The 72,089-nt window shown below is 42.0% G+C and overlaps 3 protein-coding genes and 1 long non-coding RNA gene across 5 annotated transcripts in view; 1 reads left to right on the forward strand and 3 right to left on the reverse strand.

Annotated features, from left to right (window-relative positions):
- The first annotated feature begins 561 nt into the window (after positions 1-561).
- Positions 562-8,902, forward strand: LOC121674389. The gene is made up of 3 exons (XR_006019602.1): positions 562-1,870; positions 2,502-2,693; positions 6,256-8,902. It is a non-coding gene; the product is annotated as an uncharacterized LOC121674389 (long non-coding RNA).
- On the reverse strand, positions 2,932-29,374 carry GLIPR2 (GLI pathogenesis related 2). The gene is made up of 5 exons (XM_042048706.1): positions 28,971-29,374; positions 15,998-16,106; positions 12,503-12,606; positions 5,470-5,547; positions 2,932-4,500 (listed from the first exon to the last, which is right to left on the reverse strand). The coding sequence occupies exons 1-5, from the start codon at positions 28,981-28,983 to the stop codon at positions 4,340-4,342; spliced, it is 465 nt and encodes a 154-aa protein (XP_041904640.1). The 5' UTR covers positions 28,984-29,374; the 3' UTR covers positions 2,932-4,339.
- Positions 29,375-40,738: 11,364 nt separating this feature from the next.
- On the reverse strand, positions 40,739-47,786 carry BLOC1S4 (biogenesis of lysosomal organelles complex 1 subunit 4). Its single transcript, XM_042048705.1, has 5 exons — positions 47,537-47,786; positions 47,107-47,178; positions 45,793-45,894; positions 44,990-45,124; positions 40,739-41,721 (listed from the first exon to the last, which is right to left on the reverse strand). The coding sequence occupies exons 1-5, from the start codon at positions 47,747-47,749 to the stop codon at positions 41,623-41,625; spliced, it is 621 nt and encodes a 206-aa protein (XP_041904639.1). The 5' UTR covers positions 47,750-47,786; the 3' UTR covers positions 40,739-41,622.
- A 1,085-nt stretch (positions 47,787-48,871) lies between these two features.
- The window catches only part of LOC121674436 (partitioning defective 6 homolog gamma-like), a 65,408-nt gene continuing 42,190 nt past the window's right edge, over positions 48,872-72,089 (reverse strand). For both annotated transcript variants that reach the window (XM_042048788.1, XM_042048789.1), the window contains exon 3: positions 48,872-51,621. In XM_042048788.1, coding sequence (XP_041904722.1) covers positions 50,762-51,621 — 860 coding nt within the window. In that variant the 3' untranslated portion in view covers positions 48,872-50,761. The remainder of the gene's footprint in view (positions 51,622-72,089) is intronic.

Below are 72,089 nucleotides of genomic sequence, written 5' to 3' on the forward strand. Positions count from 1 at the left end.
CATAGAGGACGTTTAGCTATTGAGTCAGGACTACAAAACAACACTGAGAACTGTGTCAGCCAGGACACTCTAATAAACCCAAGGTTTTTGCGAGTTTCTATATTATTGCTTTGTTTTCTGCCAGTTTAATGTGAATTTTGGACGCAGATGTGGGTGGAGCTGCAGCCCCTGAGCCACAGCCACAGGTGCAGACACTGGGCTCACCAAAAAAGGACAGAATATAAATCCACTCCCTGTTCCCATCACTTTATCTCACTGTATATTTGGGCGGGCTCAGCTAAACCCTTTCCAAATTGCATTTTCAGTCAAATCCGTGCAGCAGAGCCCCAACCCCCAGCCTGCGTTATTCCACGGGGTGCCGCGGGATTAGGAACGCTGGGACGAGGGCTGGAGCGTCCCGGAGGGGCCGCGGGAGCGCCGGGCCGGGCGGGGCCGGGCGGGATCCGCGGGGCTCGGCTGCCCCCTGCGGGCCGCGCCGGGAGCCTGCCGGGACACCGCCGGGAGCCCGCCGGGACCCCGCCGGGACCCCGCCGGACACCGCCGGGAGCCTGCCGGGACACCGCCGGGACACCGCCGGGACACCGCCGGGAGCCCGCCGGGAGCCCGCCGGGACACCGCCGGGACACCGCCGGGAGCCCGCCGGGACACCGCCGGAGCGGGCGGGGCGGGGCTGGTGTTCCGCGGGACCGGGGCGGCGGGAAAGGTCAGCGGTCAAAAAAGGCAAACTACGTACTAGACTAAGGGGATGTTTGATCACAGAATCACGGGACCGTTTGGGCTGGGAGGGACCTTAAAGATCACCTAGCTACAATCCTCCTTGCCACCCCCATCCAGCCTGGCTTTGAACAACTTCCAGGGATGGGGTCCACAGTTTCTCTGGACAGCCTGTTCCAGTGCCTCAGCATCCCCACAGTGAAGAATCTCTTCCTACTATCTAATCTAAACCTACTCTCTGTCAGTTTTAAACCGTTCCCCTACCACTACGTGCCGTTGTAGAAAGTCCCTGTGCAGCTCTCATGCAGATCCCTTTTACACACTGGAAGAATGCTGCAAAGTCTCCCTTCAGGAATCTTCTCTTCTCCAGGCTGATCAGCCCCATCCCTCCCAGCCTGTCTTCATAGGAGACGTGCTCCAACCCCCTGATCATCCTCATGGCCTCCTCTGAACTTACTCCAACAGGTCCACATCCTTTTTGCACCAGGGCCCCCAGATGCTCCAGGGATGCAGTAGTCTGGAGCAGGGAGAGGGTCTCACCAGAGCAGAGTAGAGAGCCGAATCCCCTCCCTTGGCCTGCTGCCTACGCTGGTTTTGATGCAGCCCAGGACACCGCTGGCTTTCTGGATTGCAAGTGCACGTTATCAGGTCATGCTGAACCTCTAGTCAAACAAAACCCTGAAGTCTCCTTGGGAAGAGGTTTTGTCCTTTTGGGAAGACAAAGGAGGGAAACTGGCAGTTGGCAATGCTTTATGCAGACTTCCTTTTTCAGCACCTTGTTAAGAACGATCCCAGTTCTTCCCCAAATGCTCTGTTATTATTGAACCCAGAAGACTAGAAATGAAGCCTCAGACTAGCAAGAATTCCTCCTCTTCCTCCTCCTCTTTCTCCTCCTTCTCCTGCAAAAAGACCTTAAAAATTATCAGCAGGCCTCTAAAAAACAGTATGTTTCTCAGTTTAGTCTGTTCTTTGTTCCCAGGGCAAATGTTACTTCTACCTCTAAAACTCTGTCTGAGGAAGCTCTTAAACATCTTGTTTTGTTCTAACAAGACAGGAGATAACCTTTCTTTGCCACCTCCCAATCTCCACAACTCTCCAAGATGTGGTAGAGAGTGGGGCAATACACCAACACAGAGCCTTTTAATACTGATGGTTGGTAAGTCAAGTTTCAGTGTACAATTCCCCAAAATCATGTGGCTTTTGAGTGAGTCACATCAGCAATGTTACCCTTTCCTCTACATTTGGACTCCTACATACACCATGGTTTGCTGCACAGCCAGAGTTCATTTGCAGAAGGTATCAGCAGCATAATCTTGGATCATGAAGAATTAAATTAACAGTTTGGCATTTTTTAATTGTTAATTGTCTTTTTGGAGTGCATGAAGCAAGCATTGAGGCCAATTGAATGGCTTTGTGCTTCTTTCATGTCCAGCTACCTCTGATGCCCCCTGAAAATGCTCTGTCTAAAAACCTCCAGAAGTTCACTTGCCATTATCATTTTAAATAAAGACAACTGCAAGCTTTGTTTTGTTTTGTCCTCTCTTTACCTACCTTCCCAGTTCTCTCTGAACTTAAAATATAAATCCTAGGTGGCAGCAGAGAAAGATTCTGACTTGACTCACTCAACTAAAATATGTACAGTTTTGCATCAACCATTCAAGGAATTATAGGGCCAATAACATGAAAGTCATTAGGAAAAAACCAGAGTATTTTAATACTGCCTGTTTATTTAACATCAGCTTTTAACTTTTTCTCAGTTGCAGCAAGCCTGTTATTTTTTTTTTTAGAAAGTCCTGCTTTCATTCCCATCTCACTTGTCACCTGAGGATTGAGGGGAGGAAGGCCCTGAGGCTGCAGTTCCTGAAACACACACACCTGAGTGGGAGTCGAGTGGGTTTCCTCTACTGACAACACGTCAGCCGAGAGAGGGAGCAGCAGAATGAAATGAGATACAAAGCAGGAGCTCGAGAGAGAAAGAGGTATGCCTCTTCAGCTTCAACTCTTAGCTCAGCCTTTAAATAAATAAATAAATCAGTGAGGATTTATGATCTGCTGTATGATTTAGCCTCTCTTGGAAGGTCTCTTCTTTCTTTCCTGGACTAGAATACTTGCTGCTTTTATTTCCCCCTGAGTTACAAAAGTAATAATGTCATATGTTAATGTCCTGGAAATAAAATTTGAGGATTATTCAACAAAGAATCAGGTAACAGCAAAGGCTTGAGTTCATATTCAAAAATATTTATTTTTCAGTTGTTCATGGTACGTGTCAAATTCTTGGTTACAGCAAAAAATTGTAACAAACAGCATCACAGTGACATATAATCAAGCCATAAGAGTGCAGTTTATTACAACTGTGTAAACAAAAGGAAGTTTTTCTGTAATGGCACTGTTCATAAACCAAATTATGGCATACAGAATCTCAGCAAAAGTCAAAAGACACGTTTACAAAGAAAACAAAACCCCAAATTGAAGCACAGTATATGAACCTGTACAAAATGGCCCAATCCACGTTTCAGAGAAAAGAGTGCCCTCAAAATTTTTCTTGGCTTGTTCTTAAGGAATTTAAATCTTCATTGTTTTCAAGACATCAATCCAGCATGTGAAATATTACTATTATTGAATAATATGAATAAAGAGCAAACATCTCTTAATTATGACAATGTGAATATCCCTACCGTTACATTATTAAAGGAGATGAGATGATTTGGGAATGTTATTGTCTGTATAGCACACCACCTTTAAAAGGTATTCCTTAGAAAAAAAAATAAGTTACTGAGAAATAAAATCCAAAGTGCACCACCGAAGAAACATTTTTGTGCATAAATATCAAAAAGTAGAATCTTATTTTTCTGTAACAGAAGTAAATAATTTGATTATAATACAAGGTACATACTGTAAACTGTAGGATGCACTTTGAACTTGAAATACATTCATCTCAAACATATTTTATATATTAGCACCTAAAATAGGATTTAAACAATTTTAGGTGTTTTTTTCAGATCGTGCATTAGTTATGGCTTGCTTGATGGACACAGTTTTGCCAACAGCCTTTTAGTGTTCCGTGAGATCCTCTTAATAAAAACACACAGGTCTGAATGCCACTAGATTTTACACATGTACCTTTCATACAGGAAGTTTTGCATATGTTCCATTTGCAGCGAGGAGGTCCCACAACAGCAGGAGGTAGCGACAGAGCAACAAAGGTACAGTTATTAAAAAGTACTGGACAACTGGGAGTACATAATATAATTACAAGCTGGTATCTTCAGTTTACAGAAAGCTATAAAGTTTTGTGCTTTAAAAAAAAAAAAGACGTTCAACATGTGCTTACTCACATGCTGACACAGAGCTCATGCAAACGATTAAAATAAATCTTACCCATTTTACCCTTCAGAAATGCTGCATATAGTTCATCCTCAAATAAACTGAGGACCCCTCAGAAGCAACAGGGGCCTAATGTGCAGATTGACTTCAGCAAGATGTAATTGCTTCCTCCACAATGAGAAGTGAACAGCAGTATCAAACAGGAAATTTCATTGAATCGTGCTTCGTTTCAAACACTGTTAGGTCCAAATCCAGGTTCATTTGTCATTAAGCATTAAGACTACCTTAAGAAAAAAAAAAGTTATTTTCTTGGAGGAAGAACATTTTCTTCATAATAGCCTGGGTTTACTACATTTCCCGCTGGATCATATCTAGCCACCACAAACGTTGAGCCATCACTAGCAGATGCTTTTCCAACTCCCATCTTTTTTGTGTTCTTCCAAACCATGGCTGTGAAGTGACCTAAAGAAAGAGAGAGAAACATACAAAAGCACTTTAGATACTAAATCTCTAACATTCCCTTTAACACGTGAGGTGCTGGGGAAAGAAAGAACAATAGGAAGCTGCTTCTTTGTCTAACATGAGAACAAACTAAGGACATGAAAAAGAACCCTATGTCCAGCATTTTGCTTGAAAAACCATAATCTGATCTGTTTTCATACTACTATTCCCATTTCCATGTCCTATATCCAAATAAGAATACATAGCAGGAGAGTCATGAAAGAAGTAGTTTGGTAAGTATCTGACGTAAAATTTGACAAAGACATCACAGCTTTTACTCCCTGCAGTGAGAACAGCAGTTCTGAGAGTGACTGTTATTCATTTGCTTTAACCATTTCATACTCCCCCATGTGTTTGCATGTGCCACTGTTCAAAAAAACCACTGTTTTTGTGGCTGCTTCTGCCTAGTTTAATAGCCACCCCTGCATTGTGCTGCTCCATCAGTTGTTCCCTCTGTGCATAGACAAATCCCCAAATCAGGGAGAAAAGCGTGATTTTCTTAATCTGAAACAAGGTCAGGTACCTCTCTTGCTGAGCATTATTTGAGGAACAATGTTCTTAAGTTCATTCTGCACTAGCTTGTCAATATGCAGCCAATGACCTGTTCCCAATCTCCAAATTTTAGCTGAAGTGATCTCTGTGAGTGGAGTGATACAATTCAGCAGAAGTCACATCTCAACGTAAAAAACAACAGAGTAATTTAGTAAGACTTCTATATGATTCCAATTTAGTATTTCTTACAAATTAATTTGCCTTAAATAAAAAGTTGCCTGTTCAAAATTTTGGAGTTGGAGGGAAAATGCAGTACTAAAAAACCCCTACAGATTTTGCTTAGTTTCTCATTTCTGAGGTTGTTTTACACTGTTGTCAGTTTTTAGCATAATAATAGAAGATGTGTTTTTGAAGAGACAGTTCCCAGTCTGAACTTACCTGTCCCAGAAGAAAACCCTGGGTTTTGAAAGCTGTAATTTTTTATTTCACTGTACCATCTGTCAGCCACATCTTTTCCTGAAAGACAAAAGAAATGTGCTGCAAAATTGTGACATAAACACAAAAGTGTAGCTCACAGCCTGCCCAGCAAGATCTTCTGTAACTTTCAGCTTGGAAGATAATGAAGACACATCTCCCTCATCTTGGATAAGTGCTCCTGTCATCAGGCTCATACACACAGCTTTCACCAGCTCCTTCCTCTTGGAATGTGTTTGGAAATGCCTAACTGTGCCAGGTTTTCTAGACAAAAAGCCACACCTTCCAGCTCCAGCTAAACCAAAGAAAAATTACATTTCTGACGTCTTTTAGTTTCCCATGTTCTCATCAGCATTCAATATTTCAGATTTCTCAGTGCATTTATTTTTATGGTTTCTACCTACCACTAAAGCCATTGTGAAGGTCCATTTTGAGGCACTCTAATCCAGGGTACTACAGAAACCTCAAATACTCATACTTAGGAGCTGCTTCCATGTGGAAGTCTGCATGTCTAGCACTGTTTCATCCCATCCAAGGCCTTCACTGACAACAGCTGTATAAGGACTATGACTACAGCCAGGGATGTAGCACAGACCAGAATCTGCAGATGCTATGCAGAAAAATGCCAAATGTTACTTGTTTTCCATTACTGGTTGTTAGGAAAATCTTGTGTCAAACACCAGGGGGATGAGAGGGGTCAGGTTTTTCCCTGAGCAACATCGATAATGAAATTTCTGCTTCACATTCCAGGATGTATCATCGACGCAAGGCCAGGAGATTTCAAAGCAAGCTGCCAAAGCTGTTAAGCCTGCCATCATGAAGAATGCAGGTCCCTGGTGGACTGTTGGGTGCAGAAGAGCAATGACTCATGCTTTGCTATTTTGCAGCAAAAAGTCTTAAACTTGCACACTTCTAGAAGTCAGACACTGCATTCGCTGCTTTAAACTTAACTTAAACTTCAGTTTATTATGACTGAAGTTGGCTAAAAGGATGATGCTGTTAGCCTGGCAAGCCTGGTTATCAGAGCCATAATTGATAAGCAAATATTCAATGAAATGCCATCTCCAGAGAGGTTTGTGAACTGAAAGTACTATGAACTTTTATGCCACACTGCTTGTTGGGAAGAGTGCTTAGTAGAGTCAAATAATTCTTTTCTACATAAAAAGGTAGCAAAACCTCTCTTGTCTCCCAAAGTAAAAGTTTCAGGAATAACTATTGGTTTCTTCTTTTCCTGCTCTCCTTGCACCAAAAAAACAAATGCAGTAGACCTGTAGCATGGTTGAAGTATGTAACACATATTTATTTGTTAATTTCTTACTAAAGCGGAAATGAAAACTGAAAAAAGGTGCAAATAGTGACCTTTATGCAATACAAGGGGAAAAGAAAAAGCACATAGTAAAAAACCACACAACAAACCAATCAGATCATCCTGTCCCACTCACTTTCATATCGATGAAGAATTTAGATGTGTTTGCGGTAAGCTGGGTGTAACAGAAGTACAGAATATGACTGCTGACATATCAGGCCTTATGAAGCCCATGTATTTTACGTGTACAAGTGCTGAAGTGACTATAATACATAAGTTGGATTTTAGCAGATGTAGGACTGCATTCTCACTGCTGCCAGCATTTTATTCCTTCTGTTAATGTATTGGTGTGAAACAGTATAAAGAGTATTTGAGGAGAAAGTCACCTCCACTCTGCTTACTGGAGCTCTAAGAAGTGTGCCTAGGCTGCATGTGACAGAACTTAAAATCTCCATAATGGCAGTATTGCAGGGCACATGGAAGCTTTGACAAACACAACATCTCTTCATAATTAATTTGCTTTTAATTTAAAGAATACTATAATGCGAAAAAATGTTTACTTTTTAATTCAAGGGAGATAGCAATGGCATCAGGTAAAACTCCCTCAATCCTGTACCTGAAAGACAATGAGCATAGTTGGGCAGCACAGTCTATCATGTATTAATTTCCAGATTTCAAGGATGAAAGCTTTCAACAGACTGAGGCCAGGAAGTTAAAGCTTAGAAGCTGATCACTGTTCTCCATTTTTCACATGCAGGATCAAGTTTTCCTTATATGGCATTGCCGTCATCATCCTTGAATTAAAAGAGTCATGGCCTCATAAGCTGTGGGAAAATAAAGACTGACTTTTTTCCAGCAAAAGAGAAGTTAACCAAAGGACTAGGCAACTTTTGACAAACTCCATCTTGAAATCATGTTAAAGCAGTGTCCTGTAAGTGAAGGGAATGGATTGTATCTGTCACATGGCACAGGAAATGAGGGGGGACTCCAATGTGGAAGTTACTGCCATGTAAGAAGACAGGTAGGTAGGTACCTAGTGATTAAACAGTCTCTCTTCCTTCTGAAATACTTTTCTTCTAATTCTTTGCCCTTTGTGGAGCAGTAAACAATGCCCTGGTGGGACACAAGCCAAACCAGTGTTGAAAGTGACAGCTGGCACACAGGGGACTAAGGAAAACCCCTGTTTTGAGCCCAGTGACCCCCAGACTTCCAGAGAGAAAACAGCACAAGAATCAGGAGTGCACTGAGCCTACCTGCTTTAGCAGCAGCTTGTATCCTCAGAGTTACTGGTTCAGAAAACTGACCACAATATTTCCATTTAAATTTATTATGGAATAAATTATGCAGTCATATTTAGGGTCTGTTTTGATTGCTTTTCAATGTTTCATGGGAAACAGCTCCCCCTGCTCCCAAAGTTCCCACAAAACAGGGGAAGTTGGTTGATGTTCAAAATGCTTTTCGGTCAGAAGGAAAAAAACACAGAAAAGAAATTGCTCACATCCCTCATTCCTGATCAGAGCAGAAATGATAAAGTTTACTCCTCTCAAAAAGCACGTGGATCTGCCCTGCAGTCAGAGCTGCAGCTTCTCTTCCATTGCTCTGCTTGCAGAACTGATTAATAAATATTCTGCTGGGCGTTCTTAACACCCTTCCTGTTTGCACTGCTGTAAACCATACTCAGAGTTTCAACAAACACTTTCACTATAGAAACACAGTTTGACTCCACCCTTCTCCCAGTGAGAGTTCACTGATGACCTGCTCAGCTAGGCTTACTAGATGTTCATTGCAGAACAGGCTGAATCTCACTCTAATGAGTTTCAGTTATGATGGACAATCTTCCTCACATGAAAACTTAGTGCAACAATCCTTGAACTAGCATCCAATTATAGTTTTGCCCAAGACTAGGACCAGAACCAGCACAGTAATTTGATTTCATTTACATGAGATACAAGCCTGCAATGTGGCCACACTGACTGTGCCTCAAGCTTCCTCACAGGGTCAGAGGTGTGACCATGTGGGGTCCGTCCATATGTAGGACTAACAGTGTAAATTATGTCCCCCTTACTATCAAGGGGCCACTGCATGTAAACAGGTGCCATCACTCCTGCCTGGCTGTGCTCTGCACTTCATCAGTTGTGCAGTTGTCTCATTAAATGTCATTTCTAGTTATTCTCCTGGCTGAGGAGCTCTGTTCTGTGGATGTGGGGGAGGAGAGTGCCAACAGCTGGTACCAGACCAAGGGTTGCAGGGACCTCTGTGTCTGCAGTGCCAGCAACAGGAGCACCAGCAAAGCACAAGGGGGACGTGGTGGTGAGCAGGTGAAGTGCTCTGGTAGGAGTTGCTACACAACAGTATGACCATTGCAGGGTGAGTTCTGGTCAGCAGCCAGGGACCCATGTGTGTGAGATGCACTGTACTGGCAACTGGAGTGGAACTGCAGCCTCAGGAACTGGTATGTCCAGGTGCAAGCTACTGGTGAGATTGGGATCCAGGGACAGCTACTGGGCAGACTGCGTGTCTGAGCTTAGTTACTGCTGGGATTCACTCTGGAATTCTATTTCTATTCTATTATTTTCATACATATATATAATTCTATATATTTTAACAATATAAAATATACATTATCTCTACTTCTAAATCATTTACTGAGAAGTATGTTTGTATTTTTATATACTATATTAATTTACTATATATACTATTTATATACTATATTAATTTATATACTCCAGTAACATATATCATTGGAATCAGCTGAAAAAGGAAAGAGGAAGAGCCACTGGTGCTCTTCATTTTAATGCTGACTGCACCTGTTTGTGCTGCTCTGCACATGTACATGTGTCCACACTGTATATGTGTGCTTATGTGTGTAAGATTGGAAACACATTTCCAGCCTGTGCAAGACTGGACACGCATTCCCAGCCTCACCATTGGCAACACAATGCTGTGGCAGCCCTATTCCTCTATTCAGCTCGCCTCAACATTTAATTTCTCTGGGCGCAGCCTTACAGTTTCTCCTCAAAACAAAGAGTGCTTAAATCTTCAAGTAATCCCACTAAGTTGCTAAAAACATTCTAATAGACTCACACAGAGTATATTCCTCTGCAAATGGGCAGCACCTTGGTGATCTACTTAAAAACTACGTTTTCACAACATTCCTCCCACCAGTCTGAGGGGAAAGGGGGTAGATTTAACATTGCTGCCAAAATAAAATATCTACCTGGACTAAAGTCATACCAATGGCTTTTGGAAGTAATTCTCTACTTTCAACATCCCTCATGCAGGTCCTTATTTTATTTGACTTTAATTAACAGTACTGTATGAGCCTGGTTTTAGACAGCAAGAGATACATCAAGGCAGGCCCTCAGTCAGAGCACACCCCTCCAGGGCTTGGGCAGACAATGCTTGTGCTGTTCTGCCCACTAGCCCCAACCTTAGGAGACCCAGATTTCTCCCATAACAGATGTGGGTGATATGGACTTCTCTTACAGACTCTCTAGAGAGTTCATAAGCTGCAGTGTTTCCACCAGCAACACAGCATGTTCTTCACAGGCACACTGGCCATCCCAAACAGAATTCAGACATACAGTGTTTGGATGGCCAGTGTGCCTTCAGCCTCCCGACACATGAGAAGTGAGACGAGGCATCCTGAGAAGCCTGACACAGCACAGCTGCCAAGGCAGGCTGCAGTCTCTTGCATCAGTGGCAGATGACAGCTCACTTATTTGAACACAGACAAAGAAAAGTCTGCCACGGAGCAGTTCCTGCAGGACTAGAGGGAGGAAACAGCTGTCAACTATTTCTTGGATTACAGGGATAAACATATTTCTAGCAACAGCTTTAGGCTATGTAACTCTGAAATCCTGAATAGAATTCAAGGTATTCTTTACCAGGAGATGAGTAATATTAGAAGGCTTTACAGTTGAAAGCTTAAATCTTCTCTGAAACAAGAAATGCATCTCCTGGCATCACTACAGAACTCAGTAAGAGCCAAAATAAACAACAGCATCACTTTTTGAGAGAGAATACAGAGTATTTTAGAGGTTTATTGTGTCTTGCTTTATCTGGGAAAGAAACCAGAAGACACTGCCTGCCTTTGTTAAGCCCCTGAATGGATGTCTTAATCCAAATTGCAGCCTCATTGAGCAGGGTCCAAATTAACCATCCAGAGGGAACTATATGAGAAAAAGAGAAAGAATGAACCAACTCCACGGAGATGAAGACTAAGCCTAGATGAGAAAATAAGTTCCTTTGAAGAACTAGCTTTCTCATTCTGGTACTTCGAGTAATTCTGCTGCATTGGAAATATAGAAATGTTTCACAGAACAAAAGAGGATGTAGCTTAATTTTCTCAACATGGCATTTAATCATGGGGATAAAAACCAGCAAAACTTCTCAAAACTGGAAAGTTATGTATGGAAACAGTTCACTGAAGAAAACAGACTGGATCCAGAAAAAAGGCAGACATTATGTAGAAGGATTTGTGTGTTATGTTTCCAGCTCTCTAAATGGGAATTCTGTGGCTTTAACCTCGGGGGAAGGAGCACAGGCCATTAACACAAAGAAGAACTAAGCTCAGTCTGTGAGTCATAGCAACTATGCAAACTCTGCTGTACATCTGTGTTTTCCCATACTGCTCCAAATCCCTTCCTCACACCCTTGCAAAGGACAGAATGCCAAATATGAGCAAATCAAATTGTGTTTTTCCACCATAGGTTTCTTTTTCAACATGAAAATATACCCAACTTGGGACTAGAGCTGGCACTTGAATCAAACAGCGTCCCTAAGACTAAAACTCACTAAAATTTGCAGGTCCTTCAAATAGAGCCTCCAGCCTGAAGAAATGAGCTTCTGTTTCCTTGGGGCTGTGCTGCAAATTCCAGGGGTAGATTGGAATAAAGAAAGCAAGTGGCCGCTTTTAATACATCCCACCTGCTGTCCCAGCAGGCTGAGGCATGAGCCCTGCTCACTGGAGGAGGCAGGAGGGAAGAGCCTGCTGAATCTCTCTCCAGCTGAGGGCTCAGTACAGGCCATCAGCCTGACCAAAATGCAGTTCCTGGGGCACCCAAACCAGAGGCTTCCAGTTACATGTTACATTTACAGTCAGAAAATACACGGAGTAATTTGTCTTCAGAAATGAAAGCACAGAAAAGGGCTTAAAGCCTCTTTGCTGACAGAGTGGAAGATACTTGTGGAAGGACATCAGCCACTGCCACTTTGGTGTCCTGTCCTCCGCTTTAGCCCCCACAAACAGGAACTGCTGTGCAGTGTGCAAGACACATTTTTCCACTTCCCTCACCACAGCTGGGCTGTGGGCAGACCTCTCCTTGGCTGGGACAAACTAAGGATAAAGGTGAAGTACGGGGCATTGACAGCTTCCTTCTCTCCTGCCATGGACGCACGCTAAAGACAGCCCCACAGCAGGGACATATGGAGCAGCCTAGCTGCCAAGCCCTGCCTCCAAAGGGACAGAACACACCACCACAAACCCTACTCCCTCTGTACCTACATATGCTTCTTGCTCTCAGGACACACAGGTGACTGCAAACCATCATCCTGTCTCCACGGAGCGTGGGCTGGGCTATGGTGGATACATTTCTGAAGTAGAGGAAACTCCAGCACTCTTGCAACCAATGCTCTGAGCCCAAAGGCATTTATCAGGTGTCCGTGAGACAACAAGAGAAGAGAGCTCACCTGATTGGTCATAGGATGCCCATGCTAGGTTTTCTCCACATTTCCCATTAGCAGACTCGGAGCTGTGCTTGAGGACCCTCGTGGTAGCCAGTTCTTCTGCATACCTAGCAAAGGAATCCACACATTGGCTCAGGGACCACAGTTGCAATGAGCAGAGAGGAAGAGGAACAGGAGGAAGAGAAGGATATGCAAACAGGGAATTGTGCTGGAAGATGATGGGTTTAAGTCAAGTTGCAAAGCCCTGAAGCCAGAGATGCTTTAAGCTTACATAGATCTACAAGTTAGGCAAAGGGAAAATATATTTTCTCTGTCTTTCATGAGCATCTGTATCACTTCTGAGAAGAGCCTAGAAGAAATCAAAGGGTAGATCCCCTTCCACCACATTGTGACTAGCACCTGGAAATCCGCTGGCCATCCTTAGCCACAGCTGATGGTGGAAAGGGAAGCACCTACAGCAACTGTTACAGGTGTCACCTCCTGGCATTTCTAGGTCCCTCACAGGAGTAAATTAAATGTTCTCAGTGAGACTGGAAAAAAACCAGAAGTGGGGATTCAGTTAAAGCAAGCATAAACCCCCTACGTTTACAAATGAAAAAAAAAGTCAAATGCAAAAAAAGAGCAGTGTACCAGGCAACAGGATGGAAGAGAAGGGGACCACATGGACACTCTGAGACAACAACTGTGTAAACCAACATAGGCATAAGCAGCACTGTTTCTATAGAAGTTGACGTGTGTGAGTGTGGGATGTATTTTATTTTCTTAGAACAATAGGGTTAAGAAGAACATAATGGGTAAAACAATTACTCTCTTTATTCAACACCGGAAAGGCTTCAGTGCAGAGACAGGGAAATTGGAAAGACCATTTGTTATTTCTTACAGTGACAACACAGAGAGTCATCAGGTTGTAGATTTAAAACTCAAGTGAGACAAAGCACTTATTCCACACTGTGCAGCAGAAGTCAGCGCCACAGGACAATGCGGACACCAAAGCACATGTTGGGTTGAAAAAGAGAGAGGCAAATTCACACTGGATGGATGTGGGGAGGAATCTTCACGGCATATTAAACAAGAGCAACAAATAAATGAGGATACAACTTACTTCTTAGGAAAACCATAATTTCCAGGATAAATCTGTAATTTCCAGGAGAAGATAAAGGGAGAAGGATCACATTTGTTTTGTTCTCTTACTCCTTCCCTAATCATGAGCTACTGGCATCTCCAGAGACACAAATTTTGTCCAGCTGAACATTTTGACCCAAGCTAGTACTTCAGTCATTAGGTTCTAATTTCCTTCTGCCCTAATCTTCCCACAAAACAAAAAAAGTATTTAGCTACATCCATTAATTTAGAAATAATGAAAACTTGTGTGTTGTCAGTTTGCTAGATCCTGGACTAGAGGATCTTTAGATGCTATCACTACAGTCCTGTAATTTTTCTCAGGATCCTCATATCCCAAGTTAGAGGCAAGACTGGAAGAAAGTACACATTGCAGATGGATGAAGCTGCCAGGGATTTCAGACAAAGGGTGATTTATCCACTCCAGCTCAGGAAGTTGAAAGCATGAGATTTGCATCTGAGATCATCACCCTACGCTTCATTACAGTCAGAGATAAACAGACACCTGCTGAGGCTGACTCATCTCATGTTAAAGCAGGGATCCAATAGTCAGTTCACCTGTCACAATAATTGGACCTGAAAATAGTAGGAAATATACCTTTTTCAACACAGATAGAAAAGCACAGAAAAGTACCCAGAGGTACACCAAATACATACCAACAAAGGTATGTATGTAGGATATACCCAAAGAAAAGGTGAAGTTCTTCTTTGAATTTAAGAATATACAGAACCTGTTGTGACAAATATGAGATTTCTTTAATTTCATATCTTTTATTCAGATCAGAACATTTCTGGTTCTTGCTATCAACCAGTTTTACCAGTCTGTACATGTGTCTCTTAATTCTTACAAGTTAAGTTACAGACCATAACCAAATAAAGGTTTCCTATTGTTATTCATCATAGCAGGGCGTCAGCTGAGTCCAGAGATGGCTGTGAGGAATTTCTGAAGGATCTAAAAATACCCAGCAAGGGCAACAGCACACTTAGAGATAAATGTGGAGCAATGCATATTTGATAGAATAATCTAAACTATTCATAAAAGCCAACTTGTTCAAACCAAGTGTTGCACTTTGGAGACACAAGAAGTGCTACTGACAAGTCAATGAAATCTCTTCCTCACTGTGAGCATGAAAAACAGAAACAAAAAATCCCCTTAGAAGAACTGAAGGAAAGCCCCAGCAGATTACAAAGGCTGGTGAATGAGTCACTGGCATTCCATCTCCTAGAGATACTGTGTCCAGTTATAGTGATGTCTCAAAAGAAAAATAAAAAAAGTAGCAACACCAAGTTTTTTTTTGCTGCCAGAGGTCATGTCCACATGCCATGTACATGGTGTGCTGTACAGCACAACAGCTGGGAGAGATCTAGGAGTCAGGAGCCAGCACATCTGTGTGACATCTGTGTCCCATTATGCTGGGACAGTAAATCACATTCTGGAAAGACTACAGCATCTCTGTCTCCCAGTCACCTGGTACAGAGAAATCTGCATGGTTATGGTAGAAAGCCTAATGGGAGGAGATCTTATGACTAGAGTAGGGATCAAACTGGCCACCATTTAGTATTATTTATCTTCTTAAGAGTTTAATCAGCATTTACTCCTTCAGTTATCTCTTTTGTACTGTGAGGATCAGCATAAAAAAAAGAGAAGAATTTTAAATCTACTTTTTGAAAAAGGTTGCTGTAAAGGGAAGGAAGTTAATCTGGTCATTGTAAGCACAGTAAAGAGGACAAGCAGTATTGGACTCAAATTTCTGTAAAGAAGACTCAAGTCAGAGAGCAGGAAGATAGATTCACTGTATGTTAGACTGAGAAGAAGTTGTGCAGTCTTCAACACTGGAGAAGAGACAAGATGTTTCCTTCCGGACAGAATAGAGAACATTTAATGCTTTTGCTTTTCGGGCCAGGAGATAGATAATTTGATCTGAAATTACTTCCTCCTGATTCCACTGATCTTAGACCAGTCACCACTTCTTACATGAAAAAGTTATTTTCTCACTATTTCAGCAGCACTGGCTATTCTGCAGATGACAATCCCTCATCTGACAGAAGTGCTGTTTTAGCACTTCATGGTGAAGCATGTTTTAGACAACTACCCTCTGCAGAGGACACCTACCAGTGCAGACAGATGTAGCCCACATGTGAAAAAGGCTCCAAGAAAGATTTATACTGTTGTGACCACAGAAGTGTCCATGTGACCAGCTAATGCTGTGTGATGGAGAAAGAGGGGACAAAAGAGTGGAGTCCCTCACTTTCTACTCAGTAAGTCTTCATTGGGTTAACAGCATGTCAAAAGGCAAACATTTTTACAGTAAACACAGTCAAACCTAACAGACGAAAGTGTCACAAATCTCATTAGAGAAAAGAAAGGACTGAACTCACAGTTGGGCTCCTCTGTTTAACTTCTTGCAGAGTTTTAAAGGAGGGACTCCATGTTTCTTCCTGTAGTCATTGTGTGCTTTCAAGACTTCTTCAGCAAATTGTTTGGAAGCTGAAATCACATTAAAAAAAATTGAAAGGTCTGTCAAATACAGACATTAGTGAAGAGAGAAAAAGCATTCCCTGTGCCTAAAGACACTGGTGCAGGCTGGACAGAAGAACACAAGAGTACCACCCACATTACCTGGGAGCAGGATCAAATGAACCACTAATGACTTCCATCCAGAAACAAAATCTAACAGACACTCCCATCGGGAAGCTACAGACTCACCAAAGGTTGAAGAAAACTGTGATCCTTTCTGAAGAAAACTGTGATTGCTTTCCTGAATAGCAAGGTGATTTAAGGTTAGTGAATCAGTTTGTCAGTTTAAAACAGAAGTCAGTTTGATTGACTTTCGTTTTAATCTATCACTGCACTGCATCACCATTCCAATCTCAGTGTAAGCAACAAGTAAGTCCTTCAAGGAGATGCATTAAAAATGCAAATGATTGTCCCTGTATGCAAGAATTATCTGTATTAGTCAGGGCACCACCTGAAGAGAATGAATATAATAAAATGTTTAGATCTCTGCAAGTACTTTGAAACATGCACCATTCTTCTTATTCATTTCATAGTACAAATTCATAGACATCTCAAAATGCACCTTTATTTGGCTCAAGACAAATAAATGTTCACAAACAGCAAGCAGTAAGGAAAGAAATGACTACTGGGGATGACTTCTTCCCCTGTGCTAGAGTGTATTCAGTAAACATCTGAGTTGCAAAATTACTGCAAAGCTTTAAAAGAGTTCATGTTTGTACTCCGGTGAACTTGAGGCTTTAAGCACCACAAGACAGAGGACAAGCAATCAGTCACAGTGCAGTTCACTTTGACAGCAATTTCATGTTACCTCCTTTTATGACTTTGTTCATTTTCCCCAAGATTCACGGAGGGGAAAAAGTCTTTCCATTGGTCACCTTGTGGAATTTGCTGCTTAATGAGAAATTTGGAACCTGAAACGGGGTATTGGGACAGTTGGAGTGGTATAGATAGCATCTTCAAAACAGAAAGACAATTTTCACTTTATCTTCCTGAAGCATCTGAACAGGGCAAGAGAAATCTTTAAGAATTTAACTCACTTTACTGTGACACAGGTTTTTATATTTATTAATGATGCATCAGCTTCATTTCTGAATATCCCAACTAGCACGACTATCATCATTTTCCTTGTAAGACACTTTGGAAACCCAAACAGGCCTCATGACTAGAAAGTATTTCCTGTTATTAACCTTAGATTTCTCATCTTCCTCTCACTACTCAATCCTAACAACTAAAATCAATCATTCTCTGCTGTATTAGCATTATTCTCTTCTGCTGTTTGTAATGATGCACTTTCCCCTCAACAGAGCTGACAGTTTGCATGCGCTGCTCTCAGAAATTTTTCCTAAGGTCATTACCCAGCTCACTCCCATGCTTTAAGGTGTTCTTGGACTTCTCTCCAGTTTCCTCAACAGTGCTGGGATAATACAGCAGCCTAAAATAATCTCAGTATCCAATGCACATAAGAAAGCCCTTACAGTTTCATGCAGTACCTCAAACCTTTTGAGCAGAGTTTGAAGTTGGGTTGACTCTTTCCTGACTACAGTGTCATTATGGACATATATCTAATATATTCTCCAAAACATGCTTTCAGGCTCTCTTTTTTGGTATCAATTTGCTGGCATAACACAGCAGCCCTGTTGAGCAAGGTGACATCTGCCCACCATCTTCCTCCTCTTCAGTTCACCCTCAATTTTGTGTATCACAAGTTGTACATCATCAAACAAAACAGGCACCTTCATTCTGGTATTCGAGCACACAAACACCTTTTTGCTAATGAACCTGTCCCCTCACTCTTGTTACCATTGCTCACAGCTCACTGATCCTGCCAGGCCAGAGTCCTAAACCTCTGACCTACTGTGTCATAGGGGTACCTGATTTCTACAGCATCTATCACAAGCCACTGAGGAAAGCAAGCCTGCAGCCAATTCACCACCTTCCCTGATGCAGGGGTCCAAGCTTACAGCAAGGAAATGTTAAAACAACCTACAAATTAAAGACATTGAAAAACACGGTTTTGAAAGTTGCATCACATACTCCAGGCTACGGGTTTTTTGCTCGAGACCATGCTAAACTTGTGGCTGTTATCACCTGGACTTAATATCCCATCTGCTCAGCACTGAATAGGAGATAATCAGTCTGACCTGCAAGAATGGGAGTTTGTATTCAAATTATTTGCTCTCAATGACAACAGCAAATTGAAATTCTAATTGGAAAAAAAAAAAAAGCCAACTGAAATACAGATTTTGTCAGTGCTCAGTCCATCCACTGACAGAAATACTGCATAATGCAGCTCTGTACCAACCTTCTGACTTACAAAGAGTAACAAGTCATGGACAAAACTGAACTGCTTCTAGCTACAGCAGGCACTGCTATGCCGTCTCTGGAGAAGCTCCATCCTCCCCTTCCCTCAAAGGTGGCTGCTATAGAAATGCTTATCTCCTGTGACTCAAGCTCATGTGCTAACCACCTCCCTCTGTACAGCTTCTCCCGTGCCTGATGATGTGTGGAGAGGGACGCCCAACTGCCAGATATATTTCGGATTTGTTTCAGAAGGCATGTTAAGTTTTTCCATTTTACCAGTGTTCCATACACCAAGAAGCCAGACATTAAAAGTGAGAGTTAATGGGAGTTTTCAGGCTCCCACCCAAATGGGAACAGCTTCCCAAACAGCTGTGGAGACGTACTTCTTTCCCTTCATGTAAGCTGCTTAAGCTGCTAGACAAAAAATTATTTTCTACTGCCAGGAAGTTAAGTTTGGTCATGAATCATTACACAGCTTAATAAGTAAAACAACTAAAGGTATTAGATACAGTTGCTTGCTCCTCATTATCAATTATTTACCTCTATTTTGTATTCTTCTGGAACATTGGCTAAGATAATGGCAGCATGTGACAATTAATTTCTAGGCTATGATGTGGTACAGAACACACCTTACAGCTGTTACGCTCTTGGACTTCCACTTTCATTGATCAACTTTGTGTGACTAGGGAAAAATAAGCAGAGGAATCTAGGTTGCCTTTTCCCATCACATTTGTTTTTCAGAGTGTTCTATTTCTCTACTTTTATTGTCTCTAAACAGTGCTATCTACTCAGTCTTTCTTGAGTAAAGAGCTCTTCATGCCTGAATCCATACTGCCTCTTCTTATGATGCCTTTTCCTGGTCTTAAAATCAAGAGTCATACACGGTTAGAAGGGGAAAAGGGATTTTACCTCGGTATTTATTTTAAGGATCCTTAGGTGCACATGTCCAGGTCATATGCATCGAAATGCACCCTGCAAAAATGCCCCCCCAAAATATCGGGTATAACATTATAGGTTTTACTAATTAGCATATCTATCAAAGATTCCCCAATGAGAGACTCGAGTGAGCCCCCCTCCACAAGGAACCTTCCCCTGGATGGTTCTATCTGAGTTTACAGAATGTGTTCTGGAGAGGACCTTGGGGTCTGGGGCACACTGATCCCTAGCTACGAAGCTTCTAAAATGTTTAGTCTCTCAGCTTGACAAACAAGTCCAAGAATGTAGGCAAAAGCACTAGGAATACAGAAATTGTAAAAAAGGTATAACAGGGGTATAAAAGAAAAGGCAAAAAATCTTCATGGCATCACTTAGAGCCCTGCCTACTCCTGCCACTTCTCCCTTAGTTTGGACATCAAAAGAGAGGCGAGTTACCCAAACACATGTTCCACGACACGAGCTGCCCTGCAGCACCTTTGCAGCTGTCAACTGCACCTACTCCACTGGTCGTGCAGAGCCACAAGACGAAGTGGCAACACAGCAACAGTGAATTGTTCCACAAAGCATCAAATCCCGACACAACAGAAATGCTGTGGGAAGCCTTCACCTCAGCACTCAGGACACACAACATTACACCAGGCACACACATGACTAGCAAAACAGGCATACCTTTCTATGGTTAACTATCCATGCCGGTGACTCAAGAAAGAGCCCTGTATCAATCTCTAGAGGTATCATTTCTTCTCAGTGCTTTTTGCCCTGTTGTTCATGGATTAATCTTCACCGGCAATGTTTTACTTTCCATAAAGTCTATGTTTTCCTATTTAGCCTTCAGATAATTAATATATAATGCAATCAACACGAGAGAGTTGGGAGTGTTCAGTCTGGAGAAGACAAAGCTTTGGGGAGACTTTATTGTGACCTCTGCTTAAAGGGGGCTTATAAGAAAGACAGAGGCAGACAATTTATTAGGGGCTGTAGTGACAGGACAAGGGGTAACAGGTTTAAAACAAAAGAAAGCCAGTTCAGGCTAGATGTAAGGAAGAATTTTTTTTATGATGAGGGCGGTGAAACTCTGGCACAGGCTGCCCAGAGAGGTGGTGAATAACCCATCCCCGGAAATATCCAAGGTCAGGTTGGATGGGCTCTTAGCAACCTGATGTAGTTGAAGATACACCTGCTCTGGAGGTTGTATCAGAGGACCTTCAACAGTCCCTTCCAACTCAAATTGCTCTATGTTTCTATGAACCAAACCTCATTCAGAATCCTACACAGAAGGGTACCATTATGTCTGTCTCAATCTCTCTTTGAACCATGACAGAGGCTTCAAGCTCTCTACCCAAGGTGTGCATTAGAGGTAAATTGAGATAATAATCCCACTTTTCAATCTTCCCCTAAAAATAAATCACTAGAAGTGTGGTCAAATAATAACAGGACACTGTACGTTACTTCCATGTTAGTCTTTTGGGCCCAGAACCCGGGCAGAAAGAAACTGTCCTCCTTTCAGCCAGGACAAAGTTAATTTTTGCAGTAGCCAGGAGGAAGCATGGCTAGGACCTGGAGATTATTCTGTACCACCTCACATCATTTTCCAGGAGTGGGAAAAGGGGTGTCTTCCACGTCAAGGTAGTGTGGCACCATCAGGTATCATAGGCTCCAAGTGGTGGTGAACATTTGCATATGAATCGCTCGCCTGTCTTGTACATTTTTCTATTAGTATTGTTGCTGTTACTCTTTGTTTTCCTCCTGTTTCCAGTAAATTGTTTCTCATCGCTGTTTCCAGTAAATTGTTCTTATCTCAACATATCTTTACTTTTTGTTTCTCCAATTCTCCACTCCAGCCACCCACAGGGAGGGAGAGAGGGGAGTCAGAGAGCAGTGCGTCATTTGGGGTGGTTTCAGTGGGAACACGAAATTGGAGAATACCATGGCTAAACCACAACAGAAGCCAAGTGCCAGAATACATGGAGAAGACACATGCAAAGTAGATAGAAAACACATAAAAGGTAATCAAGTAACTGTTTAAACACTGAGTTTAAAGCTTTGCTTTAAAACTGAAACAGCTTCAGTCTGCCTTGATTCTGCAGAATTGCTCTACTCTGAAAGCAGAAGTGGGTTGGGGAATAAGAATGCAGCAAATACAGCTTTTAGTATGCCCAACAGGTTTGCGGAAAAAAATTATTAGAAGCTTTAGGGAACTGTAAACTGTAATTACAACAAAAAGTCCTTTGTTACTGTCCCAGCTAACTGATATTTGTGCTGTGACAAACTTCACAAAGTATATTTACAGACTGGAAACAAACAAAATTCTTGAGTAAAAGACATCCCAGCTTCCAAAGACCACATTTGCACCTAGACTCTTCTAAGAGAACTGATATTTCTTATTAATCTTTTTCCTCACTTGAAATGTAACTCTCTGGAAACCAGCCCTAGCTGAGCCTTTCACACTGTGAGACTAGTATTCCTTCTATGGAGAAATGATGAAGGTCTAATTGATATGAGACATTTTAAGAAGACATTTATGTTCTACTGCACTTTGACTCAGCACTTTGGTTTGAAGTCATAAATGCTTCAGGGTGGTCTCATGCTGGCTGGTGTCTGCAGCAACACAGGGAGTGAATGTTCCATGTTTCTTTCTCCGTGCATTTAACTGCATGGAGAAATTCTTGCCCCCCATTTAGGACTGTAACATCTTCCAAGACTGGCCCTTAATGCTATTCCTAAATACGTCATTTGGGAGCATGGATCTGATACTCCAATTCATTAATCACTTCCAGCTGTAAAAGCTGGTCTCCCTCAGTATTAAACTTCCCTTTTCTGTAACAAAACTGGCTGATTGCTTGGAAATACACAGAAGAAATGAAACCATGTATACATCCTGGAGGAAAGGAAAGATAAAATCATACTATGTTTAGAAAGTATTGTATCCTGGGTGGGGTTTCCTTGCCTCCTTTTACACAATCAAGGATTCAATAAAGGGGCAAGGTCTCCATCCCATACAATAGGCATTTATGAGAGATACCATAACTGTTGGTCATTATTTCCCTTCCAACCTGGATTATGTTATAACCTTACAAAAAGTTAGAAGAGAAAGTATTGCTTATGGAAGTGAAAGGAATTGGGAGTTATAATTAGATACTAGTTTGAACTAGAGTAATTTCCTGGAACGTTCTTATGTTTGCTGCTCAAAATAGCTTTCCCTTCAGCTCAGGAGATCCTTCTTCAGGGAGGAGTTTCTGTGACGATTCTCAGCATCCAGTTTTGCTGGAACTTTGCTCACACATCTGCTTATCACTGGGGTGAGCTTCAGGACAACACTGAGATGTCAGAGTTAACTGGACCTGATGGACAAAGACCCCACTTATTTTAGTATCTGGTCTTGTTCTATGGCAAACCGCCAAATTAATAACCTTGTATTACCTGTGCCACATGATGTAACAGTCTTTTCCACAATACACAGTTTGAGGCATGTAGCCTGAGAATATGAAGCTGCCAATGCAATAATATTTCAATGACATTAGTCATGTCACTAGTGATTGCAAATCCCATTCTTGCTATAATAGACAGTGCTGATTACTTCCTCACTTAAGGCCTTTTATAAACAGTAAGGCAATTGACTGCCCTGATTAAAAAGGAACACCTGGCAAACTGGAGGCTGCACAGAAGGCTCTGAGAAGCAGCAGAGCCTTCTGTGATACACACATTTAAACACCAAGCAGCACTAATCAGCAATCTTGAGGTCTCGAGAACTGACAGAACCAAGTTTTCACTTTCAATGGAGGCAAGGGTATGAGGAGAAGTCCTTGGCTTGTAGCCCCTGTCTCCTCCAAACTGACCAACAATCAGAACACCAAGCAGTCACTTCCACAGAGTGTTCATCTTACATAAGGTTGGAACTGATTGCTCATCATCTCCAGAGCAGCCAGTCCTGGCTTTGCATGAAAGGCAATCAAAAGTATTGCTTTTATTACTGTTCTGCCAGGAAAGACACCTGAATATTGTACTCATGCACCACCCCCACAGAGACAACCTTTGTAGGCAGCTAATGTGTATGCTGCTATCCCTTTCAAAAAGACTAAGGAGACTCTCCCATCAGAAAGGCCTTCTATTCTTAAATCTAACTGCCACAGAATTCCTAAGGCACATGCACTTCCAAATACAAAGCCACAAATGACCTGCATGTGTTAGAACCACACTTTGCAGGAGAAGTAATTCAAGCAATCTTCTCTCCCCAGCATCGTATCTGCTTAGATTTTATAATTACAGTCATTTAAGAGGAAAATAAGGCACAATTGTATTCACTAATGAGTAACAACAGAAATCAGTTGCTTTGAGTAATTGCAAACAAGTAATTGAATTGAAATCGAGTAAATTTTTTGTGGTCACCTGTTCGTATTTTGGATGCTGCATGTTCTTATGCTCTGGGGATGGACAGCAATAGACAGAACCTTGTTTTTACCCAGTGCCAAGTTCATTTGACATAGCACTTCTAGTTGTCTGGTGCCAACCAATGTCTTTGCAAAGTGAAGAATTTTGCAAACAAGAACCAAAGAGAGACAGAAGAATTATCTCATGTCTCCTGGGATATGCACCTTCATTTTACACCCCTACCATTCATGTTCTGTCATGGCTTGGGGTAGGCATACCTGAACCAGCTTTAATCTCATCAGCTCCAATATCCTCCCACCTTGCTTTTCTGCCAAGGACATCCAAGATAGCTGTGGCAATGCTCGAAGTATGTTTACTTATGCACCTCCCTGAGGCATGGAAATATGGCCATGCACACTTCTTCTGATCACTGATGTGTGTGAACTCACGTATACAGTAGCCAAAGTCAGGCAGGGAGATACAGAAATCTTTCTTTACTCACATTTACTATCAATTACATCATCTCTTTCTCATCTCACTGCTCAACAGGTTAAACTCCAGTTCTCACAACTCAAAATCTAGGAAAAAAAATATTTATTTCATAAAATCATAGAATAAGAGAATGGTTTGTGTTGAAAGGGACCTTTGAAGGTCATCTAGTCCAACCCTCCTGCAATGAGCAGGGACACCTTCAACTATACCGGGTTGCTCAGAGCCCCATCCGACCTGACCTTGAACATTTCCAGGGATACATTAAATGATGTTTGCAGTGGCCTAAACAGGCCCATATTGTCTTCCTACACAACACCCCAGACTCCTACCACCTCCTCACACCTACTTGCACAGGGGCCAGCTCTGCACCAGGGAGACTGGGCACCTGTACAGCCTCACCTCATCCCCCTCTGCAGGGCCACCCAGCCCAGCTCTGGCTGCTGTTCAGACCTTCACAGACTGGGCAGAACTTGCCTACATCTGCCTATAAAAACAGAACAGAGATATGCCCCAACTTATCTTCCAGAGAACAGCACAGCCTCTACAGAGAGATCAGACATAGCCTTCTGGCCTGTTGGGATGAGTAATAAACAACAAAACAGCTAAAATATTTGTTTTCTCATACTTTTTGTTCCTGCACATACAACAGCAACAGAAGTAAATTCAAACCTGGGTAAGATAGACACTACCAACTGTACTGATAAAAAATGCAGGATTTGAATGTTTCCAGTAATAAAAGCTTTCTTCATGCCCAACTTTTTTTTTTTCTAATGTAAAAGCAATAGCATGGGAAACCTTGGTGGGTGTCTTGGCTACTACAGACCATCACATTCTATCTTATTCTTCCTGAGCCCTTCCCACTTGTTTTGGTATTTATCTGCCTTGAACATGAGGAGCTAAGGGTATAATCTAACAGCCAACAGGAGCCACCACTGTTGCATGGGATGGCTGCCACATTCTCCTTTTCTCTCCCACAAAACTCTGATGGTTCAACAGATAGGCAAAAATTTGGCCCAGAATACTGTTTGCCAAAGCCTGATGCATTCTTGGAATCATAAAGAACTTTTATTTATTTTCCACTTATTGAACTTGAACCCAGCAATCAGTGGCTTCTGCATACAAAAACTGGAGGTGTGGGGTTATGAATTGAATTAACTTTGGTTTTGAAAGGTCATTTTCCCACCACACCTCCAGTTCAGTTCTGGTGTAAAGAAAAAGTAACTTGTGTTGACAAGTTCTGCAAATGTCCCAGTGTTATCAAATGCAAAAGCTCAGTTGCTAGCACTTCAGCACAATCCATCTTCCCAATCCCCGCTGGTCCTGTAAAACCAGCCAGCACAACTTTTTGTCATTTTGGCAGTTTAGGAGTATCTAATTTCTCAGAAAGCATTCTCTAGTATGCCTGTACTTTTGTCATGACCTGCCACAGCTGTCTCTTACTGGGATGCTGAAGTACAAGTCAGAACTTCAGCTGAAGATGTAGCTCGCTCTGCAGAAAACACAACAATCCTTTTTACTGTACTCTGAAGATGCATCTTAAGAGTTAATAAACAGCATATGCTTCTAAATGAGATTAAAACCAGCATGGAAAACTGCATTGAGTCTGGTTCCTGTCTCTTTTCCTTTTGTCAAAACCCTTTCTCAGCCTCTCTATTTTTTGTACTGAGTCAACATGCAGAGCAGTGGGTAACTCCCTGCCCTTTCTCTGGAGTCCCACCCACATTTGTAAAAGGGAGAAAAAATGAGAAAAAAACAGCAGAAAAATAAGACTAAACTATAAAAAGAAAGCCAAACTCTGTAAAAGGATAGCAGTATTTACTGAGCGTGACCTTGTCTTTGACACCTTCTGCATCTACTTGCCAGAATAAAGAGGGCTATTCCCCCGCAGGGCGAGCTCCCTTCCCCCACGAGGCTGAACCCGGGGGGAAGTGGAAGAAATGAGGCCTTTAGCAGCCTTTTCCTACCACCATCCCAGCCTTTTCAGAGACTCCCACTGCTCAGCAGAAATCCCCGTGCTCCAAAGCGGAGGAGTGGAGCTTGCAGCCAGCTGCTTTCCTGAGCATCGCCGGCAGCTGCTCGCAGGGATGGATATCCCCTGCGGGGCGCGGGCTGCCCGCAGGACCCCGGCCTCCGGCCGCGCACAGCTGCAGCGCGGTCAGAGCCCTGCCAGCACGGCTCTCGCAGCAACAGGGCAACGGAGAGCTGCCAGCTCACCAGCCCTCCTTTCCTGCAGAAATACTTATCCCTGGCTTCTTGGTTAGGGCGCTCTGGGACCTGTGAGAGTGGCTGCCTGCAGCCCCCACTATCCAAATGGAGTCTGAAAAGAGAAGGCCTGGGGGAGGGCAGGTGGGGTCTCTGTGTTTGGCTTAAGTATTTGCAGGAGTTACGACCACGGGAGGCATTTTTCTAATCCCGACAAGGAAGTTGCAGTATGAATTTGGTTTCAGCAGCCTGCAGCTTCCAAGGAAAAAAGCTGAGTCAGAGGTGCCGATGCTTTCGACACTCAGCTCTATTCAACGAAGCAAAGCAATGGTAAGTCTCCAGCTCTGCTGACACTTGGAATGAACATTGCTTCAAATATAATCTAACGACTAGTAATACAACATTGTTGGAGAGTTTTTATTGAAGAACCGACATTTTTAACAGCAAGTTTTCTTTGCATGGGGATATTTAGACCTCAAGACAGATTTAGCAAAAACAAAAAGTTAAAGAAACTGCTCATTTATATTATAGTGTCCCCACTTGTCATGAATTAGAACATCCTTAAATTAAACCTTCAGGTAATCTCTGCCTTAATCTTTCTGACTGAGGAGAGGAGAAATGAGCTTGTTCTGAGGTCAGACAGATCACAACCTGTTACATGTTCATGTACCCTACCTAGTACAGAGAAACTTCCCTGCATCACACCTTAAGAGTACTACAGAGGGAACACGAGGTATTGCACACAAAACACAGAGGAAGCAGTACTCTGTAAAACAGCTGCTCTCCCCATTCAAAGGCAAACCACACTGAATGATCTCAGACAGGAATTTGAAGACTTCAGTGCACTAGAAAGGGCAGATGGGATTTAGTCAATAAACCAATTTTCAGGACAGGATCTCAGTTTTATGATTCATCTAAAAATATTGCACACAGCTCAAAGACAGTAATCTGGACCCAGTTTAACATTGATTTTAAAAGTGCAGCACAAGTGACAAAACATTTTTAACAGGTACCTAGATCTCAAGCTCTATTTGCATAACCACTCAGGGGTGCAAACATTACTCAAACCTTGGCATAGGGAGTTTCTGATCTGTCATTGTTCCTAAGTCTGTAAAAATCAACTAATGCACAGCAATAAATGTGCAGGGCAAAAACCCAAAATGGTTCTTGCCTCATGACTGTTTTAGCAATTTGCATGTATTAAAACAAAAGGAGATTTTTATTCCTTTGGGGATTGGGAGGTGCACAATAGAGTATCTCTACTGCTTTGTTAATGTAATGTACAGGCACTACACTTACTTGGTATTTGTACTTTTTATGCTGTTAGCATGGGAAGTGCTGAACTTGATACTTCACAGCAACTACACTTACTTAAATTGTTATGAGGTTATTTATCCCAGTCCAGCTGCCAAACCCACCCACTGGCAGCTGGACTTTGCAAAAAAAAAAAAAGCAGGTGGTTTGCCTGGACTGGGCATCATACCAGTAAGCCCTTTACAGTCACCAGTAAGCCCTTTACGGTCACATTTGCAAACAGCTCTGATCTCATCTAGGAAGCTGACCTTTAAAAATAAAGAAAAAGGAAAAAAATCCCAATACACCCATGCTGAGGCCCTTTAAAGTGTTACTCACACAAAGATTTTCCCTAAGTTTCTCTGAAGAGGCCTATAGTTTTGAGCCAATCAAGTACTAGGTGTTGCTGAGCACATCCCCATATGTGCTGTTTACACACAAGACAGACAGACAACGTGCCACCAGGCTCTGATTTGTCACAGAAACTATGCCCTAAGCACAAGAACAAAAAATTCCATTCAGTTTCACAGCTGTTTCAGAAACTGGGGGCAGATTTTCACTCATGGCTTTAACAGGACAAAAGTGGAGAATACCCGGCGCATGAGCATTCCCTTCTTAAGGTCTCTGGCTCCTTGGCAGCTTCAGAGAAGTCTTTCCCAACCCAAACTGAGCAGGGCACACAGACAGCCAGCAGCAGGGGGGAAAGAACCAACAGCACAGGCAGCAGCAGCAGGAAAAGTCTTGAAGAATATTTGCACAGCTGGGGAGAGACTCAGGAGCTGAGCAAGGCTGTCCTCAGTTAAATGGTTACCAAATCTTAAACCTAAATCCTTCCGACAGGAAGGGTGGTAAAGCTTACCCCCCTCGAAGCATCCTGCTGTTTATCTGCAAGGCTGGTAAATTTCATCAGACAGCAAGACACGAAATAACTTTAAAGCTACAGGGCTCATAGTCATTTTTTACAGCAAATCAAAAGTACTTTACGCTACAAAATATAAACTGTATATGAAATACAACTACCTCTAAACTGTGCAGGCTGAGGAGGGAGGTCGCTTTTCTTTTCTTTTTTTCCAGTCTAACCCTTTGTCAGAGAGAAAGCTCCTCCCAGGCTGTACCATGCACAAATGAAAGCAGCTTTCTCCGAGGAAAGCTACTGAACGCTTTAGCAATGCTTTCCAAGCACAAAACCAGGCACGGACTTCGTGCGAACACACAGCCAACTGCACGAAGGCATTTGCTCACCTGATTTTCCCATGACCAAGTGGATTTCGGTTTTGTTTTTTTTTTTTTTTTTTAATTTCACCTGCTTCCTCCTCCCTTGACTGAGTTTTGCCGCTGTGCCGGGATGAAGCGTTCGCAGTTTCAGCTCAACTTCTTCATTCGCCTGCGACCGCTGCTGGAAAAAACTCAGCAGCACGAACCCGCTACCGCCCCTTCTTGAGCGCTGGAATAAGCCTGCCCATGCCTTTATAAGGCATGGGAACCCCGCTCTTTTTTCACGAAAAGATCCTGGTTAGGGTCAGGAGCTATTTATCTTCCACAGTAACCAAGCAGCTCCAAAACACCATATGTTTTCACATACCATTTTAGCTTAGTAATCACATGTGTCTTATTGATAAGAGTAGGCTGTGAGAAGAAATTCTGCTGACAAATAGTTCTCCTGCCACGGTGGGTAGAGTACATGGGGCAAATTCATACAGCTAAATGCTTTAGAAGTTTTACCCACTTGCTGTACATAAAGTTGAAACAAAAAAGTGATAAAGTACTTTGAAGTATAACTACATTTTCATGTCTAAAATGAATCACTTCCTGCACTGTTACAACATAATCCGTTCAAGGTATTAGTAAAATAAGCTTTTGCAGGTTGAAGAGGAACTGTGCTGATGGTGTGTTTCTGTGAAAAGGGTTGGATGTGAGTATGTCTCATTTTATCTGTGTAAGCACGCTGTGCCACTGTTATCTTCACATTACATCAAACGCCTCAAGCTAATCTGGCAAATATTAACTACTTTAACTACAGCGAACATGATACTTTGATTTAACTTCAGAAGTGCTGCATATCTACAAACAATAATTCAGTTACGTGTTTCCAGCTTTCATCTTCTCATCATCACGAAAAATCATCTGAGGTTACCAGTTTTTTACAATGCCTTTCAATATTTCAAGGTTCTTCTTGGTTTTGTGCCAAGTCTGCTGGCTCAGCAGGTTTTAATCATCCTTTGTCCACCTCTGTAGGCTCAGCTCCATGATAAGAAAAGAAAAAAAAAATGCAGGGATAGGGTTTTTTTCTTCTTAACCAAGTAGCAGCAGCAGGTGGGGAAAGGCAACATCCCTTCACCAATGCACTGCTCCTCTTCCCTTCTTCACTGGCAGGGCTGAAACACAGGTTGAGGGAGTGTCACTGACAGCTGATGGGTTCACTGAGAAGAGGCATGAGGGCAAGTGACCACCATGCAGCAGCAGAAACCGCAGGGCGTGAGACCATGTTCATCTTCACAGCTGCCTGACATTTTCCTTTGCTGGTAGCAAGGCAGGCAGCAGAGCAGGAGAAAGAGGTTAGAGGAGGTGCAGAAGGAAATCTCTTCGAAGGAAATCTCTTCCCAGTCTCTCTGCTGCAAGTGGCAGTAGTTGGCTGAGGAGCAGGGTGGAGAGCTGGAGCTGGTACTATCAGAGCCCTATCAGGAAAAAGGTGCTGTTTTATTTGCTTGCAGGAGTGATCAAACCATGGGCCAGTCTGTGATTCCTAGTCTCTTAAAATGCTCTGCTAAACTTGAAATACTGGCCTGTACTACTCTAAGGACATGCATCAATACTCAGGAATAGCCAGTGCTACCCTATGGCCGTGACAAGGCGTAAAAGCAATTTTATATTTGTATAGTTGGGAGTCTCTGGTATTTGAAATGTTCATTTATATTCTCATACTTGATTGTTATATTTTATATCGTTTATGTTTTAGATCTTCATAATATTCAGCTGAATTATAAAGCAACATCCCTTTGGGACCTGGACTGCTAACCACGCACCAAGTACCTCCAAAAGTGATCAGGTACACCTGCATGCCATTGACACAACATCCTGTGAAGTCACAACTTGGAAAAGAGGGTTTCTCTGATCTGACAAAAATCCAGTGATACCTACAGGAGAAAAAAAAATGGAGCTTTTTCTGATCAGAAAAGGAAATCAGAATTACCGCTCAGGTCTCAAATGTGAAAGTATCAGTGCAAAGTAAATGCAATGACTCATCAAAGATAGGAAAGCAGCGTAAGCTGAGACACACAAAAGCGAAGAGGACGGAGAGAGCTGGGATTTTTTAGTATTTTAACATCACCTGCTGGAAGTTCCACACTAAAGAATAGTACTGAAGAACATTACCAGATGGGAATTTGGAGGAGGAATGTACACTAATAATTAAGAATGCAAACAAGCCTTTGAAAATAATGAGAATGATTAAATAAAAGTCATTGCTAATGAAATTTTCAAGCTGTAAGCCGTTAATATCCTTTTACCAGCTTCAGGCAGTATCAAACGAATGTGAATGATAACAAACAGGATTTTCCATTTGCTTTATGATGTATCAAAGCACCTCCAAATGCATGTTTGTTTAATTACTGCACGATTCCTTTACACAGAGAAAATATTAGGGTGACATTGGTATTATCCAATAGTAGGCATTGGAAACTATCTTACAGATACAGAAATGCCCTGTGCAGTCAGATGAGTTCAGCATTCTGCCTCTTATGGCAACACCTACTAAATGTTTCTGCAAAAGGTGCAGAAAAAAGGGTACAATGTGGACTGACTAATTTTCAGTTGTTTCATCTTCCTGTTAAAAGGAAAGCAGAACAAAAACAGTTGGCTAGAAAAAGTAACATTTAACTAGTAAAGACTGGTGTAACCAATACTCTTTCTGGAAATAGGTTATAGAGCACACAAGAAGGAAAAATGGAATTTGAAAGGAAGTGCATGAATCATTACAACCAGGGGGTTAGTGATAACTCATCTGCAGTAGAGCTATTTCATCAACATCCTGAAAATCTGTGGCTAAAATTTTGGTGTCAGACTGACTCTGGGCCATTCAGATGACAAAATATTCCTCCTTCTATCCTATCTTCCCTTTTCTCCTAACAAAGCAAATCCATTTCACCCACTCACATCAGCCACTTCTCTTTACCTCCATGTGACTGATGCTAATGCCCACAGTCTCATAACCTCCTCTGGTGCCACCAGATACTTCCCTTCTTTGCTCTTCTGTCTCTTCTGGAAGCTTCCTGTACCTCTCTTTCTTTCTCCTGTGCCCAGCCTGCCCCGTGTGACCTGCTGTTTGCATTGTGACCAGCCCTTGGTAGCCACAGGCACTCCTGCAGTGCCCCACAGGTTGCCCCAGGGCTGTGGACCTGGCAAGGCCAGTGGTGGAAGTGGCAGTGTGGATTTCTGGGCCCAGCTTGGATTGTGCTACTGCTGCTGCCTGCTGTCTCATACAGCTTGGTCTTCACAGCCCCGTGCCGACAGCCTTCAATATTCCTCCAGGACCTTCCACCAGCCAGCCATATATGGCTAAATCTGTAGAAACTCAGGACTAAACAGATGTCTTTTCGATAGAGCAAGGAGCCCCAGGCAGATCCCAGGTTACCTGTTGTCTTCCCAGAGGTCTGCCTGCACACAGCTAAATACCCCCTTCCATCTGGCAAGGGCACCCCCCTCAGCAGGGCTCCACGGCAACTGTGTGCCTCTTGCGAGGGCCCCGGTAGCATCATGGATTTCAGCCTGAAGATTTCTGTGCCAGTAGCAGTGCAAGTGAGGAAGTAACAGCCCGCCAGCTGCTGCCGGTGCAGATCCCCAATTGCTCATAGGCAAGTTCAGACACATTTAAGAAAGCCTGAGATGAACCTTTTCACATGTGCACGCTCTGATGGGCCCAGTTGATGCAAATACCTGTCATCATCAATGTTTTGAGTCATTACTTCATTCCTTCAGTTGGCATCTATCAGGTACAATTAGGTGTCCACACAGACTGGGACAGACATATGACAACACTGTCACATGTAGGCCCTGCCAGGGAGGTGTGGATGCATCCCATCCTTCTTTTAAATGCAACACTGAGCAGTCTCTCCACAAGTCAAACCATGAAGACAAAAAGTTTGTGAGAAATTCTAAATGCAACAAATCTGTTTTCCCCAGACACCCTTAACAAGCAACCCTAAGGACCAACAGTATTTATATGACTATAAAAACATCACATAGGAATAACATCATGTATAGTGACAAGAACCATGAGTGAACTGTAAAACTATGCACAAAGCTGTATCAGGCAACAAGAAAATTGCTTATTTTTAAAAATGGAAAAGGAAAATGGGGCAAAAAATGGTGGTGGTAGAATATTTGAGAATATTCCTCCTCTTACAGTTTTGCTAGGCTTTGCTTCTGGGCTCTCTATTGGTATTGCCATTTCACCTGTGAATTAAGCCAGGTTGTGTAGCAGATCACAAAAAGTCAACTTGAACACAGTTGGAGATGTTAATTTTTCTTGTAAGAAAAGATACTGCTTTTTAGTTTGACCATAATGCTCAGTTGCTGAAGAAAATGAAAATAACTGAGCTGAAAAGAGGAAGAGTGCAAAAGCAAGGCTATACCTCTTTTATCAGCACTGTGCTGTTATCAGATGGCCACATCCACAAAACCCTCACACAGAAAACAGCAGACTATGATTGCAGAATAGTCATTGACTTCAACATCTTCCTACACACTGCAAGATAGAAGCAGCGTGTGATTAATCATCATCACAGAATTACCGAATGGTTTGGGTTGGAAGGGACCTTAAAGATCATCTAGTTCCAATCCCTCTGCCATGGTGGGGGTTGGAACCAACAACAGTCTCAAGAGCTGGGTTCCAAGCAAAGGTTTGGAGAACAAAATGTATGAGTATTGTTCAAAGGAGGGTGGCACGAGCACTGCCATTCTCTTGAGAGGCCCAGCACCCACCCAGCTGATGTTCTTCAGGTTCTTCTAAATGTCTGAAAGTACACAAATCTCGCCAGAGCAGGGCAGTGAAATGCCTGCTTCAGACTTGGGATGTTCCTCAACATGGCTCAAACTACAGGGGTTCTTGCTTCACAAAGAATCAGAGTAAAACTGTCAGCGTGGTTGTTCTCAACTAGCTCAAAGCAGGAGCCTCCATAGGAAATGCCACTTCCCATCTATCCAGATGCTCAGAACGCTTCCCCTCTACCCCACCAGGGAGAGAAGAGGCTGTGTAAGAGGCAGCTCAGTCTCAGGATACAGAGGAGTTAAGGGAAAGAGGGGGAGAAAAAGGTACCCTGGACAGACTTGTGACACAAGGAAGGATTTGGGAGCACTGAAAAGAGAGTGTCTGTCATTTCCTTAAAGTGTTACCTCCCTCCACCAAGGCTGCAGTGGACTGAACAGTATGTGGAGCACGCTTCATGGGCTCTCTGCTTCAGCACAGTAGCTCAGTTTGAGTTTAAACACCATTTTACCAAGACCACTGCTCTGTAGCTTTGATAAGAAAAGGCAAATGACAGCCCAGGTGAGCACAAAGGGGACAACTAGGCCAGTTGCTGACCGCCAGTAGTGGGGTATCCACACAAACACACTGACCAACCCAGCACCTGTATTTTGCCTTCTTGTGCATTGCCCCACAATCTACTACTTTTTATACCCGATTTTGATAAACCTTTGTTTTAGCAAAACCTCATCCTACTGATTGGAAGTAGCTCCTGCTTAACAGCCACAAATTTAGCTATTACATTAAAATATCCTTGTACATGAACCACTTTATGAGTCAGAAAGTTAATCTGAGCAGTTACTCATGAATGAGATCACACAACTCTGAGGTCCTGGAAACCATCAGTTTAAACATTCAGAAGAAGACAAGAAAGCACATTTGATATTGGGAAATAACTAGAGAAGAAACAAGAAAAAGGCAGGTTGTGGTACTGTTTAAACCTCTGATTTCCTTCTGCCTTAAATTACATGGGGAGTCCTAGTTTTCTGATCTCAAATAGGATCAGATAGAACCAGCAGAAGTGGAGAAGGATCTCAGAAAGGCAGCAAGGTCATGGAAGCTTCATACACAAAGTAAAAGGGCTTTAAGCAACCTGTTCTACAGGAAAGTATCCCTCCCCATGGTGGGGAACCAGATGATCTTTAAGGTCCCTTCAAACCCACGCCATTCTATGATTCTTCAGCCAATGGAAAAGATCATGGAAAAGGAAATTACAGACATTACTACAAGAGGATGAGCAACACAGATGGCTCATGACTGTTGATTGTGTCCTCCAATAAAAGAATTAGAGGATATTAAAAGAAGCTTGTGGGAACACAGTTCAAAAATATGGATGTGGGATGCAACAGAGAAGGTGCTTTGGCAAGGAGATTCTATTTTTGTACACATTGCCTCTTGTCCTAACTGCTGAGAAGTGCTTGTCTCCCCCTCCTTCACTCCCTTTCTTCAGGTATTTATACACATTGATGAGATTGCCCCTGAGTCTTCTTCAGGATGAACCATCCCAGTTCTCTCTGACATTCCTCATAGGAGATGTTCCGGTCCCTTAATTGTCTTTGTGGACCTGAATTGAACTGAACTCGTTCCAGTTAGAAGATCTATGTCAATCCCTCCATCATCTCCTCCCCAGCAGCTTTCCTACCTGACATTTACATCATGCTTTTCACAACTCCCACAACGTCCATATTCAAGCACCATCACATCTGTATTCATTGCGAGCTTTGGTTCAGTCTTTTTACCCCCCCAGAGCGCTGTTTGCCACCCTGGGGCTATGCCTGTCCTAGCAAGTACTTCAGCACAGCAGTTCAGGCGGATTTGTAGCTTAATGTTTCACTGAGTTTCATCTCGGCCTAAAACTAGTGCATGGCCAGCAGCATGGAATGAATACCCAACAGCAGTTGCAGCATGTCAGCTAAACTCCTGAGCAAGTCTCTGGCTGTATTCAATCCCAAAAGAATCTATTTTACACCCAGAGGCAGTCCCATGGTGCTAACTAATGAGAGACGGAATGCTATCTATTCAAGATGGGCACTGGTATCTCGTACAACCCTGATTTTGCTGACCTCTGTTATTGACTCTGTGTCCTCATAATTTCATCCAACTCACTTGGCAGAATCTTGACTTATCTCCCTGGCACATGTAATGAGTTTGCAATGGCACTGCTCATCTACCTTGTCAGCTAACAACATCATAGTTGATTTTCCTTAGGCAAGATTCCTCTGGCATTACTGCTTCGTGTTGTCCTTCAACTACAGAAACACAAATTCAGGAGAAGTCAAGCTAATAAATCCAGAAAGAAAACATAATTTCTGTTCAATTATATTGTTCTGTATTTTTCCTCCCAAATATTTTTTTGCTTAATAATACACTGGATTTTAGATGCACCAGCCACACTTCCAAAGAAGTTCCCAGCAACCTCTGACACCAAGAATAAGAGCACTGCTTATCACTAGCAGTTGAACCACCACGTTTGAGTTGATAAAATATTGCTGGAAGCAGGCATCTGAACAGGACACAGACATCTCTGTAATGACAAGAAGGTTATTCCTAATACCCCATTTCTTTTCTCTTCTTCTTTCCCTCTGTGTTTCCAATCAAATTGCAAAGCCATTCCTGTAGAGAAAAGGGCTAATCAAAGAAACATGAGGGAAACAGATGTTAATTCCGTAGTAGGCATCTCCCCAGCAGTACATGGAGAGACACTGCCAAGGGAAGTGCTCTGCTTGCCTTCCCAGGGGGATGGCTGGGAGCAGAGAAGTGTGACCCCTCACCCTTCTGCCAGGATAGCAATGCTGGGGCTGGACTGTTTGGCTTGGCAGGACTGATTTTTAGCCAGAACAGCCCAATGGTCTGGCTAACTACCTGCCAGTCCTACTGCTTTCAAGAAAGAGGCAGTAACCAGAGGCAGTAACAGCAGCCTAGTCCAGACACTCACACTAGAACTGGTCCACAGTTCTGGTACAGTTAAAGCCCCTCCTAAAACTATGTATATGTACTTGGGAGTAGTGCACACCGGAGGGAAAAAAAAAAGCATCAGTATCACATTTGTATGTCATGTCTGTTGTGGATCTCCATTCATACCTCGCAGTTCAGGGATCTTGCCCTCATCTGTTGATGCTGCTCATTGCTCTGTCACCACAAGCTCACGCCTTGGCACGTATCCTGGTTTATCTCCTGGCTATGCTATTTTCTGCCTCTTCCATTCCTGCATAAGGCTCTTACCATTCCTTTTTTCTTTTTTTAATGAATCAATCAGAAACAGCTTTTTTTGCCAGTCTGCAGTTCTCCACAAACCTTTTAAATTCACTCACAGAGAAATAATTCAGGTGCTTCTGTCATATTTAGTGCCAGCCCTCAGTTTTAAAGTCCTAGGATTGTGGAAATTTCTGCTTTTGTTTTTTGCTAAAGGTTGCTTTCTAGATCTCTTGCTTGTAAAGAAACTCCTGACACTGTCACCTGTAAGGAACAGATGGCAATTAATTTATTTTTAAATAATGTAGGCATCGAGCTGTTCTCATGAAACCTACAGCTTCTGAAACAGTGGGAGATAAGAAATCGAATTGGATACTTATTCTTCTTTTCTCAGTCAGTGCTCTTTCCCCCCATGAATTCTGTCCCTTTGTCTTTTCACTCAGAACCCTCTGATGAAATTCTTGCTAACATTCAGTTAATTTTCTTAGCTCTGTCAGCACATTTATATATCTGTATTTTCAATATACTTTTTCAAAAGAATTTTTAAGATCCCATACAGATAGCACATTGGAATGATTCTTTATGCAATTTTAATGTCTTTTTTATTACTTTCAATAGTCCACCAAAGAACGTACAGCCAATATTTAAGTTGACAAAAATGAAATATCGCTTCGAGTCTTCTATGTGGATTTTAGACAGGATATTTTGGTTTTCCTACCATATCCTTTACTCTGACATAATTCCAAAGGCGCTATTTCAAACTTTCCTTTTCACACTGTATCTATAGGTGATTGCATTCTGTCTCCCCAGCATTGTACTGTACTGCCCATGAGAAGTACCCTCTGCTCCCCTTTTTTCTGCTTTGCTTGTTCCTTACCACTTTTAAGACATCATGCACCATTCGCATACCACTTAAAAGTTTTTCAAAATCATAAAAATGACCAGCATTGAAAGAGTTTGTGAGTAGATAACATCAAGCAAGAAAGTCAAGAAAACTCCCAAGATCTCCGAGATCAGCTGGAGCTGGGGTCTGTACTACCATCTTTAGGCTGTACTACCACCCATCGGCCTGAAGTAGAACCAACAAAAGCAGCTGAGTGGACAAAGCCTCTACTCTGCCACTGCAGCACAGCCTGCCACAACTGCTCAGCTCCTACAGGGATGTGAATCCCAGCAGTGGGAAACTCCTCATCCCTGATGGATTTAGCTGCAGTGGCTAGAAAGATACAGACCCCCATTATGGTCCTCTTTGATCACAGCTATATCTGATAGGGATTTTGGCTTTTCAAGGATTTTGTTGGTAGCTGGTCCAAGACTAGATTTCTTTTCTATGAAAGGTGAGGGAGTTTTAAAAAGTAATCACTTAAAAAACATTTTCCTCTTTCTTCTTTTTTTTAAGGGAACATTTTTTACCAATTTCAAATATAAAGTTCTTTTCACAGATGAAGGTACAAGCTATCTTGCTCTTCTTTCTCATTCTGGGAGGTCTGTCACTCAGGATCACTCTTTACAGCTTAAGCTTGCTACTTAACTCTTAGTATTGCACGTAAAACTACTTAACCTTGAAGGTTATTGTCAGCAGAAGCAATGAAATGCCACAGGTTTTGATGTCAGTGTAATCCAGTGCATCTTTAAGTAATTTATTATTTCATTTGGTCAGATAAATCATCAAACCTGTTTCTTTTCATTGCAGTCATCTGCATCCTGTTGTAATTTCTTTGGGCTTTATTGCAGTTGCAGCAGCACTGCTCAAGTGGAACAAAATATGCTGGTCCAAAAAAAAATAAATGCAAATATCAATCTTTATGTGCCTACTTCAGGCACAGTTTATCTATAACTAAATATCTATATAAGACAGATCATGCTGATTTTTGTCCAGGAGCTAAGAAAAATGTAGACCTCTGACATTCATTCCAACCAGCATATCTTGTGAATGGAGCTTCTCTTACATATTGACATACATTGTACAGCAAACAGGTAATCTTTAGAAAGCTGCAGCATTAGTTTCAATTAGCATTAGGCTAACTAGTTAACACTGGCCTAAAATGTACATAACTATAAGAATATAAAAACTTTTAGCATAACTTCTGCTATGATTGCTTTAAAATGTTTGCCTAATGTCATAGAAGAAAAGTAAGATTTGCATGTAGACTTCTTTATTTATATTAAACATTAGCTCATTTCACGTGCCTGATACCCAACCTTTAGCAGCTCAGCAGAGTAATCACATCTTGCTTTACACCAGCTCTGGATGAAGAGCTCTTCATGCTAAAAACAGGTGACATAGCCCCATCATTACTGTCTTGTATCTTGGAACTCAAGCAAGAGGACAAACATTGTGTAAGGGAAGATGCAAGTACAGCTTTCTGGGTCTGTGAAAAATGATACCGGTGGATTTTGAGATGCAGATTTTATTTACAGCTGGCAAACCTGGTAAATACTGAACATAGCTCATGATGTAGTTATTACTGGGTTTACACTAATGCAAGGTAGTAACAGACAGAATAAAGGAATATTCTGAGTCTTTCTTTACTGAGTGTGAACTCTTGGGATGTTTTTTATGCTATTCCTGCTTCGTGAGACTGACCATGAATAAGGAGACAGCCCAGGTGGTACAAACTCAACAGCAGAGTGCATTTTATCATTATTATGAGAATGCCTTAATTTCATAACTGTGAGCTTAATTTCATAACAGATGAACTGTGACCTTGGTATTTTGTACCATGTATTTTTAAAAGCCACAATTTATTTACTGTCTGTATTTTCATAGCATTTCCTTAAAAATTTTTCCATGTATTGTCCATTATTTTCAGTAATAAAAATATTCTGGAGCATTTCCAACATAGAAATATACTAATTATAGGAACTGCCTAATTTTTGTTTGTGGTGTGCCTTGAAGATAGATACAACCCTTTTTTTCCCATACAACAGTTCAACATAAATGCCACTACAGAATATAGGAAATTTCACTGTTATTAATATGAACAATATTGTGTGAAAAATACTCAGCTGTATAAACTTGCTGAAATCTTCATTCATATTTCAAACATCATCTGTTTAAAAGAAACTGCATTTTGGTTCCACTCAGCAGAGAGCAAAGTTATTTGGGCAGGTGATTCATTTAATTAGAAAGCTGTTCTAAAGATAACTTGGTTTTTTTCATACCAGCGTTAGTATGCTTAGAGTATTTGACTGTAGCCTTATGCTGCTACACTAAGTATGTACTTCTATTAGATCTCACAGAGGAGGGATAGACCTTCAAGCATTATTTATGCATACACTGAAAGGTACTGCACCTTTTAGAAATGTAAGTGTTGCTCCAGAGGAACATCTGAATAATGAATTATTTATGATAGCAAGGAGGATGGGAGGGGAGCCCTTCTTCAAAGTCATGTCTGTTTCTTTCTGCATGTTTACATGTAATTATTTTTCTAGAGTCTTGATGTTAAAATTCAGGTAAGTTTTACATCAGAACTGCTTTTGGACTTCAAAATCTTTGTTCTAATTTTTAAAAAACGTTGCTTCAGATACTGAAGACTGCTCTTTGGAGACAGGATCTATTAATATACAATCTCTGCTCTGCAACTCCATACCTGTTTTGTGCGTGCAACATGAAATCTAGAGAAATATTGTTTCTCTAAAGTATTCCTCCCAGACTCGAATTTTGAGTATTTTTAGTGAGTTACACTGGCAATAGAGCAGCAGTGGTAAAACTTGTTCAGATTAATACAATTTGTGATTAACACCTGCTACGTGGGTCAATACTGTCCAGTGAAATGCAAGACCACAACAGGGGTTAGCCAGCTATTAGTTTATTGATAATATAAATTGCAATCAGCATGGGAAGCCTCAGTACCACAGAGAGTTGTGAAGAAAAAACAGTCTGGTCAGGTACCGGATTGAAGTTCAGTCCAGGGTCATCCCTCCCTCAACTTAGAGACTTGTTCCTTTTGGCAGCAGGTTTTATAGATCTATATATCTCTCTCTATATAAATCTGCTTCATGCCCACCTGGTTACACATCAAACAATACAATCATGCAATAATTAGAAGCTTGGGTCACTGTGAGGATCACCAGTGGGGGGCAGGATGTTTGCTTTATGAACTGGGACTACATCACATGCATTGAGCCATGTCCTTGATTCCTTGATAATCTTCAAAGTCCTTCCAAGTCCTGCAACAAGTACATCCCAATGTGGTGCATTTCTCTGTACAAACTGCGGGGACCAGGCTTAAAACCTTGGAATAGATGATTTTATGCATGGTTTTTCTTTCACCTCAATCAGTACATTACGAAAAAAGACAAAACCCCCTTATCCTTGTGGTATAGCTATTTACACCTGCAGCAGCACAGATATTTACGTGTTAAAAAACTTATATACAATAGTACACTTCCTATTATTTCTGTATTTAAAAAATGTAATTCAAAAATATTCTTAAGTTCCTTCCCCCAAATAATTTGAAAACTTACATGGATGGTGTTTTAGGAAGGCTTTTGAAATAATGTGCACAAACAAAGATTACCTGAAAATTTTTGCCTGAAGGAAGACAATGAGAATCAGAACGGCAATAAGCCATCAATAGTGCTGAGAAAATGCAGCTGTTCTGAGGTTGGCATTTCTTTTGTTCACTTGGCTCTCTCTATTCTGGCTGATTCATATCAATCCCAAAGCAAAAATCATCAATAAGGTGCTTCATTAAGACATGGAAAATAGTCTTCAGTCTTGAAGAGGACTGGAGGTTCATAGAGGCTCTGCTGTTGTCGTGAGGAAGACGATTTCTGCAAATTAGATAAGTTTATTTTTCGCCTTTTTCATAAAGCATTTTAAAACAAAGCCTGCAGAGCTAAAATGCAAAACAAGAAAAGTTTTTAAGGCGTATCTCCTTAGCTGAATGAATTCTGAATCATAGCTCAGATGAGTCTGGCATGTTCCTAATGTTATTGAAGAAATGCAGCCTTTGATCTTTGCCATTCCAGCACCTAACCAGGCTCAGTCCTGGAATGTGTATGTATGAGATGCCAGCACTGCAGGAACCAAATTGTACCATCCAGCTGATGGCAGAGTCATTGTAACCTTCATCCTTTCCAAGCCATACACCTTTACCTTCTCTGCTCCAGCCTTTGAATTCTCCTCAGCTGCTTCTTTTGACTCAACTCTAGGCCTGTGTTGTCATTTAGTTACTCACAAAGTCTTCCTACGGAAACACACCTAGCAAATGTTTCTTTCTAGAAGGTTGCTGCTCCTTCTGAGCTTCTTCACTTTTAAAAGTAATCTGGCAGTGGACTGGAAAAGAGCTGTTACACTGTTTTTCAGGAAAGGTGTACATGTTTCTTTTAAATATTAACTGTATGTGGTTTTGCTGTATCAAATGGCTCATTGGAAGAGACGACATCAAGGACCACTAGTGACTACTCTGTCAGCCTTGCTGCATGCAAATAATGCTGCAATGCAACACAGCCCCAGGGTCTGTTTTCAATACATGGCATTAAATAGAGTGCTTGAAATCAAGATTTCATTCATTAAAAATTGTTTTAAACTAATAAAAAGATTTTGATGAACTATTTTGTAGAGCCCTCAGTCTGGAATGAGGAAATTAGTCTTCACCAATAATAAAGTTAAAAGCATACCAAATATCATCAGTACCCTTGGAGTTTAGAATGCTTTTACAGCACCAAAATGAAGATATGAGTAACCATACCTACAAAACAACAAAGTAGAAATTTCCCAATATTCAGTTGAGCTGTGTACTTGTACTCCATATGAAATAAGCACACATTCTCCTGCTATATACAAAATTGCTGATATACTAAATTGTCTTTAACTTTACAATAACATTAATTTTTCTAAGTTTGTTTTGCCATTCAAGTTGTGATGAAATTAAAAAATATAAACAAAGGTCTAATCTATGAACAGTGTATATCATCAGTGTTCTCTGTATCACAAGTTTTGCCAAATGTAAAAGCAACCTTCAAAATCAAAGTTGTAATTTTCAAAATAATTTCCTACTCTGTACTATGAGATAACACCCTACAAGCAAGGGAAACTAAGGTTTTCTGCAACTCCTGACACTGATTTAAGAGGTGCTGTATTTGCCTCTGTGCAAGGGGATTATTTCAATCCAGTGAGGAAATTTATAGGCAGGCACAGTACCCACAATTGCCTAAGCACACATTTATGATTAGTTGTTTTTGCAGCTGCTTAACAGACATTTTTATCTTTTGAGAGTCTACATTCTTAGTGATATTAGAAGTCTTATAGTACTGTTCTTTACACTGCCTGGTATTCACAAGGGAAGAACTTTGGGCAAAGTCTGAAAGGGAGATTATAAACACACATCTTGGGAAATAGAAAATACAGCCTCTGTGTAAAGAAACATACATTTAAATGACAAGAGAATGAGGGAACTTGACTAAATTAAAACTAGCAATGAAACGTGAACTACAGCTACAGTGAAAATCATGACATCAGAATAACCTTCTTTTCCAAACCATGTATTTTAGCACGGATGTATTGAGCCAGTTAAATGTCAGGCATGTGGAGAAATCTCTACAGGCATTTTCACTCTGATACACTTGTGTTTACTACTGAAAAGAGGTATTTTACTATGCAGCACCCAGAACCACTGAGGAACAGTAACCTGCCTTTTAGTGAATCAAATAATGCCAGTAAGTTCTGAATGTTACTTTATTGCTATCCATACTCTAAGAAACAACTGGAGATGCCAGGTTCACCTTCCTGACACTTTCAAAGATTTTCTACCTTTTTAATTGTGGAAAAACTGCTTATTTGATTAAGTATTCCCATACAACACTAAAAAAAAGCACTTTCTTAGAACTATCAAACTTTTCAACTGAAGATTATAATTCCATGGTTGATAACTGCTTTTAGCAAAAAAATGGAATACTGTTGAACATTCTTCAAGGCAACTTAAGCAGTTTTTTAGTTTTGTAACTGGCCCATAAAGAGCAGCTTTGTGTTGTTGTTTTAGTTTAGGTTTTTTTTTAAAGAAAAAATGACAGAACCCTAAACTTAAACAGCAAGGAAAATGAAGGAATGAGATGAGAAATTAACTAACTTAAAGACTGCACAGTAAACTGTAGTGAAGAACAGGTTCCTTGAACTGAGCCTTAACAAGACAACACATGTTCTTTTTATATGTATTTTTCTCTACTGCCACACATGCTTGGAATTTGTAGGAACAAAAATACCTCAAAAAACCACAACCTTCTTCCTCTCCCCCTCGATGAAGCTATTTTTTCCAGCTTTCTTACCAGAATACAGAAACCTGAGTTAGTACAGGATGAATATACAAAGATAATCTGTGAGCTGACAAGACGCAAAAGAGCAAAGCTTATAAATGGACTACTGGCAGGTGATGTCAAGAAGCATCAGGTATTCAGGTGAAATTTTTTTTAACCAGAAGGTTATTTTAAACCCGAGGCATAATGCCAGTTCAGTGTTAGGTAAGGCATCTCTGAAATATACCAAAGAGAGCATTTCAAGTTTTTTGTAAAGACAGAGAAAACTGCATCCTTAGAAAGTTCACCAAGGTGGTAGCATGATTATCAAACAGGGTGGATTGAATATAAATATGACCTTTACTTTAAAAATACTGTGCAGATTAGCTTTCATTTTCTGTTTTGGTAACATTTGTGCAGTGATGTTATCAATGCAGTAGGATTCTTTAGCAGTGTTGTCTGTACAGGCTCTTCCTACTCGTTTTGCATACCAGGAGAGATCAGGGGTGCTTTAGTATAAAGGCTTGTGCATTATGTGCTTGTTTGTGTGCTTCACATTCATTTCTTTGTGTGCTTGGCCTTGTTTTGCAACGTTACACAAATCCTTGTAAGAAATTATATTTTTAAGTCGCGTTGTTATCTTTTTTTTTTTTAAAGAAGCCTGAGAACTCTGTAAAAATCCTAATAAAGTATATAAAAAAGGTACAGCTACATTCAGACACGTGTAAAAAACTTACTCTTCTTTTAATCATCTGCTCTAGTAAGCAGAGCAACTAAGCTGGTCACATGGCAGCAAAACTTTACTTACATTAAGGAAGGATGGCATGCTGATTGTGTGCAAGATTTTCCTGAACGTGCTTGGAAAAGCCCCAAGGTCTGCTTCTGCCTTTATGACCCGTTCTTCCAGTCCAGCTACGCTATTCCCAATCATTTTCACAAAAGCCTAGTGGGGAAAAAAACCCCCAAAATAAATGCGACATTTTCACTAACAAAATAAAACAGGATTATGTATTGCAAAACAGTGGTGAAAGATCCGTTGCTTAAATGAGGAGTCAAAAGCTTCATGCTCTATTTCCCTTCTGCCTACAAGTCCATCTTAATACTAGAAATTACTTGAGATACTTAAAAGGCTTAAAACCAGGTTAAATCTAACAAAACAATCTTCCTTTTCCCATTTACCTTTCAAAAAACTAACCTGGATTTTTCAGAATCTTGACTTCTACCTGCCTTTCTACTATCGAAAAACCAAGGGTCTGAACCAAGACTTTGAGGCTTTATTGGGGATCAAGAGACCTCTCATTCTAGTTGATTCTGAAATTTTGAAAGCTAGTGCAAAAAACTCCCTTGCTTCAACCAGTCAATGGACTTTTTTTTCTTTTTTAATATGTTAACAAAAGATCTAAAACATGTTTGGGGTTCGCACAGCGCCCAGAAATTCTTAATAAATTTAGTCCTCTTTATTAACCCTGAAGTACAGAACCCAGAGTGGACATGGAGAACACAACTGACCTGAGCTCACTCCATGTGTGTGCATGCACACACAAATATGCAGACATTGACTCTTCCTCCCGTTAGGAAACAGAATGCATCTAGAAAATATCAAATACATACCTCTAGTTTGTCAATCTTCCTATATATCTGCCTCATTTCTGTAGCTTTTGTGTAAATTTGAGGTATACTTTCATTGACAACTTGAGAGGAATCACTTCGAATCTAAAGACAATTCAAAGAAATGATACATAAGTCAATGAATGAAACAAAATATGTACTAGATTTTATTCTGGAAGCTAGACCTATGCTCCAATGAACAGACTAAAATTTAGAGTTTAAAAATACCAGACTAAAAGTAGTATAAAAACACTAGATTAAAATCAATACACTACAGCTTTTTTGTATAGTTTCTAAGAAACTTTGAAGAAAATGTATTTTGCAGAGACTAATATTTACCTTCATAATTATATTAAAAATAGGCTACTACAATCTTTTCTGAACTGAGATTTTCCAAGACATACTAAAGAATTAAATATATTAAACTAAAATTTTCACTTAAGTTTTACTACCTGTACTTTTCCTCAGGTTTGTTAAAAAAGTCAGGCCACAAAAATCTTAGTTTACTGATATTAAAAAAACCTCCAGACCTACAATAAAGTTTCCCTTAAGAGTTGTGCAGGAGAACCATATGTGCTATGCTTTAAAAGACAGCCTGTCTACCAGCGTCAGCTTACAGGAACTTTCCATTCAGTTTCCCCATCTAACCCTATGAGAAAAGTGAAAACAAAGCTGCCTCTCGGAAAAGAGGGTCCCCTCCCCTGAAGACAAATCTAGCTTTAGTGGTTTGGCAACTCTGATTAGATACTTTCATTAAAAAAACCCACAAAGGATGTCTTTATGTATTTTAAAGGAGAAGCAGAATATCATACTGTTCTTTTAAACCTCTGTCATTGCACCATTCAAAATGGGATTCCGTGCATGTACATGGACAAGAATACAAATACATAAATATGCAGTTAGGAAAAATTTCTTCAATGAACGGGTTGTCAAGCATGGAAGCAGGCTGCCCAGGGAAGTGGTGGAATCCCCATCCCTGAAGGTATTCAGAAGATGTGGCACTTTGGGACATGGTTTAGGGATGAACATGGTAGTGCTGGGATAATGGTTGGATTTGATGATCTTAGAGGTCTTTTCCAACCTAAGACATTCTATGATTCTATAGCTATATGGACACATTTTGCTCTGATGTGAAAGTTTGGTAGCTTTCATCCATGAGTTACCTAATTACCAAAATAAGTCATCTAATTATCAAATGTGTTTACATACTGGAATCTGCCTAGACTAAAAGCTTCTTCCTGTCTATGTCTTACTTACAAACACCGATTAAACTGTGTTCTGACTTCGAAAACACAACCACATGCAAGTTATACGTACCATGTCCAGCATTCCCACGAATTCATCCACCCTGGTCAGTAAGTCTTCTAGACTCTTGTCTAAGCTTTCTATCTGCAAAACAGAGGTCACTTGAAGTACTTGAAAACACACGCACACACAAAACCCCAGCCAGTCTCACAAACAAGACCACCGAGTATGGACACCGGTCAGACTACAGCCAGCCTACCAGGAATCCCACGGCTTTTCCCTCTCTCGGCTTCGTTCAGCGCAAGGGACGCGACCCCCGGTACGTCCTGTCCTGCACAGCGCCAGACCAGGAGCGCCCAGCTCCAGAGGGCTGCGCTCCCACGACAGCCCTTCCCGGCGCCGGGCCCGCCGCATGCCCCTGTGCCCGGGAGCTGTGCCCGGGAGCTGTGCCCGGGAGCTGCGCGGGAGCCCCCGGAGCGGCCCGGCCCGGCCCCTCGCCCACCTGCTCGCTGAAGAGGCTGCGGTCGGCGAGCAGGTACGCGGAGTAGGCGGCGGCGGTGGCGCTGAGCGACGCCTCCGAGACGTCCTCGTCCTCCGCCTCCCCGAGGCCGGAGGCTCTGCTCTGACTCTGGGACACGTTCCCGCTGTCCGCGCCGGGGCAGGCGTCCGGCAGCTCGGCTCCAGCGGGCTCGCCCGCGCCGGCGGCCGCCGCCATCCCACCGCCCGCTCCCGCCGGGCCGCACCGCCCCTCACATGACCGGGCGGGCCGGCGCAGCCGCGCTCCCGGCGGGCGGGGCGGGATCGGCCCGGCCCCTGCGGCCCGGCCTGGGAGCGGGCGGAGCGCACGCATCGCCGGTCCCCGGGCTTCACGGAAGCGCTGCCGGCTGGAGGAAGCTCAGGCTCCGCCGCCCCCGCCGTCGGTGGGACAGGAACGCTGCTCCGTCTGCGGGAGCGTTTGTGGAGGATGTGCCCTCTACCGAGGGCTGGCGTGCCGCTGCTCCCTCAGCCACACACCCTTAAAGCCCCGTTCGGTAATTTAATCCCATAGCCGAAGGGGCCCCGGTGTGTGAAACCCGAGCGGCTGAACCGCGTTTCCAGGCAGATTGCTCCGGTTACGGCCTGAGTTGGGAAGGGAGGTCACTGTGAGAGGACACTGTAACACAGCTTCACTTATCGTTATGGGGCACTCAAAACAGCAGCTGGGTTGTGTGTGTGTGTGTGTGTGTGTGTGTGTGTTTTCCCTAAAACGGCGTTGCACAATATGTTTGCAAGCCCTAAAAGTTATTTCACTAGGTGTTGGATCCAAAGCCAACACATCAACAGTTGGCTGTTCTCAGTTTGTAATTTGTACGTGTGTGTGAAACAACTTACGCTCCCTCCCTGCTGCGATGAACGGGGTGGAAAAGCTTGGACAGAGTGTAGTAGCACGCTTTCTATGGGCACTGACAGCCAGAGGCTCCGGGGAAAGGTGTGCAGTGGCAGGCAGAGGTATGCCCCTGGCTTTTTTCCAAGGAGCCAGAATTACCCCTCAAAGCCCTGAGGTCTGCAGCAGGCCATGCCATGAGGAGGGTAGGAAGATAGTTGGTTCCAGTGGAAATCAGAATAACAGGAGCTTTTAGTAAAAGCAACACTCAGAAAAAAACACTATGGAAAGAAACTCGGTATCACTGAGCTTAAAGAAAGTGATCGAAGTCTGTACTGGTACAGAGAAAAGCAGGGCAGGAACATGGTTACATAGTTGAAGAGCCACCCAAACCGGATACCTTGTTGTCACAGGAAAGGGAGATACTTCCACAAAAAATGCTTGCAGCACAGGGAAAAAAATATAGAGTAGAAGTAAGACAGTGCACATTTTATTGCAGACAGGTCACATTTTCATCAGTTAACTAAGGTAAAACGAGTAACTTCAGCCAGACAAATCCACTTATTCATAAAAGTAGTCTTATTTAAGGTGTAACAAATTTTTCCTGATAAGATGGTCTGATTGCCTGAAGCATATCCAGCTATTCATTTTTTTTACTGCACCAATAATCAGGTTCTTTTTTAAAAATGAAAACCTTTGGTAAAGTACAAACACAGTTTTAAGACGAACAGGATCAATGTTCTATTCTTACTGTGCTGGGAAAACTAAGTACAGCTCTATAGCTGCTTCGATACCTAGTAAAGTTTTAGTTAGAGTAAGTGAAAGGATTTTAAAATAAACTCTTAAAGCAAATCTAAAAGAAATAAACTAAGTTCAATGTCCCAAAGATATTTAACTATGAGCAGAAGACTGGTTGTTCCACAGGTATTCTAAATTAGCGACAATGAATTAGTCCACACATCCTTTTTCCAGCCATTACAGATTCCAAAACAGAATGCAATTTTTCCAAACCAAGACTCCTGAATTTTCATATTCATAAAATATTTAAGAAATGTCTATTCCACCATATAAAAAAAGCTTTAATGTACTACAAAGTTAAAAACAAAGAGCAAATGACACAAGCTAAAAGTAGAAAAATACATTTTAAAACATTTATATTTTGTTCCTTACACTGATCAAGATATAACAAAATATTTTAGATTAGACCACTTTCATAAAACTCATGGCATTTCCAGAAGCAGACAGGTACTGACTCAACAGTCACTGGTCACTCACTAGCCAGCTGGCCACCCAGCAAAGGTATCTGAGCTTCACAAACATCCAGTATATTTTAACTTTCTAGAAGTCCTGTGTAGAGATTAAGCTTTATTACTAGAGGAGTCCAAAAATAACAGAACCATTCTAAGTTAGGCTTGAGAGTCAGTCAGCACCCCTCCACTCTGCAGGGCAATCTTTTCCCAAGGAAAGACCTTGTGGATTCAGGGTGCCCCAAAGGTACAGCAAGGACCTGTGTCAGCTCTGAGACTTGCACGCCTAAAAACTCACACGAACCATGATTTTGAAAAAACAGAGATGATGGGGGGAGGGAAAAAAACCACAAACAAAAAAAGGAGGTATTATCTAATAAATATGGTGAGAGAGAACAAGAACGCAGCGCGCTGCCCCCGCCGGCCGGCAGGTGGCGCCCACGGCCCGGCAGCCACGGCCTCGTCCCGCACCGCCCCTCGGGCCGCGGGAAGAACGCGGATTTACATGGATATGGATTTAGGTATCTACAGTTTCCTTTGGAAAATACATCTGCAGCATCTCCCGAACGCTGTAACCACCAGAATAGGAAACGGCTGCTTTCACAGAGCTTGTCTGGATTAGACAACGCTGAGAATACGGTGTAAACAAGTCGGCGGAAGGGCTGTGTGTAACAGCAGAAGACGGGATGGCTATTAAGAAGCACTCTCTCCTTAGCTGGTATTAGAAGAAAACCAGGTTCCACTTCAAATAGCCATGTCTGTTACTATTAAAATCTAATTCATATACATGCATGTATAAATACATCTGCCCATGCTTTCAACCCCGAGTATGTAACACTGCCATGGGTAGCCTGTAAGACTGCTTAGGTTTACACCAACTAAAACAAACTTCGGGGCTGGGACATAAACCAGGTTTTGCACTCTGGCTTTCTCCTGACAGATTTGGCAGTGCATGACAGTTTTATGCCTAACTCCAGATGCCACGTTTCCTAGAAAGCAACAATTTTCTGCACCCGTGAGGTCTATGAGAATATCAGCTCCGTTTTGTGCACATGTTGCACGAGTCGATTGTCCTAATTGGCACTTAAGACTGTAAGGAGAATTGCAGAAATTGCTACTAAAGTGTAATGACTGTTCCGTCCTCCTCAATACCTCCTCTGGGGATAACCAGACTGTGGCGGGGATCAGTTTTTAAGGAACTGAGTAATTTGTGGATGTTGCCGTTGCTTTCTCGGCCAGAGTTGTTGTTGAGCACCAGGTCCCTTTGAAGTCTGTGGCTAAGGCTGCTGCCATTGATTCGAGAGAGGCTACTGGAAGTAAGGCTGTGCAGTTTAGGAATGTGTTGTGGCTCCAGACCACCCTCGATGACAATGTCAGCCTCTTCATCACTCTCCATTTCATCAGGGTGGAAGTTCTGCAGCACGTGGGATGTAGGCAAGCTATGGTGACTCGCAGTGCTGTCTGTAGACTGGCCAGAGCTACCAGACATCCTGCTGCTCCGAATAATATTGTTCCTCTGGTTTGCTGGCTTGACTGTGATAATGAGATTATGGCTGTTGGCAATCATCATGTCTGTGACTTGGTCAAGAGTCTTTCCTGCTACTTCAATGCCATTAACTTCCAGAACTTCGTCATTCACAGCCAGCAAGCCTGTGCTCTCTGCCAAGCCACCAGGAACCATACGGGAGATGAAGATACCGGGTACTTTCTCCAGTCCATGAGGAGTAACCCTTACGCTGGTGCCATCGCGAATGTAAAATCCCAAGGGTTTCTCACACCCGTGTCGGTACAGCCTCACTCTCCTGTGTGTTTCAGGAAGAATGTCCACATCGATTATGGAAGACACTGGTCTAAAATCATGAGGCATGCTAATGTTGATGTGGGGACGCCGGCGGAGGTTGTCATTGCGGAGCGTCACCAGAGCTTTCTTCTTCCTCGACAGCGTATTGGTCCCGAAATTGCTGTAGTCCACTTCATCTGAAAGAGAAAAAGTACTAATGTATCAATCAAACAGAATAATTCAATCTGCAGGGCATTTTCCTCCTCAAACTCGTTCAGTGAAGGCATATGTAATATGGAAATAATAATATGAAAAAAATAATACTAATATGGGAAAAAATCAAATTAATTATTCAATTTACTCTAATCTTTGTTTCACTTTACGTCCATCAGCACAACACTCAGAATGAATTGATTGTTTACAATGACTCCCCATACTTCTTCCATGTTTTGGAGAACAGAGACCTCTGATTCTTAACTCCTGTTGTCAGCTGTACAGAAGGCAATTACTTGCCTGATATACTGTCTTGGACGCAAAACTGTATTTTCAGGATTGGATTGTAATTTTACACATACATCTCAAGTGGGCAAGGTGCATATATATACACATTCCTAGCCTAAAAGTCTGAATTGGGGAGTATTTTAATACCCAATACACAGCCTTAACCTTAGGTACAAAACATGAAAGCAAGAGTGCAAGAGAGTAGTTGGATATGTTTTCAGCCTCGGCTTTTCTAGTAAGGGATTTTTGTTAATATGCATCTCTTCATACATCACTCTTCTCTTTGCAATATTTTACTTAATTTCAGCTGAAATTGACAGCAATAAAACGTTCTAAAAGTGCCAGGTAACAAAAGGTACTGCATAAGCAAGCAGCCTGGCAGAAAGAGAAGCAGGGAGAAGAAAACTCCTCTGCTTAGTCTGTATGCTAAGGATCACAGAATGGACATGGATTCACACACACACTCCTGCCTTTGAGAGCAAGATTCACAGGAAAATGCCTTTCTTGGGCCTGCAGCTTAAGGAATTGTTTAAATATTTCAGTCTCTGTAGCAGTGTAAAGTGATCACCTTTAATGCATCCAAGTAAACTAAGTTATTCCACATAAGAAGTTCATGCTGTGCTTTGCATAAAAAATACTTGTCATGAAGTTGTTAGTGTACAAATTGCATCACTGCATCTCACAATAAAAATACTATGCATATTTTAAACGTAAGCCATGCACTAGCTGGGAAGTTATTTCACCAGGAGTTTAAGCATAGTAACACTTTTCAGATAAACTAACAGACTTTCAGTTTATTCTCCTGTTGAAGACGAGCAGTAAAATACAAAAGTACAGTTACAGAACTGCCACTAAGAAAACTGCTTCTCTGACAAATCAACCTTTCATAGCAATGTTTGAGAAAGTAAGACCTCTACCTGATGAAGGTTGGAGGGGAAAAAAGGCTGTTAGTGAAAAGAAGCTTATAATTGCATTTTTACGTCTTGCAAGGTCTCATTTTCAAGCCCACTTTCTAGATGTATTATTGACAGACTTCAATTAAGGGAAACTAAGTTACACTAATTAAAGGACCCTAAAAAAATGGGGTAGTAGCAACCTGATCTAAATGAGCCTCCTCGGAGCAGGGTGTTAGATTAGCTGGGATCCAGAGGTGGTCCCTTCCAGCCAAAGTTATACAGTGATCCTACAAAGTCCTTTGTGCTGGAAAAAAATCATTTGAAGACTTCAGAAAGACTATTTCTGCATTCTCCTATAACTTATTTACACTGGCTATAGTAACCCTGAGGACATCACAAGGCATCTGAAAGGTCATCCTGAGGGAGAAGTTTCTGTGAAATGAAGATATTCCTTGGCCAAGTCTGTTGTGTTTAACTTCACATTCACCTCTTCTCTCTTCTCCCAGGATGTTCAGAGCTGTACCAGCTCCGTGTTATTTAGACTGGTGAGGCACAGGATTGGAAGTCCTTAAAATCACCCAAACACAAGAAGCTCCTAACTGGTTTCTGGAAGTGTATTCACAGCCAAAACAGTGACTGTGGAAGAAATGGCACCTTCTCAAGTTCTCCTGGTGGACAGTCAGTGCAGTGTCTACTCTTTTGGGTACAGTAGCCAATTACTGCAGCCAAAGCCAGGTATTATTCCTCTTCTTCCATCAACAGGATCACCATCTACATTCAGCTAATTCTGATACTTTCCTTGTAAAGTATGGGTGTACAAGAGAGATCTTTCATCACCACAGTCTCCAACAGTGTACCCAGCTCACCCCCACAATTCACTGATAAATTTCTGTGATAGTCCTATGAAAACAACTTGGGGCTTCAGATTTAGAATCCAAATTCTTCCTTGCTTGAAATACAGTGCTGTAGAATAGTAGTGCTGTGCTTCAAGGTCCAAGAAAACCTTTATCACAAATTTTCAGCTTAAGATGCCAATTAAAATTACACGTGAGTTTATGTGTTTAAGACTGTCTCTTGCAGTACTGACAAAAAACCTGAAAACAAAACCTGCATCCCTTAAAGACTCAGAAAATTAGGCAAGTGAGTACAGTTCATTGCACTGTAAAATAAAGCACATGCCCCAGTTAGCCATCTATCCCCTGGAAGCACCCAGGTAACTGTTATCTCCCTCTCTCTCTCTATGTTAGTACATTAATACTTAATTACTTTAGGGCAAACTTGCAAAATATTTGCTGACAAAACTGTTTTCTTTCCATTAATTAGCAACAACCTAGAAGAGTTAATTCTCACAAGATGCAAGTTTGTGGTGATGAAGTAGCAAATTCACAGTATGATGGCCCTCCTAACACACATAAATCATTTCTGAAGCACGTCCCTTGAGCTGACCCACCAGTAGGACAATGGCACAAAAGAAGCGGTTGTTTTGTGCCTGTGACCTCCTCATCTGTGCTCAGCCCACTAATGAGTCTCCCCAGATGATTGCCAGCATTCCTAACCTGTGAACAGCTTCAAAGCAACCACCTCCTTTAATAACAAAAAGCCCATCTCACCACAAAAATGCAAACTTTTTCCTCCAAACATGAACCAGGCATGAGCAGGGATTACAGTACAAGTAATGCAGGTTACCTTCAGTGTGGGACCACTGACTGTTCTAGGATTTACTATTACAGGGCTGGACCATGTTAAAAAAAATGAAGTCCATGCCTTGTTGATGACTGGAGTTTTTGTTTTTAAAACAGTGCCAAGCACTAGTTTCAAACTCTGACTCTAAATGGGATTCTATATGAGGAAGAGGAAATCCTAATTTTAATAGGTAAAAACTGTTAAAAGCTATTACAGGTTGGAGAAATGAGAGCTCATTTGAAGAGCTTTTAAGAAAAAAAAGACTAATTAGCTTTATTTTCTTGAAAAAAATTCAAGTTTGGAATACATGCTCTTTGACAATACAGGGATTATTACATTACTTGAATTCAAGATAACCTGCTCTCCAGTAATTACATTCGCTTGAGACATCACTTTAAAAAAAACCAAACAAACAGACAAAAAAAAAAAAAAAACCAAAAAACAAACAAACCCCCAAAACACCTAAACAAACCAAAATAAAGCCCCAAAAAATCCTGTAGAACAAAACAGCTACACCCTCAATGTTATTTAGAACCACTAATCTTGCTGAAGGAATAAAGCAAAGTATCTCAGCTGAAGTTTAACATCAGCTGTTGCTGTGGGAGCAGAGTCATCAATCCCTACCACAACGAAAATAAAATTTCCTTCTTCACAAGGGAACTGGGAGAAGTTATCCAACATCATTCACTTTTATCAACTACAGGGTGGACACACAATGGTGCACTGCCCCCTTCCACTACTAAACTGCTCAGGTGGCATGTGTCAGACTGAAATGGAAACTCTATCAGTGCATAATTTATGATGACACACTTTTAATGAAGGTCAGCAACTTGTTAGGTTTTGAGTTTCTCACCATATAGGATTTCAAGCAGGAATGTCACTTCAGCTAAAGAAATGGACTGCGCTTGATGCCAGGTCTCAGGCAAGACCAGAATATACCATATGGAACCAGACAGAGCTCATTTTTCATTTGCTGCAATATCAAATTCCCCTTTTGTAGAGCAAAAGGGATCTATAGAACTCTGTATGTATACTAGCATGAGAAGTGTCATCAAATGGCACATCTGAACAATGCTTAAAGCCCTAAATCTTACAGGGTATCATGTTTTCTTACGTCTCAAATGAGGCCAGAGTTAAATGTTGCTTACATACATTGTATTGTGACACAGAGAGAATTAGTCTTTTAGGCCTAGAAAATGTCCATCATTTCTCAGAACAGGCCAGATTATATGGATCATTCTAATCTTCAAGATGCAATGCTTTCAGATAAGATGTACTATGAACTGGATGGATAATCCTGGATAACCACTAAACTTTAAAAGACTTGGACCTGAATTCTACTTGTGCCCATAATTTGCTTCCGACTGAAAATACTCTTCCTGTAAAAAGAGATGAGGAACATAATTTACCAGCTGGAGAACTCCTGAGCATTTAAATTCTCTCTTACTTGAATCTGCAAGCCAAAGCTACACAAAAAATACCTTGAGTTCTTCTGTAGGCCCTGAATAGCCCTGTTTCCCCCAAAAGCTTCAGCTTTCAGTACATTTTAAGAAACATTTTCTCTATTAATGAGTTACACAAAATCTGAAGTATTTTGGGTGCATCATTTCTGTTACTATGTGTTTGGTTGGTGGGGTGGTTTTGGGGTTTTTTAATAACATTATCACTACCTACTTACCCCTAAGGACCTTTCTGTTAGAGAAGATACATGCACAGATCTCTTCACGCAGAGAAGGACTCACTTTCTTGACAACGGTGATGGTGGTAGCTAAAAAACGTATCTGTAAAATCTGTAACCTTTGAGGTGCTCTTTTAACAATTCTGTAGTCAGCCTATGACTTTACAGAACACCTTCTATCTTCCTGGTGGGCATCATGAATCCTATCGTTAAGTCACACAAGACATAACAGCAGAGCATATTTAAAGGGCTATTTATAAGGCTAAGAAAACTGCTTAGAGCATTTGGTTGTAGCCAAGAGAGTATTGTATTTCTGTAATTTACATGAAACAAGAAATTATAGACCTTCTGAAAAAACCACCAGGAGCACCACTCCCACTGCTTGGACAGCTGCTTTTCATAGGAACTGCCTGCCAGATAAAATACCAAAGCTTAGCCAGATAAGATTGTATAAACAAGCCAAATTCCACAGAGAAGCAGACTGCCAGGCTCCTATAGGAACAGTTCATTTCAGACTCTACATTTTCAGTGTACATGCACTCATGGCTTATTATTTCCTCTGGGAATTGTGGAACATTAGTCGACAGCTCTGGAAAGTACTTCAAAGACAAAATTACTTCCACTAGGGAGAGCGGCACTTCAGGCAGCTTGGGAAGGAGGCCAATGAGTCATTAATAGTGGAGGGTAACCCCTCCATCCAACAGATCTCTATTACTGAGCATTCAAATTAGCAGCAGTCATAAAGCCATTTCAAGGGAACGTGTCATGTTTAACCCTTCTACCTTTCTGTGTCCCGGCTACAAAACACTGTCCATGTTTGACAGAAATTGCGATCACTTTCTGTTTTCTCAGAAAGATCAACACCAGAAGCATTTGTGAAAGCAATCAGACAGCAAATAAACTGGCAGTCTCTCATTTATGAACCTGTAAGGCTGACTGCATGCAAAGGGATTTAAGAGGAAACAGATATGAAATGAACTATGACTTGGGGGGAGGACCAGTGCCAATACTGCTCATCAAGGAGTATTTAATGGCGGGAAAAATAAGGTTATCTGAATGCTAACATTGCATTGTATGTGTTGCAGGAATACTAAAAAAAAAAAAAAATCCAGCCACACTGCTGCCAGCAACCTCTGGGTGAACCAACCCAAAAAACCACACTATACGTAAAGTAGTTGTAGCTGCTATTCTGTCAGAAATCAAGTAATGGATCCCACACATGCACAGTCCCACACAGAGATACTCATTCCTCTCTCTCTCCTCATAGCACTGTATCAGAAGACTGGACACGATCTATCAACATTTAGAAAACTACCTGAATGTTATAGTTTAACACTCAACAGGACTTTAGAAGCACAAACTAGGCCTAGTAAACCGCAGTTTTGCAAAAGGCAACCTTCTTTTTCCATTGATTCAGTCAGGACTAGAGAGATAAATTTGCCTTGCTACTTAGGGAACGTTCATTAGTAGGTTAGGATTAAAATCTAACACAGATGTCTAACAAATCTATCTTTACTTCCAAGACGTTTATAAACTTGTAATATCCTACCTTCTTTCAAGAAGGTAAATGTTATTTTGTTTTTTGGTTTAGCATGTTACAGCAGTCAAAACTAGAATTGCATTAATGTTAGTGTCTTTACAGTGTCAGACATGTATAAAAACATTTTTAAGCTGGTTGCCTTGAGGATGGAGACAATCAATTCCTTGGGACTTTAGTCTGCACTGTTGGTGTGGCCTCCTGCACTTCTCATTGCTTGTCATCAGAGGCCACTGTTCCCTTGCTGAACCTCTTCCTTTCCCAGCAGGAGCCTTTGGTTTTGACTCCCAGACCCGCTCCAATGCAGCAGCACGGCCTGCAAGTCTGCCCCATGAAAGAAGTGACACCTTTGGAAGAGATGGGTGCTACCAAATATAAGTAAGCACCCAGGCATGTACCTCCCAAAGTTATCCTTGCCCTCAGAAATATCAAAACCCAGATCTCCAAACTGTCCCATAAGCCAACTACAGGATTCCAAATTTTACAGTGGAAGTGCAGATAGTGTTTACTAAGATTGTCAGGGTTTTCTTCCTCTAAGTTTCACATGTGACTTCTCTTCCATCATAAAACATGACAGAAACAGCCTTCTCCCCTTATTGCTTTCCACAAACCACATTATGCCGAGATTATGTTATTGCAGCACTAGAAAATTACAGGGTTTGAGCTTTGGCTTCATTGCTGGGTTTTTTTAAAGTATTAGTTAATCTTTCCCACTTCCTGCAGGAGGTCAGTTGGAAGAATTCATGTTTATGCTGCACTTCTCAGATATCAATCATTATTATGTTCATCCCAGATCACCGGTGCTGTCCTGGAGATTTTGATGGTGAGATGGTTTCCCAGGACAATCAGCACTGAGGACACCCAGCAGCAGTAATGGGTCGGTGGCGCATGCAGAGAGCAAAAGCATCACCTGTAAACAGCTCTCCTGCTGGCCTGACAAAAGCCTATCACCATGTATCCAACAACTCCCAGCAAACATCAGCAACTCTATTCACTCAGCTGATGGTATCAAAAAGGAAGGGCTGTCGATCCTATTCAAAGATGTTTGGGGAAAATAAAAAATTGCCCTCAAAACCACCCTCTCCAACCAATAATTTCATTCAATCTATTCAGCAAGTCAATATTATAAACTTTAAGATGTAAAGTTATTAAAAAGCAACCCTTTAATTATCCTATTTCAACCACTCCGTTTTTGACCTGCAAACACACTCTCCTATTCATTCAGATCAGGCAGTTGAGGGGAGCACCATTTGCTCCCCCAAACAGGCACAAAAGGAATCTGTTTTTCCAACAGAAAATGTGTACGTGTTACACAAAGCAAAACAAGAGATGAAACTGCAATAACTCTTATTGGACAGTGCAGATACAATAAAAATCTTATTAATGACTCAAAAAGTGGCAAATTTTACCAAGAAAATACTGAATTTAACTGTTTCCCAACTGATAGTGGAAAATTGTTACTTCTTGCACAAGTCTAAAGTGTGGAAGGCATGAAATGCTTATGCATTGAGCCAAAGAGCAAATTCAGGAGAATATAATTCTATTTTTCATAGCTGCAATATTTGGAAAACCCACAAGTAATAAAAAAATTTCACCTTAGGATCATATGAATTCAGAATATGAATTTCATACCTCTGACAAGAAACAAAATTTTTGTCTCATACTAGCCTCAGGAGAAGTTTCAAATGAAGCTTGGAAAGGCAGCACAACATTAGGCAGTACAAAATAAAGCTGGTGTATTTGCACAACGAGAGTATTTACACAGCCATAGGTAAAAGGAAATTATTTTTAAGGGCTGCAATACTGAATCTGATCAGAACCATCATCCTATAGATGACAATATTAAAGCACAGCCTTTTCCTCTGTTCAGAGGTAACTCGATCAGCATCAAAGATCATTTCAACAGCCAACAGAGGTGAGCCATGCCAGGAAGGCAGGACCTCTAGAACCCAGCTAACACAGCTTGTGGTTCACCCGAGGGAACCTGAATCCAGTGTGGTACTTCACACTCCCTTCTGCTACTGTCTGCCACTTACGCTCGCCTTCTCTGCCAGGTGCTCTCCTTCTCTCCAGTCTAGGGTGATCCTCCCTCCACAGCTAAAAGTAAAACTGATAGTGATCAAGAATCTTTTATTACCCCGTGCTCAGGTAACTGCTAATCATGTTTCTGTAGCATGCAAGCAGTTTTTCTTCTTGGAAGGAAAAGATATCCCAGAACTGGCAGCATGTGTTCAAAGGTGGCAATAGAGACATTCAGTTGCTGCAAACATTAAATCTGTGAGATACAAGGATACTACTGAAAAAGACTGGTTTCTGTTCTGAAGTAATTCTTTCTCACACATTCTTTGGCTGAGTAACACCTTATTCATCCTAAGCTAATTCAGACAGGCAGGCTAGGAAGTACCTTTTCACTTATTCTTCTAAATTACCAGTAAAAATATTTTTTTAAAAAATCACTGAACTGTGGAGAAGTTCATATTTAATGAAAATATAAGTCTCAAAGAAATAAATGGCGATCTCTTCCACACTCTTTATCCTGGAGTGTTCTGAAGTTGCTACCAGACCTTCTCAGAGAAAGATGTGCATTTACGCAGTTAAAATTCTTCTGAGGTTGTGTTTCCTCTCTTCAAAAAAAATGGACACAGTAATGTTTTTATAGCTTCACTGTTGTGGTGTGATAATACCACATACATCCTGCAAAGAGGGAGGAGGGAGTAAAAAACATTTGCAGTGCTTCACAAAGCACTTTTCTGGTTCCTGCCTCCAACCCAGAGGATTGTAAATGAAGTCCAGATTCTGCCTCTTATCATGGAATTAAAAAGGCTTCAAAACAAGTGTGGCATAAGAAATTAATTACAACACTTGTCTTTCAAGTCACGACCTCTGGGAGTCTCCCAAACTTTGCTGGCTGGAGTCAGGTTAGTCACAAGATAAACACCGGTCGTGGCCAGCCCTGACAGCTGCACCCTCTCATCAGCCCCACACAGCCGCTGCCCCGGATGCCCCGGGCCCTATGGCGCTGGCAGGCTCCTGCCTCCACCTGTGGCCTCCCGGATGCACCGGGATGCCCTCCTGGCTGCTGGGACTGGGGAGCTGTGGGAATCCCAGACAGCTTATCTCCTGTGTTCTGGTGGGGCAGGAACAGGCGGCACTGCCCCTGCAGAGACACGTTTTCCAGCCCCCTGCTCCCCAGGCTGGAGCAGGCCGGGGCGGGCAGGAGCAAGCCCGCAGGCAGGAGGAGAAGGAGAGGCACCAAGCCGTGGCGCGAGCAGGTCCGAGCCAGTCATCATCCGCAACAAGGAGTCTGGCCAGAGCAACCCCGCGCGTCCCACACAGAGATGATGGCACTGGAAAGGAGCATCAGCAAGTGAAGCAAAATCACGGGCCCCTCAGGTGGTGAGGGATGAGGGAGCAGCAACCTCAAAGTGCTGCTGGTGCAAAGCAGAAAAGTTGCAAACGCCAACGATATAAATACATTTAATGTTCTGTTTTCTAATGCAGAGGAGAAGCAAGGTCAAGAGCCCAGTCCATTACAATTCAAACTGCATCTGTAACATTTCCCCACATTGCAGGCACTCTTCCCCCTTCAGAGGACAAGGCTGCTCACCACACAAATGGAAATCATCTTCCCAGTTATAAACAAAGTAAGAGTCAGGAAGCCCTCTTTCCTGAGGACAGGTTGCAAAGCAGTAAAAGCTGCCTGCAGAGTGCAAAGTCAGAATTTTCCTGGATGATCATGAGGGCAGAAGCAAAGGATACTTCTCTTGAGAGCTCAGCCACCCCTGCAGAGGCCCAGCCCTGTGCCAGGCAGTGCAGAGCTGATCTGCTCTACAGAGAGAGGCTGGGAAGAACTTCCCACTTGGGAAGAAATAAAATGCCAACGCCATCCCCGGTGCACAGCTGCCCCCAGCTGAACACTGCTACTGGTGTACCCAGAGCCCCTACCCACAAGCTAAGGAAGGGATGAAAAAAAGTCAGTCTGAGGAGGACTGCCGCTCTGGGATTTGCCCCGTGCACAGCCTCCCTACAGAGCCAAGGACACACTGGCCATCTCGGTGGAGGGTGAAGCTCCACAATACATCTTTTTTTTTTCCTCCAGTACAACAGTAGATATTTAAAGAGTAAAACTTTATCTCACTAAATATCTCAGTGTGATATTTATCATAATCCTTGCGGTCTTCACACTCATACACATATATGGCCCATTACTATGTGGCTCCCATAACCCCTGCTGCAATAGTGCCCCTTACCTGGGCTACAGCAGCACATTACCTCCTTGTTTCCTTTGCTGCCCTAACACCATGAAGCAAGGTTACAGCAATGTCCTCACCTCTCCTCCTCAAAACAGAAATGAAGCCTAACATACAATAACCATGGCTTCCACTGCTTAAAACAAAATCAACTTTTTACTTTTTATGTTAGATTAGCAATAACCTTTCCTGTCCATCATCAGAAAGCAAGAGGCCCTTAACTCTCATCCCCAATTCTGTCAGTACAAACTGCATATTTTACTTCGAAGCAGCTTAAAGGATCATGGTGATTCAGGCAGAAGGATCAGCTGTGTAGAGTTACTGGCTAAGTGATTTCCCTAACATTTTTATAATGCTGTATTCCTTTCTCCATCACTGGCTACAGCTCCATACCCAATTATGTACACAAAGTAATTAAAGGCTGCAGTTTGGGCAAGCTTTGCACCTGAGGAGACTCCCCAAGATCTGTGGACACTCACAGCACCTGCATACTTGAGACACTTAGCCCACAGATGACCACTATCTGGACTGTGAAGTTTCTCTTTTCATAGAACATTCGGAACTGATCTGCAATACAGAAAAAACAAACAGGGAAAAAATCCCAAATACACCACCTATGTTTACACCACTTAAAACCTGGCTTCCTTCTTCCAACAACTTTTGAGATGCTCCATCATTATGTGAGTGTGGTAAGCTCGTGGCTGGTGCACTTTTTCCTTTTAAAAAGTGCTTCTTCCTATGAGCACATGACACAAACAAGGGAGTGGCAGACAGGAAGTGATTATTCAGAAATTACAGAATTAGATCAGGTTCCACGATATCAGAACAAAACATGACACACGGCAAGTGAAGCTGACATTTACTGGCTCAAAAGTAAGAAAACGTTTTCTTTATTTACTAAATATAGTTCAGGCCTCATGCAAGCATTTTGCCTCCTTAAGGAGTATCAGTGTTGGCAGCTGCAAGCATCGACATGTCTCCCGGGAGCACAAGTTACTCCACGTATTTCACCAGCAAAGTTGTACCAAATACCAAAATACAGACCTACAGCTTCTACCCAAACAAGATTTTTCGAACAGAGGCATAGCTCTGCCAGTAGCAGCAGCAAGTGATGGCACGGCTGCTCATGGTTTGACTGGCATGGCTGCTCCAGAGATGTTAAACACAGACACTGCTCAAGTTCAGCCCTCATCTCTGTTGCCAACAATCTCCTGCCACAATGAACGGAGGTTCCCAATGCCACGGGTACACCCAGTATTCCTGCCACTGGGAATTCCCTTAATGATCTCAGTTTTCCTGTTACACAAGAGATAACAACACTGAGTCATCAGCACATTTCCCTATTAATTGTTGGGGGGCAGGGGCAGACATCTACCTGACAGAACATACAGCCTTCACAGCCTCATCCCTGCTGTAAGTACACAAACTATGTTAGGACTTGAATATTACTGGAGCTGGAAAATTAAGTTGTGGTCAGACTACTGCTGTGCAACTCCTTAGTGTGGAATTGCTCCTCCTTATTTACTACCATTTTAAGTTCCAGAAAAGACACCATAAAGAAAAGCATCCCACACAAGACAGCTAATTACATATAGTCCTTTTCATCTGTGAATCCCGAAGTGCTAAAAATAAAAATTTACTGTTCATGGGAGACTAAGCTCCCATTAAAATGGTTAAACTAAAAACCTGAAGAATACATCAGAGGTTACGCAAAGCCCAGCAGCTTTAAAGGAAAGAGGAGGGATTTGCAGGGTTCAAAGGCAGGAAAGAACAGATGAGGTATGTTAGGACTTATTTTCATTACACTGCATAGTTTGTTTCCAAGAGTGCTTTCAACAGAAGCATCCTCTCAATACAAAAGGCAACTGCTTGTTAAGCTGACAAGCTTCGATACAAGCTGTGTCCCAGCCCAGAGACACTGAACTGCTACCAGTAATCTTGGCTCACCACTTCTTGTGTCTGCTTCTGTGACCTTTCTCCACCTTCGGTCCCTCGGGGGCTCTACTGTGAGCAGCCAGTTCACATCCTCACCTCCCGTATGAAACAAGAATGAATTAAAACCACCTTCTGCTTTCTTTAGACAAAAGCCCAGTCTCCCTTTTCCATGTCTTTCCTCACCTCACTTAAATTGCTAGACAGCATCAGGAATTGGCAAGATCTTGTTATTAAAGATCAGGCAGTATTACTAACTCCATACTAAATTCACACAACAGGAGCCAAATGGTGACCAAGACAAGAATTTTTATTTGATGATGCTTTCCATCTTAAGAAAAACATTCCAAGGACATGAAAAGTGAAGACAAATAGCTATATAAAACAAAAACAACGGCTCAGAGGTTGATGTGATTAAAATGTCTTCTTGAAGATGCTCTTTGGGGGGGATACAAACACTCAGCACAAACTTGTGCTGTATTTTAACATGTCCTCATTAGCATTCTAGCTAATAGAACACCTTATTTACAGTCTACCAGCTTGACAAAGTTTTGCAGCTGCAGTGTAGAGATCAACATTAAGAGCCAACAACTCAGTCTCAGGTTAAGGAAGTTTTCTTAGTGCTTATATTAAGCGTTATGGACACATTTAAAGGTGGCCAAGAACCAAAGTGCAGCATCCTTTTCTTCTACACAAGCAGCAGTGCAGGGCACCTCCTGCAGAAACCAAGAAGATCCCAGAGCTTCCTTCCATGCTGAAGGACAAATAGAGAGCATCAAAAAGACAGGTTAAACAAGTTCCAAAGCTAACAACACCTGTCCATAGCTTAGCAGCTAACACCACATTAATTCAGGGAGCTGCAGTGAGAAAAAAATAAAATAAAACAGAAAAGTAGAATTTTTTTTTCTGGGCTTCTTTTCCTTACCCAGGCATATTTTTTTTATCTGCTCAGCTCCAGATTTTCCTTCTGCATGGATGCAATACACTAAAACTCTACACAAGACAGCTCATCTTGATGTTGTCTGTATCAGCTCATTTCACACAAGTCAGGCCTTTGACCATGGCAAATCAAATGATATGTTAGTTGAAAGGAATCCACTTGAACTCTTAGTCTCCACTTTTTAATACACAGATACAGTACTGAAAGTTTAAGAAAAAAAAAATTGGGAAAAGGAAAAGGGCTGTGGCTATGAATTACTTGCTTGTCTAGGAAAAAAAAAAAAAATCTGGAAAATCCTGATACTAAGAGTACCTAAAGTATACTGAAAGAGTGGTGAGGCATTCAAGACCAGTTAGGCATCATAGAGATCAAAAAGCCAGTCAACAGAAGAGAGAATCTCATCTGTAACATGTTTTTCCTGGGAAAGCACCACTGCCCTGTTTGGTTTTATGCCTCTCATGTCAGATCAGTCAAAGGCCAATGCAAAGTTAACATGCCAGATTTCACATCATCTGCTCGCCCAAACAGCCGGGAAAATTGTTTTAGCTGAGCTCTGCTCTTTTGCTCGCTTCAGATTGTTGTGTTAATTAAAAAGTCTTGCTCTTGTGTTACACAGCCCACAGGAAGTGAGGAGGAGATTCCTAACTTCATAATCACATTAGCCAATAGCTCCCAGCACTCTCTCCCTGCTGCTCTGCAGAGCACCAGCGCTGTGCTCTCAGGCTGACAGGCTGTGGGAGGATGCTGCGTAGGAGACTCGTCACGTTATGCAGCGTCAGCCCAAGCTCCTTCACAATGGGAGTTTTCTGCCAAAGAGCAACATAAAATCCTCCCTAAAACTACAGGCCCATCAGAGTGAATCTCCCAAACAGAAAACCAGCCTCACAAAAATCTACTCAGTAAGCAAAAGGTAGTTGCTAGGTAGGGAGTTACTGGATATGGATGTGTCTGTCCCCTTTGGGCTCACCCCAATGCCTAGCCTAACATGTAAAAAATTATTACTATTGTCACCTCCAAGCTTAGACTTTAGAATTTCCACCCTGGAAGCACTACAAGGAGTGAGTCACTCTATATACCTTGGCAGTGACTTGTAGGCCAACAGGGAATATCCAGAAGGAAATAATGTCACCAATTGGTGAGGCAGCAGCTATGTTTACCAGCCTACACAAGCTCGTGTCTCAGTACTTTTAGTTAAGTGTGGCCAACAGCAAATCTCCAATTCACAGGTCATAAAACTTTCAGTTCAGAAGTAATTTAAAACTTAATATGCCTCAAAATTAGAGCTCTTCAAAAGTTATCCCCACCACTGAAGAAGAATACTAGATATTAGAATTACACCAAGTGGTGAATTCTTTTGAATACCATATTGTCCTTGCCTGATCTCTGCAAGGCCTTTAGCAGAGCAGGAGGTTCGGACACGGGAAATGCAGAAGGCCAGAGCGGCTGCCACCTTGGAGGAAGCCTTCACAAACAGGAGCCAGACATGGTGGCACAGGATACCCACAGGACAGTAACCAGAGCAGCTCAGCACAGCCAGGAACAGGGTGGGGAGCTGTCAACCTGATTGATTTTGACAGCCTGAGGAAGGTTTAGCTTTCAGGAGCTACAGTTGACCATCATCAAGAATTTGCAAGGTGTGACCCAGCTTGTTAGGAAAAAACAAACAAACCAACTCTCCACCCCAACCCATTTGGTACTGGTCAAACTGAGTTTTGAGGGAGATATCAATAAACAAGGCACTGAATAATTAAAAGGACTGCTTATGTGTTAAATGAGATGGTTAATACTGTACAAGGTGGCACCAATTTACTATCCAAGGCTAAGAATAAACTGAGGAATTAGGGGCTCTCAACACATCAGTTGACTCCATAACCTCTAGCAATTTACACCCGTGCTACCTGATGAGCAGTGCTAAAGGCACTGCACTTAAGGAAGACTTCTTACTTCATGACAAATACACTCTGCACATGACTTAGCACATTTTGAGCTAAAAGTTTACTTCTAAAAAGGGCTAATGGAGATGCATCGACTGTACCTTTGAAGCAGACAGTGAGGGAACAGCACAGAGCCAAGTTTATAGCATGGTAAAGTTAGGATGAATGTCAGACCAAAGGCTGGCTAGGAAGCTGTGAGAATACCACTAAGCAGCCACTTGAGAGAAAGTGTATTAATGAAGCAAGACCCTTAAGCTGGTTTTTGTCTACTTCTAACAGATCTATTATCCTCAGAGGATTTATTCTTTCCAAAGCATGCCAACTGCCTTCATTACCAGAAACGCTTTATAAAAAGCTGGACACTTGTATGAGCAAGTATCACATGCAACAATTGCATGTTTTCAAAATGGTCTGCAAAAAAAAGAGGATGCAAATCCCTTCCACTACATTGATTCAGAAATCAGGAGACATATCTTGTCACTTTTGCCCCACCCTAAGAAGTTTTAAAACTATCTGACAATAGACTACATAAACATCCTTTCAAGCCTTTTTATTTGTGTGTATTATTGCAAGTCTCTAGGATGCTTTCCTTAAGGCCACCAAGTGGAAGAAAGCAACCATGAGTACAAACTCTTCCCTATTCCTCTCTGGAATTTATAGACGCCTTAAGAAAGACTTAAAGTAAGGCACAACAGTTTCACCAAGATGCTTAAATCTTGGTTTTGTCTCCTTCACTGTGTATACACTATGCCCTATCAGCTGTCAATGGTTAACAGGCAGAAATGTAGGTGTCATAAGCTTTTAACACTGTAGCCCCAAACCCACAAAATAAAAGCCTTGCAAGAGCCTCATTTTCTTTATTAAAATACTAAGCTTCTGCTGCCCACTTGTGAGGACACTTCAAACATTCTTATTTACTAAGCCAACAGAAACCGTGTCTTTGCAAACTCAAGGAAGGTAGCCTTACAAGACCCATGTTCATTTCTTCTTATGAGGAAATAGTTTTCTGAAATTCACTTTCAGATTTCCATTTTTTGAGGTTATCAGCACATGGGGCAGCAGCACACTCAAAATGTCCCCAACCGGCATTTGCAGTTATTGCAGGTTGTATTAGTTGCTCATGCAGGTATTAGTGGTCAGCACACACTTATCACCAACCACAATTATTTGCAGACTCTTCAAAAAAAAGCCTGCCTTTCCATAATAGTGTTCTCACTATGCTTGTTTCAAGAAATCACTCACATTACAATGGAGATAAACAGATCTAAGTGACCATCTTGATAAAGCATTTACAATCAGAGTAACTTGTAAAGTTTGAGAACTTGGTTTAGGCAGAATGTTTGCACAGCAAGTTCTCTTTAGATGACTAAGCTGTCACTGAAACTGGCTAAAACTCTGAACCACAGTGCCTCTCACAGGGGGCTTTGCCAGCTCTGCTGCCTACTGCCAGTTTTCATCAGCTCAGCAGCAGCCAACACCACCACCTGACAAAACTGCTTCCAAATTCAACTTCTGTATCAAGCCTTGCAGTCTAGGGGCAAGGTAAGGCAGCCAAGCACGGCTTGATTCAGAACGAGGGAGAAGTTAGTTCTTTTGTTTCTAGTAATTTACACAAGACCAATACTGATAAATTTCTCTCAATTGCTCTACCAGGGAAAGCCATTTTGAAAAAAAGAAGACAGACTACTGTATCAGACTTCTTTCCTCTTCCAACATTTTTATTTTCCCCCTTCACATGTCTCACGGAGCATGAAAGCTGTCCCTCTGCTGTCTCCCTCTGCCAGCAACACAGCCAAGAGATTCTAGCTCTAAAATTTACAGACCATATTATCACCTGTCAGCATCTCTAAAATAAAAAGATATGCCAGGTCACATCCTTCAAACATTTTTCATCAGAAGTCATGCTGTCAGTGGGGTGCAGAAAGTGGAGGAATTCCTGTTTACTGTTAAGACTTGAAAACTTACTTGGGAAAGGACTTCCAGTTAAAAGCTAATACCTGAAAACCCACACCGATTTGTGTGTCATTAGCACACATGTTTATCTAGAAGACCAACATGAAGTTTGTGGATGAAGAATCATTGCAGAAGGTGACCAGCAACTAACATGAGAGGAATAGGACATGCAGAAAAACACTGCTCAATGCCTGTTAGGGTAGGAAGTGACACCAGAGGAGAGATGTGGCCCTGTCCTCTCAGAGGATGTCCGTGCAAAAAAGGTGTATGTTGTGTCATGCTATTGCACTCCCAAATGTCACTGTCAGGGCTCAGATGGATTCTGACCCTGAGCTGCCAAGCACGCACAGACTTCAGCTTCCAAAAGCTAGAATCTGTAATTTTGTTTTAGGACAGGCTTGACTTTGTGATGTTTTATGTTTTAGATGCTGTATTACTTTTACAGGTTCCTTAGAAGTTAAGCCACAAGCTGTTAGCTGGAGTTGGCTCACTAAAAGGTACCTTAGACTTGAAACTCAAACCTAACCACAAAATGCAGGCAAACAGCCACTAGTTTCCAAGCATGAGAGTCAAATAAAGCTCGGAAAGCTGGGAGTGCCACTGCAAGGGGAACATACCTGCAGCATGCACAGGTGGATGCCACCTGCTCCAGCCAGGGCTGAGCACAGCTCTGTCCTACTCTTACCCAATTAATCACTGCAAAATGGGGAGAGGGGAAGTAGACACACTGTGGGTCTTCTCATGAACACTCCTACCCCAAATAAAAGCCAGATTCCTGCCCAGTGTTAGGAAAGAACACACCTGCTCTGGGCATCACCACATCTCTCCTGAGTAAGGGCAGTGAGGCCCTCAGAACACCAACTGGCTCATTACTGAGCTGTAACACACAGACAGCAGCTCTCGTTTCTGCAAATTCACGGATGGCTGATTCGTACCAATAGTGCAGCTCTGCCAAACTCACCCAACAGGTCCAGTCTGAACCTGCCAATGCTGCCAGCTTCCCATGGACATACCTGATCTTTGCTAACTAAACACCACCCTCAGCTCTTTCATCCTGACAAGAGACATGGTTGTCCAGGATGCTCCTGGCTGATAAGCAAACTCCTTTTTGATTACTGCTGATCATACTAATACAGGCAACACTCCAGCAGCTGGCTCCACATAACAGAAAGCTTGAGGAGACAAAAACCCAATCACCACACCAATAAAAAACAGAGCCATTGACAGATGAACCACTTGGAGAAGCAAATAATTTGTCAGCCATTGGCCTGCTTCACTCTGCTCATGCAGCAACTCTGTCTAGTCTCTCCTGACAGACTTTTTTCAGGGCAGGGACTGGATCCACATTTTTGGTACACTAAGTCTTCAAATTCTAAACAGAATATGGAGAACATTGAAGCTTGTGGAAGAGAAAATGCAAGCAGAGAAAGCACTGGTTTGTAAACAATCCTCAAAATTTTCCTGTAAAAAGAATGCAATGTCTTCCATATATATACATATATATGAAAATTACATTTGTACATACATATGAACAAGCATTTCACAATTTTCAATCACACATTTTCATTTGCTTTGGCCCACTGCTGTCTGGAAGACAGCCACACTGTATTGAACATTCCACAGTTTCCAAGTTTAGACAGAACAGGCCTGAAGACAAACTGGATTCTACCCAAAAAGCAACTTTGCCTCAATTGAACTTTATTGGCAATACTGCTTGTGAAGAGGCAACCTAAGAGAAGGGAAGGCTTATGTCAGTGTTACACTCCAGTCACAGAGAGACTTTCAGTGTGAAAGCTTTTCTCTGTTTACACCATGAAAGGTAAAAAGCAGTATGGAAGACACATTTGAAAGGCAGTAGGAAAGAAGTATTGATACTGTTACGTTCTGAAGAAGGGCTATGAACAGACATGTGAATAATGAGGACCACATCCAGCCTGTTGGTAGTTTTGCAGAAAGGACAAATTCAATCCATGAATTCAATTCCAGCATACCTCCACAGTTCAAGGCTATAAGTTTAGGTCTCAGACTAAGAATTTTAAACCCACTGTACTCAAGCTTGGATTTGGGTCGACTTCTTGCCATACTTCCACCTAGCTTTTGTGGCTAATTCAATTGGTCCCTGACTCTATCTTCTCAGGCTGCCGTAAGCTGTGGCATGGTATGACTGGAGCCTGATCTCAGGATTGCTACAGCAAGCCAAACCCACTATCTTTCTCCCCTTTCCCAGGTCACTGGGTTTTGTGGCCAGGTAAGAGCGTTTCCTCCCTGACAGTCTCTGAGCCATCAGGAGGAAGTCACCGCTAGTTCCAGCAGGTCACCAGCTATGGCTTTTAGTCTCCCTCCATGGGAGACTAGAGGTTTGGAATTCATCAGGTTAATGAAGTAGCAGTAATGCTGCCAGCAGTTTCCCAGACCAGTATTAACAAGATGATTTTTACAGTGACCTTTTCTTGACTGTGGGATATCAAGTGCATTAACTGTTTGTTCTGAGTCCTCCTAGATAAACAATGAGAAGCTTCCACGCCAAGTCAATTTACCCAGCTCTCTCCTAGAATTTCTACCATAATTTAAAAGTTTTCACTTCATTGTCTTCTTGCTCCCTTCCTTAGAAATTCCCAGGATGACAAAAAAAACCCCATCACATACATTTTCTGGGAGTACCAAATTATTTAATGCAGTTTATGTGCAATTTTGTAGTAGAAAGCTACTAACTTAGGATCAGTAAGCTATATCACACATTGAAAACAATGCTCCTTGGAGGTAAATGTTTCCTATGTTGTCTTAGCTCAAAAGCCTGAGCCCTGCCTGCTCCGAGTTTGATTTGCAGACTTTGCTTTGGAAGGGATACTTTTCAAGTCGAGAGAGGGCTGTTAAATAAAGTGAAATACATGATAGCTCCGTATCAGCTATTTCTGGATGCCTTTATAGCAGTAATCAGCAATCTTATGCATGTTATCACCTGACTATACAGACACCACCTCTGAAGCAGCTACTGAGGAAAGCAGGCAGGAAATAAAGTCATGACTTCTGCTTTGGAGATAAGGGAAGCACTTAAAGGACCATTAACAAAAATCACAATGATAGCAAGCTAGTAACTGGCTGTTCATCTGTCCTGGCTTCAGAATAAATCCTTGAAATTTGTCTACCAGTCCTCGAGCAGCCCCAGGATCAAAAGGACAGGGAAGAACCTCTGCCCTCATCAAGCTCCTTCTGGAACAAAGACACATACGTGCACACATTCGCTGGAGCACAGATGATGATAAGCCCTGCAGAGCACTCCCTGAAGCTAGGCCATGTGGCCAACATCAGAGGGGTGGATAAACTCTGTGTGAATATATCTGCATAGAAAAGGCCTTTAAAG

The sequence above is a fragment of the Corvus kubaryi genome, unplaced genomic scaffold (assembly GCF_017639235.1).
Source record: "Corvus kubaryi isolate FWS band 111438036 unplaced genomic scaffold, C.kubaryi_AGA036_p1.0 68, whole genome shotgun sequence".
Lineage (NCBI taxonomy): Eukaryota > Metazoa > Chordata > Aves > Passeriformes > Corvidae > Corvus > Corvus kubaryi.

Bases quoted from the DNA above. Each gene is read 5' to 3' on its own strand.
- GLIPR2 (XM_042048706.1), bottom strand. The intron at 12,607-15,997 runs GTGAGTTCAGTC...TTCCTTTGCTAG, and splicing joins TTAAACAGAGGAGCCCAACT to GTATGCAGAAGAACTGGCTA. The intron at 5,548-12,502 runs GTGAGCTCTCTT...TTTGTCTTTCAG, and splicing joins GGCATCCTATGACCAATCAG to GAAAAGATGTGGCTGACAGA.
- BLOC1S4 (XM_042048705.1), bottom strand. From the start codon at position 47,749: ATGGCGGCGGCCGCCGGCGCGGGCGAGCCCGCTGGAGCCGAGCTGCCG. The intron at 45,895-47,106 runs GTACGTATAACT...AATTGTCTTTAG, and splicing joins TCGTGGGAATGCTGGACATG to ATTCGAAGTGATTCCTCTCA. The intron at 41,722-44,989 runs GTAAGTAAAGTT...TCTAATTTGCAG, and splicing joins GCATGCCATCCTTCCTTAAT to AAATCGTCTTCCTCACGACA.